Source organism: Nyctereutes procyonoides, unplaced genomic scaffold (genome assembly GCF_905146905.1).
Source record: "Nyctereutes procyonoides isolate TBG_1078 unplaced genomic scaffold, NYPRO_anot_genome, whole genome shotgun sequence".
NCBI classification, from domain to species: Eukaryota; Metazoa; Chordata; class Mammalia; order Carnivora; family Canidae; genus Nyctereutes; species Nyctereutes procyonoides.
The window spans coordinates 31,163,430-31,224,377 of NW_026575044.1; the positions used below are offsets into that span (position 1 = coordinate 31,163,430).

At 35.9% G+C, this 60,948-nt stretch overlaps 1 protein-coding gene across 4 annotated transcripts; it reads left to right on the plus strand.

Annotated features, from left to right (window-relative positions):
* Positions 1-31,887: 31,887 nt before the first annotated feature.
* DSC1 (desmocollin 1) lies at positions 31,888-59,310 on the plus strand. 4 transcript variants are annotated; one of them, XM_055323828.1, is made up of 17 exons: positions 31,888-32,245; positions 35,445-35,529; positions 36,773-36,975; positions 38,173-38,292; positions 39,117-39,272; positions 44,784-44,928; positions 46,132-46,298; positions 46,740-46,874; positions 48,425-48,610; positions 49,645-49,904; positions 49,988-50,130; positions 51,350-51,562; positions 52,970-53,212; positions 54,825-54,943; positions 55,400-55,654; positions 56,407-56,452; positions 56,534-56,624. In XM_055323828.1, the coding sequence occupies exons 1-16, from the start codon at positions 32,183-32,185 to the stop codon at positions 56,440-56,442; spliced, it is 2,529 nt and encodes an 842-aa protein (XP_055179803.1). In that variant the 5' UTR covers positions 31,888-32,182; the 3' UTR covers positions 56,443-56,452; positions 56,534-56,624. The 4 variants fall into 4 exon arrangements, with proteins under 4 accessions (XP_055179803.1, XP_055179801.1, XP_055179802.1 ...); XM_055323827.1 differs by lacking the exon at positions 31,888-32,245 and adding an exon at positions 34,302-34,567; XM_055323826.1 differs by lacking the exon at positions 56,407-56,452 and having other exon boundaries at positions 56,534-59,310.
* Positions 59,311-60,948: the final 1,638 nt, after the last annotated feature.

Consider the following 60,948-nt stretch of genomic DNA (forward strand, 5'->3'; position numbering starts at 1 on the left):
ATTTTATAGACGAGCAAAACAGAGGCCTTTTCTACTGTCACATAGGATTGGGTTTTTGCGAGGACAAAAATCTAGTCTTTAAAGAAGTATTAGTAATACTCTGATTAAAAATAAAAGAAAAAGAAATACTCTGATTTTGGGGGTGGCCTGGGTGGCTCAGTGGTTGAGCATCTGCCTTTGGCTCAGTTTGTGATCTTGAGGTACTGGGATTAAGTCCTACTTCAGCCGGCTTCTCCCTCTGTTTATGTTTCTGCCTTTCTCCGTGTCTCTCTTGAATCAATAAATAATTTTTTTTAATAAACAAAATGTTTTAAAAAATACTCTGATTTTTATTTTTTAAAAAAATATTTTATTTATTGATTCACAAGAGACTCACAGAGAGAGAGAGAGAGAGAAAGAGAGAGAGAGAGAGGCAGAGACACAGGCAGAGGGAGAAGCAGGCTCCATGCAGGGAGCCTGAGGTGGGACTTGACCCGGTTTCCAGGATCATGCCCTGTGCTCAAGGCAGCGCTAAACCTCTGAGCCATGCGGCCTGCCCAAAGTACTCTGATTTTTTTTATTTAATTTAATTTAATTTAATTTAATTTTATTTTTTTAGTACTCTGATTTTTAAAAACAGATCTATTTCATGAGTTATATAAAATGAATACACTTTATAAATTATTGCTAATGGAATCTTCAGGAAGATTAGGCATTTGCGTTCAAATTCATGGTTTCCAAAAATGACAGTGCTTCTGAATCACTTGGATAATTAAAAAGAAAAACCAACAACATAAAGTACTCAAGAGACCAAAAAACAGATCTACTGGCTCAGAATCTGATAAGGTTGGCATTAATATATTTAAAAAGTCTTTATAGATGTTTCTCAAGTCGTAAGTGTAGATCAATGTTAGAGAAATAGTGGATGTTAAATGTGGTTCCTTTCTTTTTTTTTAATTTTTTTTTAAATTTATTTATTTATGATAGTCATACAGAGAGAGAGAGAGAGAGGCAGAGACACAGGCAGAGGGAGAAGCAGGCTCCATGCACCGGGAGCCCGACGTGGGATTCGATCCCGGGTCTCCAGGATCGCGCCTTGAGCCAAAGGCAGGCGCCAAACCGCTGCACCACCCAGGGATCCCAAATGTGGTTCCTTTCCAATAGGGTTCAATAGAGAGTAGACTATAATATTTAGCTAGAGTAGGAAAGTATCCAGCCATTTAAAAGAAAGCAACTGTAAAATTTTAATTTGAGGAAATCCCAATAATTTTCAATTTCAAGCTGTTTCTTTCCAAGATTTTGTTGTCACTATTTCATTTATGGCATATTTAAGAGAACCTCTGAGTTTCATTAAAAGGCATGGCCACTTAATTTTTATCTAGAAACAATTGACTCCATGATCAAAATAAGTGTTGGATGATTTAAAAATGAGAGCTCAGTGTCTTGATTAAATACTGAACAAATACCCAATAAGAATTAATGAAGGCTACATACCTTTTATTATTAATAGTAGTTGTTATAGAAGGATGTCTGTAGCTGATTGGTATCCAATAATAGTATAAAAAAAAGGAAAAAAAATACCAGAAGCCATGGCATCTTAGGCCATGTTATAGATCAAATAGCATTATGGGTGTTGGGCAAAATCAGGCCAAGTTTCATATGCAGAGTATACATTTCATATAGGATTTTATAAACCCCAATATTACAAGACCTTTTCATTCATTCTTTTTTTTAATTGTACCCTGATCATCACTTCAACAAGCTATATAATTAAAGGACCAAGAAAAATGTTTCTGATGGTGTCATATTTTGATATTCCAAATAGGCCAAAGTCAGACACTTTCACCTGTATTAAGGCAATTATTAGTTATAGAGGACAACTCTAGCATGCTCTCCTTAGCACTCCCCATTCTCCAGGGAGCAGCACTCCCATTCCTTTGGGAATCCATCTCCCTTTCCTTTTGTGCCTATATTTTCAGAGGGATATCTTAATCATGATATCCCTTGAACCCGGCCACACAGGTGTCTACATGACTCAAGAACAACTATACAGGGCCTTCTTGGAATTAATTCAAGTGTCAGTTAAAAGGCAAAAAAAAAAAAAAAAGCCTCTCATCTCTGCTGGTGAAGGCACAAGACAATGTTCTGTAGAAGAGAGAGAAGGTGAATGGAGGGACAAACCACAGGGCAAGGTGGAGAGTCCTGGCAGTGCTGGAGTCCCGTCTTATAATCCCATGAGCCTCCGACCCCTCCTCCCTGCATCTAATTCTTTGTTTTTGTGAATCAATAAGCTTTTCTTCTTGGCTTCAAAACCCAGTTTGAACTGGGTTTCTATAACTTTCAAACAAAAGTTTTAATTCAATAAAAATTCAAGATCTCTTAGGTTTCATATGCCATTTAGGAAAACTATACATTATTTGACTCTCTTATATAATGTACTTATTGAGGAGAGGGGATAGTAGAGGCAACTTTATTGCTGGATACTCTCTGGAAAACAGAGAGCTAAAATAACAATAGCTTCTTAGAAAAACTTAGGATTAAGCCAAGAGAGGGAAAAACAGATATGAGAGCAGATTTCAATAGTTATTATTAAATATATTTTATATGTATTATTTTAAATAAATGCAAATACTTGCACATCTCAATTTATTATAGGCTAAATTTAGTAGTGTATTTTAAGCTCAAAATACCAGTGATTTTGAGTCTATGTGTTGTTTTTTAATTTTTTAAGTATGTTCCACGTGTAACATGGAACTCGAATTCACAATCCTGAGATTGAGAGTCACATGTGCTGTGGACTGGCCAGCCAGCTGCCCCAAAATACTAGTGATTTTGGAAAAAGCTTCCCAAATAAGGTAAATTTACTGTTCATACATTTGTATGAACATTTGTTCTGATAGTATATTAGATATATTTTTCTCCAGTTTTAATAGATTTTATCCATTGGCTAGTATATTATTATAACAAAATCTAGGTGACATGAAATGATCAATGTTCTTGTGGGAAACTGTTAAGTTCATCTCACCTTAACTATAATTGTAGTTGTGGTTTATATTTGGCCTAACATATTTTTTTATTTTTATTTTTTTATTTTTATTTTTGGCCTAACATATTAAATAAACATTTTCAGGCTTTCAAACAACAAACTATTCCAAGATGTTGTATGTTCTGAATAACAATTATAATTATTTTTCACGTACTTATATTTTTTTATTAGCTGGTCAGGCTTCCCTTGTAGTAGTTACCATAATGTTAATGTATATTTTGTTTATATTCATCATCAGCCGGTTGACACAGCATTTCGTAGTAGTTTCAGTCTCCAGAGTCAAATGTTTGAGTCATTTTCAAAGGGTCATTGCATTTCTAGAGTTTGCTGAATGCCATGTTTCTTGCCTCCTGTGAAGACATGAAAAATACAATGTGTGGCCACAGGTGGTGCTGACTATAGTATCAATCTTTATTTATGGTGAGTATGGGGAAATATTTGTGGGAATGTGTCTGCATTTCTACTCAGGAAGTACTAGTTGACCAGTGCTTGTTGGCTCGTTCAGTGCTCAGCATTTGAGATAAAAATTGTAGAAGAGTCAAAATGAGTGGAGGGCATGGTCCCTTTGAATTAATATACTTGAAAAGGCCAAGGACTAAATTCTGTATCTCTTGGAAAATATAGGAACTGTACAGTACTAAAATGAGTGATGTGCGTAGAGAGAAACAAAGGAGACATTCTCAGTACTGAGCTAACCCTTTCTGAGGTGGAAGCCTCCTGCATAACATCCCAATCAGATGATTAACCCACCTATATTTGTCCTCCTTACTGGCAAGACATACTGTACCTTGTGGGGATACTAATCCCATTTCAGTTTAATCAGAAGTTTCTTATGTTTACTTGAGTTTAATCTGATCTGACAGCTTTGGCCTCACATGGTAGCTGGCTTGCAACCACCTGCAGACTGCTCACACATTCTGATCCCGTGTCAGGAGGAACTGACCCCCTATATTCTCATCTTATATTCCTCCAAAAGAGGAGTGTTAGAGACCTTGAGGCTTCCAGAATCATTAACATTTCTGTGCCACTGGTGACTCTATAAGGTGAAAAAGATGCTCTCACTTTCCCACATGTCTTTGACTAGAATCTACCCTAGACTTCTCTCTTGGTGTGATAAAGGACAAAGGGAAATGAATGGACTGAGACTTGAACTTCTTGAGGATTTACCATGGCTCTTCGAGGATGTGCGTGTAATGGGCAGGGGGTACTTTATTAAATTACACTTCGTCCTCAGAACAACACTGCGAAGTGGGTATTATTATCCAAATGCTGTATGAGAAATTGAGGTTTAGGGAGAAGGAGCAGAACTGAGCGTTCTCTCTTTCCACACTGTGGTTTTCCATTTCTTTCTTTTCAGGAGAGGTGTTTAACTATAGAACAATGCACCTACGGTGATCTTAGTGATCATCTATAGATTCTCATCCAAACTAAAACACTTTTGAGATTGACAGGGATCAATGTTATAATTACATCCCAACCAAAAGTATAAACTGGGATTGTCTGGGCAAATCTTGACCTTTGGTCACTGTAACTTAACATCACTCCTCAGCCACCAGGAGGTCTTGGCTTGGAACACTCTAACTTAGCTTAGGGTCTTGATAATAGTCATTTCATCTTTAGGACCCTGTATCTATGCACAGTATTGAGAAAGTATCTTCCTATATCAACATCCACTCAAAAAGTTTTCTGCTTTTATAAGGGTTATATTTTCAGCTAAATTCACTTGAGTTCTTGACAAAATTCCAAACAAAGGAGGACTTACTTTAACTCTCCCAGGACAAAAATTGAGTCAGAGCACTGTCTTGCATAGCCTTGTGCCTGCAACTGGTAGGATATGGGCTCACAAAAAAAAAAAAAAAAAAAAAAAAAAGGAAATGGACTCACTTGGGGCCTCCCATCCACGTAATTTCTCAAGGCTTGAACAGGTTGGAGCTGCTCTCCAACTCTTTGCTCAGTACTGTGCGATTGCTATCCCTACATATCACAGGAGAAGGTGAAATTAGTGATGCAGAATCCCTTTTGAGATCCTTGATAAAAAAGATGTTTTGACAGTATAAAATATTATGGTAAACAGACCCCAGGATTGTGTCCTTGAGGTTAGAAACGATACTCTCTCAACATGAACCTGAGAAGAGATGAACTTCAAACATCCACTTGGTAGCATCTTTTAATGATTTCCATTATTTTGAATCAGCAAATGTCTTCTCAATACACGGTGAGAAATGTGTGTGGTTGTTACTTAACAAGAAACTTAAACTTGTTCTACATGCACAGATAGACTGACTCACGTTTTGAGTTGGGATAAGCACTACAGGTAGAAACTTGTTCAATTATATGCCTTGGAAGAGCCAACTACCAAACAGAAGAAAATAAATTTGTCAGCATTATCCAAAATGATTCAAGATTGGATAAAGCCAAATTAATGGAATCCTGTCCAGTTTTAGTTTACTCTCTCAAAATCTGCAATTTGTAAGAGGAATGCCAATTGTCACTTTATGTTAAACTAAAAATCAGAGGTGCCTGTGTGGCTCAGTTGGTTGGGAATCTGCCTTCAGGTCAGATCATGATCCCAGGGTCCTGGGGTCAAGCCCCACACAGGGCTCAATGCTCAGAGGAGGGACTGCTTCTCCCTCAGCTCCTGCTCTCCCTCCCTCCATCTCTCTCTCCCTCTCTCTCTCTCTCTCTCTCTCACACACACACACATTCTTTCTCTTTCTCTCTCTCAAATAAATAAATAAAATCTAAAAAAAAATAAAGAACAAGGCAATTGAAGCTGACTATATTAAATAAATTAATTACCATGCAGTTTAAAGACATAAAATTCAAGGTGGGAAATGATTTGATTACTCAGTTTGCCTCTTTTTCTTAATTCGCATCAATTTACAGATTTGGGACATCAGGTTTTTGGTTCAAATATATTTTGGATGATCTGAAGTGTCCTGGTACTGTAAGTAGTAGAATTATATTAGCTTAGCAACAGATAATTATGCTTACAAATATTTTTCATAGCTTGGCATATGAAAATATATTTTAAGCCACAATGCCTATTTCAAAAACAAAATACTTATTTCAAGGATGTACAGTGAGATACGTACACAAACATTTCTCAAATGAAAGAAGGGATATACGTAGGGCATCTAGAAATACTAGCAGAAGCTATTGTAAGAGTAGAGTAATGATTTTTTTATTTTGTAAAGATGTCTGCTTATAGATTTATTAGAGTTAGGTTAGTTATACCAATCTTTTTAAGGTTTAACTTTGGCTCTCTTTCCCAGGAAAAGAGATTTTTCATTTTGCAATCTGTTAACCACATCAAAGGAAAAATGGAACTATCAGGTAAACAAGCTCATCCTGTTATCTGGTCCTCAGGACTGCAAAATCTAGGTAAAGAGAATCGCTTTGTAGTCATTTCAGTACTGCAGACCAACACCCAAACTGCACATGCAGAAAAGTTATAAAGCAGCAGTTTGGAAACTTTAGTGTGAACAAATATTACCTGCAGTTCTCGCTAAACGTGCATTTTCCTTGATTCTTTCCTTCCTCCATCCTGGGACAGATTCATCTAGACTGGAACGAGATCAGGAATTTCAGGTTTGCCAAACACTTGGGCGGTTGTTTCCCAATGCTGGTAATCCAGACGCCACTTTAAGAACACTTACCCAGATTATCGGGCACCAGAACAACGGCTGGAAAAGTGGAGACAGGCGTGGTAAAGGTAGTCGTAGAATGTTTCTGGTAGCCTGGTCTGGGGACATAGTGAGGCATGGATAGAAGCCAAACTATCAGATCGCATTTTCCACCATTTCACTTTCTTATCAATTTCTCCCCCAAATCTACTCTCTCTACCCCATCCATCCTTCAGACTAGACTTTATTTCTCTGAATCTTTCTTGGAGGATAACTGATAATGAATTTACAGTGAGTTGCTTTTCAAAAGGAATGGTTTCCCTGTAATAGTATACTTCTGAAATATATTTTTCAGTAATTGCTTCTCTCTCTGTGAGAGAAGAAATTTCATGTAGTGGTTACAGCCAGGCTACCTGGATTAAAGTTCACCTCTATCATGTAGTCACTATGTGCTTTTAGACAGTCACTTAATGCTTTAGGTTGTGCTAGCCTTCAAAAGGGAATAATACTATCTAGGTTATAGGATTGGTGAGGAGTAAATAAACTAACAGATATAAAATAGCATGAGGAAAATGTTAAAGCTATATAAATATTATAAAACTTGAGAAAGGTTTGAGTCTGGGTTTTTTTTTTAAGATTATATTCATTTATTCATGAGAGACACATAGAGAGGCAGAGACACAGGCTGAGGGAGAAGTGGGCTCCCCACGGTGAGCCCAGTGCGGGACTCAATCCCAGGACCACAGGATCACACCCTGAGCCAAAGGCAGATGCTCAACCACTGAGCCACCCAGGACTCTTGAGTCTCGGGTTTAAAGGAAACAAGAACATTCTTTTCACTAGTCTTCAGGAACCATTGGCTTCTCCATACAAACATAAATACATAAGCAGTCATAATAACCAAGTTGCATGAGAGAACTGTGAAAACTAGAAATGGGACTTCCGTGAATGAAGCTGAATCTCTCGTATTGATTCGTGCATCAGTAATAAAAAACTGTTTTCGAAGATACTCAAAAAGCCAGCTGATAATTTGGCATCTCTCCCTAATAACATTATTGCCATTATTATTTTCTTTGATCTAGGCAGAGAAGCACATTGTGCTAACATTAACAAAGTTCTGCAGCGTACCCAACAAGCTCCTATCTGTCTTATTGCCCTAATCAGGGTCCCTACAGGTGTTTGACAGGTGTGATGATGTTACCTGAGTATCTGGCACCAGAGCTTTGCTTAAAGAGAAAACTGTCATTGTTTAGGAAAATACCATGGTATGGTTGGTGATAAAGCCTGAGGACTTGGAAGCAAAGACTGGAAGGAGATGAGGAAACAGAGAAATGGAGAGATCAAATTACATTAGAAATAAAGATGAATTTTAAAAAAAGATTTTATTTATTTATTCATTAGAGACACAGAGAGAGGCAGACACACAGGCAGTGGGAGAAGCAGGCTCCCTATGGGGGTCTGATGTGGGACTCGATCCCAGGACCCCAGAATCATGCCCTGGTCTGAAGGCAGACACTCAACCACTGAGCCACCCAGGCATCCCAGAAATAAAGATGAATTTAGAGGAGAAGAGAGAAGAAGGCAGGACAGAATGGGAGAAGCGAGGGAACTCAGATGGCACAGCATGGGCCAGGGCCCGAGCATCAGATGCTGCTAAAATATTCTCATCACTGGGTTGGGTAGATTATTGTGGGGTTTTAAGAAGAGGTGTTTCTAATATTATAATGTTTTGTTTTATTTTATTGTTTTTGCTTCCTAGTTTCTATCATCCATTTGCTCATCTCTGTAAATCTCCAGTGAAGCCCAGTATGCTTATGCCTTGTCCTGACTGGGGGGAGGGCAGGGTCACCTTTTCCCTTCCCAATTTGGTAAATGTTATTATATATTGAGCATATACTACATGCTGTGCACTAATTATGTACTCAACTCATATTATCGCAGAAGCCTCACATGAACCTCTCAGGTGAGACTACTATGCCTTTTGTGCAGACAAGAAAACTGAGGCAGAGACAGGCTATTTCACCTACCCAAGATCCCTCAGCTAGTCACCAGCAGAGCCAGGTTGTGAAAAATGCCAGATCTAGAGCAGAGCCCTCTTAACCACGATGCAGGAACACTTTGATTGACTTTAGAGATGGAAGGTTGATAGCTGGGTTATCCTGAGAGCAGCAAAGTCGAGAGTTCAATTTGATGACCTGCGAGTGGAAACCCAAGTAACAGTTGTAAACAGGAGGGCCTCGCTGGGCACTGGGAGCTGGTGGTAATGGGAGACAGCTAAGACAACAACTCTGCGAGTGCCAGAGACAGAACCTTGGCTCCCGACTTGGATTTTGCTGCTCCACGTAGAACGATGTGTTCAAAGCCCTGTTCCATTTAAAGCATGTTTTCATAGAGTAGAAAATACCTCACAGTGAAACATGGCTTTTCCATTTAATTCAGAAAGGAAAGAAAAACGCTGTATCTCACTATGACTCAACATTATGCTTACAAGTGTGATATAATAGAAAAAGAAAATTGGAAAGGATTAGAAGAGAGTAGAGAGGAACGGTTGCTGTTTGTACATAACATTTTAATCAAAGCCTTACTGGGCTTGAAATTAGTAAACAACTAACAGAGGGTTGTTTATTGGTGCTTCCAGGAAACTTTGTGAAACACATCCTTATAATTTATTTTACAGAAACATTTATGGTAAGCTGACTACGGTTCCCATTATAGAATATAGGTTTAGTTAGTCAGCTCTCACCTGAGTCACTCTTATAAATTCTTTTGCCATCTTTAGATGTTTTTGAGTTTAACCCTTAAGGTATTGTTAACTATACACACAAGGTCTGGACAAGTCAAAGTACCAATGCCCAGAAACTAAGCAGCACCAACTAGTATTTCTGTCCTGGTGGACCTGTGTTCAGAGCAAATGTGCTAGGTCTCGGTAGAAAATGTAAAATATTGCTTATCGAAGAGGTGAAAAGGTAAAGAAATCTGTAAAAATCAATATTTTAAAATATAAAGACGACCTTATTAAAACTCTTCTCTCCCCCCCACCTCTCTCTTTATCTCTCTCTCACACACATACACACACACACACACACACACACACAAGACATAGAGACTATGAGGTAACTTTCCTTGAAATAGAAAAAGAACCTCTTTCTTTTAAAACACACACAGCTTCGTACCAGGGCACACACAGCTGATGTGAGTAGGCTATGCCCAGCTTTCACTGTTTGCTCACCTTTCCCTAGCGGCCCTTACTCAGGACACAACTCAAATAAGCATATGTGGTAAATTTTTGGAAAAAAACTTATTAGCGGCAACAATATCATATCGTATCATATTGTATCATATCATATCGTACTGTTATGAATGACCTGAGTAAGATATATGCATAGAAAATTGCCAATATTTACTGATACATACAAGATAATAAATTAAGAGTCATAGCTTGTAAATATCGAATATTGTAAAGACATCAACTATCTGTGCAAATATTTACTGACTTTGGAAACTTACTGCGTTCTGTGACAAAGTCAAGGTGGGGGATCCCGGGGTGTTTCTTAGAAAACTCATTCCTGAACATGCCACAACCCCACAGAAATTTATGTCCTCTTCAGCTTTCCAAGTTTGTATAAACAACACTGGCTCCCTGATGGAGAAATCTTATTTATGTTTAAAAAATTTTTAATCTATTTATTTGAGAGAGAGAAAGCATAAAAAGAGGGAGGATCAGACAGAGAGGGAGAAGCAGACTTTCTGCTGAGCAGGGTGCTGGTCGCAGGCTGATCTCAGGACCTCGAGATCATTACCTGAGTGAGGTCAGACACTTAACTAACTGAGCCACCCATGTCCTCCCCCAGTGGAGAGCTCTTACATGCAATAAAGAAAGAGGGAAGAAAACTGAAAGGATAGGCATTTATTACAAATAGATTGTTACTATTCAGAAGATAAGACGGAACTAACATTAGCAAGTGTATCTAAGTAACACTTTATTTTTACCACAACTATCACCATCCCCACTGCCTTCCATCTTGAATTTCCCCAATCTTTTACTTTTTTTTTTTTTTTTTGAGGACTTTGACCAGTCAACCCCATTCATCACTGCCATGAGTTATAAATCACCATAATTCAGGCCACTTCTTCCTTCGTACAACATTTAAAAAACCAATATATTGTTCTTGGATTTTCCCATTGGGAGAAATTTCCCTTCTCTATCAGCGCCACCACTGAGTTGGGCTATAATATGGCAGCAATCCACTTACAATTAACCTCAACATATTGTGTTGACCCATTTGGGAGCCAGGGACAGGTTTAGTTTCTATTTTGTTCTTCCCTACCTCATCAATCTATCATAATTGCCCCTGTGAGGTAACATGGGTTAGTTGGGGAAGAGACATGAATACAAAAGAAATAAGTGCCACAGGAATCTGCACCGTCTGGTGATATAGTTTACTTATATCTTTCGGGCCTTCTTAGACCCAATTCCAAATATACATTTATCATCTAATGAAATTTTTCATGCTCTCACAAGTGAGACAAAGATCTTATGTCTTGGCATATTTTATAATATCCAGAACATGAGGGAAAAACTGCTGCATTACGGGGCCCTTCCTCAGGGAGAGCCAATTTACCCTTCAATCAATGGATTCTTCATCTGTAAGCTTACTTGCATCTAAAAACTGGACAAGGAACCATAAATCTTCTGTTATGATGGCTATTAGCCTTTTTCTCATCACCTTTTGATAAAATAGTACCCTGATGGGAGATCATATATCTCTACTCTTAGAACACCATAAACTATTATCTATCACTGCAGATATTACTGGGTCCAGGCACCTTAATTGCTACTCCAGCCTTGCTACTCATTATAATAACTATGTCAAACTTACATCTGGCCTCTGCCATCCCCAAATCTCATTATCCCCATCACCAGTAGGAAGTTGTGGCATCATTGTTTACTATTAACTCGAACCTATAGAGGATGATTGCTATCAATTTCCTTGAAGTGCAAGTGTACCTGCACCAGGACATAGCTCATTTCCTTAGTTTAAGTACTACACTCTTGGGCCTCTCAAGAAACATAATCAGATGATCGGTTCTAACATATCACGTAGTAAGTTCATTAAAATATTCCCACTTCCCCAACCTTGCAGCCTCCAACTTTCAACATCTCCACTTCATTTACTATAGACCATTTCCACATCCAAATTTCAAGGAATATTCTTAGCAGCATATTAGGATCAGCTCCAAGGACACTTCCTGGACATTAAATCTTTGGTCAAAGAAGAATGCTCTCAAATCAGAAACTTCTTCCTTATCCAGTTTTATATTCTGTCTTCTGTAGTCCCACGCAAACTTCCATGTGTGATCTCAGAATTCATTCCAGTCCAAATGGACCAACTCTTTCAGTTCCTTTGGTGTATAAGCTATTTTTCTCCAGAGCAGAGATTTTATGTCCCCAGAAGGCTATGTTGAGATTTGTGATGCCTAATCTTCTATGTCAACTTGGTAGGCTATGGTGTCATTTGTTTGGTTAAAAAGCCAGTCTAGATGTTGCTATTAAGGCATTTTTTAGATGCTTTTTAGATTTATTTTTAGTCAGTAGACTTTAAGTAAAACAGATTATCCTTCATAATATGGGTGGGCCTCATCCAATCAACTGAAGGCCTTATGAGCAGACAGTGTTTTCCTAAAGTAGAAGAATTCTTGTCAAAACTGCAGCATAAAAACCCTGATTGAGGTTCTGCAGATCTGAGTTGATCTGCAGAATTTGAATTCAAGATATCACCTCTTACTTGAGTTTCCAGACTGCTGGTCTGTTGTATGGATTTCAAAGTTGTCATGCTCCACCCCCAATTACAAGAGCCAATTCCTTAAAAGAAATCTCTCTGTCTTGTCCTCTCTTCACACACACACACACACACACACACACACACACACACACACACTCTATTGGATATATATTAGTTCAATTCATTCTGATTCTCTGGAGAACTCTGGCTAACATAAGACCTAAACTTGACTATAGTCCTGAAAGCAATGAGAAGATAGGGGTAGATCTTGAAAGAGGCTGATTGCTTCCATCAAGGAGCATTCATTCTGAAGGTTTGTCTTCCAAGAATACTTCATACTGCTTTGGCCTGGGTTTTTCCAGAGCAGAGCCTAAGGCAAGGTAGATAGATCCTTGAATGCTAATTGTTTATTTAGGAAGCAATCTCAAGGAGCAGGAGTGAAGGGCAAGGGAGATGAATAGGAGAGAAGGAAAAGCCAATACACAGATACATTACTGCATCTGTCACCAGCACAGGTGACTGATGCACAGGGAGCCTTATGAGATATCTCCCAGAACTTTCTGGCTAAAGGATGAAAAGGGAGAATTATTTACCTATCAGTTGCATCTTCAATGTTCAAGATTGTGCTCCCTATTATGCATATGTGGGCACCATGTGGATTCATTACTTCCATAATGAACCTGAAACTTGTCACCCAGAACTACTTGAGGGGTAAAATAGTAACTGGATTCTATTCTCTGATCATAACTGATCTCCTATAATTCAATCCTCTCTTTTTATTACCATTATTTTATGTGCTTTCCAACTCCTAATCTTTGATTCTTATATTTTGTCCCATTCACAGTGGCCTGTGAATGGTTCAAATTCTGTGTCCGCCAAATGCTAGTTTTCTGACTTTGGGGAAGTTACTTAAATTCTCTAGGCCTCAGTTTTCTTGTCTATAAAATGTCATAATAACAACACCAGCTTTATGGAGTTGCTATGAGCATGATTTGAGATAATGCATATAAAACTTTTAACAGTGTCTGATACATAGAAAACAGTCAATAAACAGAGCTGTTCTGACTCTAATGGTGATTATAATAATGATGTTATTTGTCCAGCTCAGATACTTCAGTTCATCACTTCATCTACTCTCTTAACCTTTGACCCTTGGGTTTCTGCTGACCTTGGCCAATAAGATTCAAACCTGATTATAGTCTCTTCATCTCAGTTGGACTATTGGAATATTTTGCAGTTGTTCAAACTAAAGATAAATAAAGCAGTAGCAACAAGGGAACAGAATAGGAGGAAAAGAAAGAGTCAAGGACAATTTTGGCTTATGCATTATACTAAGACAGTTAGATATGTGAACTGATTTAGGTGTGGAAAATGATATAGTCCATGTATCCAGGCCATATAATGGCAATTTCTATTGTAGAATTCTAAAAGTAATTTTCTATCTCCTTCTTTCCTTCTACATCTCCTAGAGTTCATAGGTAAAGAAGGATTGTCTATTTACCCCCGTTTATTTATTTAGCTAGTTAATTTACATCAATAAGAGCTTACGATGCTTATTTTATTCTTTGGGTTATAGTCTAATAGTATGTAATCATTTTGTTGCTCAAGTTGTTCTAACTTTAGCTATTGGGAGTTCTTTTAGGTTGGCTTCTGTGTCCTTTGGCATGCCACCATCCCTTCCTTTTTTGAGCATTTCCTTACTTTCTGGTATCATAAGATGTGCTAGGCTCATCTTGTATTTTTCCTGGCTCAAATGTGCAATTAACTTATTTTCAAGGACTTCTGTTTTTTTTTTATTGGAGATTTATTTATTTACTTATTTAGTAAGATTTATTTATTTATTTGTTTATTTATAGACAAATGAGAGAATGAGAATGAGAGAATGAGAGAGAAGGGAATGAGAGAGAGAGAGAGAGAGAGAGAGAGAGAGAGGAGGAGATGGGCAGAAGGAGAAAGAGAATCCTCAAGAAGACTCTTCGAGGAGCATGCAGAGCCCGACATGGGGCTCAATCCCAGGAGCTCAAGATCGGGACCATAAATCAAGAGTCAGACTAACAGACTGAGCCACCCCAGGTGCCCTTTAAATCTAAATGGACATTTAGAAACTGAGATCTGAGCACTGGATGAACTCATTGCTACTGGGGCATCAAAAATTACAGGAACAAAAAACATACAAGAGACAAAACTGACAAAAGAAATTTCCCTTATGATATTGATGAGCACTCCCGGGAAGTCAGCTGTGCTGAGGGCCTAGAGCTCCACAAGGTCAGTTTGGGGCAAGAAGATAGAAATTTTCAGGAAGAATTTCTGCAAAATATGAACAGAACTGTGTAACTGCTAAATATGTCTCACCTTATCAGTAGTCAAAATAAGGCAGAACCTGGACATTGATTTAATCTAAATTTATGAAGGAAGTTGGATGAGAGGTTGAGAATTGTGGATAAGGGAATGTAAGAGAGATAAACACATATTTTCTATTGTAGAAAGTCAATAGTTTAAATTTTGAAAATAACAATTTCTGTACAAACACAGTATTTAGCCAAGTGATGGTAAATAATAGAACAAATAGCCTAAGAATTGAATATAGTTACTTTTAACAGTAAGAATTGGGATATGGCAGGAATAAGGCAACAGTGATATTTTTTGAGCAATGTATTTGAGATTTACGTACTTTGTTGTTATAAATAATATATTAACTTTAAGAAAGAAAAAAGAGTATAACCACAAAAGTTAAAATGGATAAAGATAGATAGAGCTGCATCTATTCCAGGTAAAATAAATTCAGAGACCCACATCTAAAAATATATTTGCAAATATTTCCATTTCAGGACCAGGAAAAAAAGTCCTGAAAGAGTATGCAAAAATATAAAAATTAACAGAAAACAAAATAAGTTTAAGGAAAAACAAACAAAAGCTGTGACCCAAGAGTATTATACCCTAACAAATTGCCTACCTTGTGCGAAATCAGTGGAAATTCAATTTCAAATATTTTCAATTATGTGCCTACTCTTAAAAAAAGCATTTTTATATTTGATTAAATAGCAAATTTCACAGATTAAGTAATTGATTTGCAGAGAAGTTGTGGTTTTGTGTTGTTTGGGCTTTTTTTTGGTTTTGTTTTGTTTTTGTTTTTGTTTTTTAACTTACTCAAAATATGTAAGTGTAAGAAGTAGAGCCAGCATTTAAATCCCTGTTTAGGTGGGAGCATTATTCCAAGAGATTGGCAATGTTTCTTCTTCCTCTTTTTCTTCTCTTTATCTTTATCCCTCTCTTTTTCTGCTTGGAAAACAAAACAAAAGAAAACAAAAAACTTCTGTAACAGATTCTTGGAAAGGAGTTTTAAGCTCAAGATACAAAAATCTGTCAATTTTTCCTAAAAGAAAAAAATAACATATCCATCATGTTTTTTTTTTTTTTCCCCTGGTGAAACTACAGCAGCAGCAAAAGGAGACACAATCTGTGTGCTGGGCACTGTGCCGGATTCTGGGGATACAGTGATGAACAGGACTGATCAGGTCTTGTCCTAAGGGAGGGCACATTCTCAGGGGGAATATAGGTAAAGAGACAAAAACCAAAAGACAAAAAATAAGTAAAATAAAGTGTTGGGTCATAGTAACTGCTAAGAAGAGAGCAAAGAAGGAGTTAGCAGACAAAATAACCGGGACCAGGGCATCTACTTTACACTGGGTACCCAGGAGAAACTCTCTCGTATGATTTAAGCTGATGCAGGGTAGATGAGAATGAAGAGCCACGTACTAGGTGGTGGAGAGGCACTCCCGACAGAGGGACAGGGAGTGGCCAAGTCAAGAAAGACTTCTGAAGTATGTGGTCCTGTGTAGACAGTTATTTCTCAATACTTAATCTTGCTCTTTTTCGCTCAACAAAGACTGGCTTTCCTCTCTCTGGGAGGCATAATTCCAGCCACTGGGAATACACAATCCTTGAACATAAAGAATTTATCATCCAGGAAGGGAAGCTTACAAGTCTACAGGAGGTTACTTACCAGAGTCAAGAGGCCTCCTTTCAGAAGAGTACTGAACATCAATTTAGATGGGGAGAACAGAACCAGGAAAAAGTCGCCTACAAAGTGATGTTTAAGCAGACCTGGACTTAAATAGAAGTTATATGTAACAGTGTATGAAAATACACAGGCCATAACTAGTTTTGTTTTGCTTTGTTTTGTTTTTATCAGATTGAGAAAGTGGAATAAATGACTTCAACATTGTTATGGAATTGTGTGCTCCCAAAATTCATACATTAAAGTCCCAACTCCCAGTGCCTCAGAATGTGATCTTATTTGGAAACAAATGTGATTAGTTAAGATGAGGTCATTAGAGCACACACTAATCCAACATGACTGGTATTTATAAAAAGGCAAAATTTGGACACAGAGACATATAGAGGGAAGACAATGTAAGGAGACATGTAAGGAAATGTAAGGAAAAGACAGCAGTCTATAAGTAAAGGAGAAAGACTAGAAAGATCCTTCTTTCAGAAGGAACCAACCCTGCTAATACCTTGTGAACTCTGAGACAATAAATATCTGCTGTTTAAGTCACCCAGTTTGTGGTATTTTTTAGGGTAGTTCTAGCAAACTAATACAAACATAAACTTGAAGTTTACCTATAATATTATATCAAATGAAATAAATATACAGAAATGCATTGCCTCACCTGTAACTTGACAATGTATCACAAGAGCACACATAAACAACACATGCACATACACACAAACATCATGCCCTGGGGAGAAAATATTTGCAAAAGATATATCTGACAGAGGATTGTTATCCAAAATATGCAAAGAACTCTTAACATTTAATAGTAAGAAAACAAAGCAGCCAACTCAAAAAATGGGCCAAACAACTTAAGAGGCCTCACCAAAGAAGAGCCACAGATGGCAAATAAGCATATGAAAAGATGCTCCATATCAAATGCCATTGGGGAGACACAAACTAAAATATCAATGAAATACCATTACACACCTATTAGGATGACCAAAATCCAGAACGCTGACACTAACAAATGTTGGTGAGAATGTGGAGAAATAGGAACTCCCATTTATTGCTTGTGGGAACACAGAATGGTACAGCCATGTTGAAGACAGATTAGCAGTTTCTTACAAAACTAAACATACACCCACCATATGATCCAGCAAGGGAACTGAAAACTTATGTCCACACAAAAACCTGTACACAGCTGTTTATATCAGCTTTATTAATTATAATTAATTCTATATGTGGGTGGCCCGGGTGGCTCAGCGGTTTAGCGCTGCCTTCAGCTCAGGGCCTGATCCTGGAGACCCGGGATCGAGTCCCACGTCAGGCTCCCTGCATGGAGCCTGCTTCTCCCTCTGCCGGTGTCTCACATTAATAAATAAATAAAATCTTTTGAAAAAAGTGCATAAAAATAATTAATTCTATATGTAGTTATAATTAATAATTGCCAAAACTTGGAAGTGACCAATCTGTCCTTCAGTAGGTAAAGAGATGAACTATGGTCCATCCAAATAATGGAATATTATTTAGCGCTGAAAATAAATGAGCTATCAAGCCATGTAAAGACGTGGAAGGAACTTGAATTTATATTACTAAGTGAAAGAAGCCAGTTTGAAGAGGCTGCGTGTAGTATAATTCCAATGATAATGACACTCCGCAAAAGGCAAAACTATGGAGACGATAAAGAGATCAGTGGTTGTCAAGAGTTAGAAGGGAAGGGGGATGAAGAGATAGGGCAGGGAGGACTTTTAGGGCCTTGAACCTATTCTGTGTGATACCATAGTGGTAGACGTATGTCCTTGTAGTTTGCCCACATCCATACAATGCACACCCTTAGGAGTAAACTTTAACATAAACTATGGACCTTGGATGATAATACTGTGTCAATGTCTCCTCACTTGTCATGAATGTAACACTCTTATGGGGGATACGGATAATCTGGAAGGCTATAATATGAGAGGGCAGGGGGTATATGAAAAATTTCTGTACTCTCCTCTCAGGATTGCTATGAACCTAAAACTACTCTAAAAACAAAGCCTCTTAAAAAAACTACTGCTTGTTTTATAAGGCCTGTATATGTAGAATATACCACAAAGTATGTGAAAGCAAAATAAATCCTTCTAATTTGGTAAACTTGAAGTGTGACATTTTTGAACAGACATTTTTGTCTGTTCAAAAAACATATTTATAGGTAAATATGCCAGATTTGTAAGTTGCACTTGGTAATTACATTAATTCTATATTTTATTGCATAAGTGACAATGGTATTCACAGTCACTCTGAACCGGAAGTAAAACATAATCTGTTTTTAAAAGATAAGGTTTTCTCCAACTGCCCTATTTGCTGTCCTTTGCCAGGTTCTCAAATCATGAAGATGGGAGCAACTTCCTTGGAGACTTGATTATATTCTTTTATTTATTTGGATGTTTATTGGAATTTATTAAAATTAAAGGAGTGTATTTTCTTTGTAAGACTGGATAATGTAAATAAAAAGAAGTTCTTAAACAGCAGGTAGATATCCACATAAATAGGATAGGCTCAAGTTTAAATTGCTAAGGGGAATGAATGAGATGTCCTTAGAGATTTTATTTTATTTTTAAAGATTGTGTTATTTATTTATTCATTCATTCCTTCATTTGAGAGAAAGAGTGCAGGAGAGTGAATGGGTTGGGGGAAGGGCAGAGGGAGAAGCAGACTTCCCCCTGAGCAGGGAGCCCAATGTGGGGCTCCATCCCAGGACCCTGTGATCATGACCTGAGCCAAAGGCAGATGCTTAACTGACGAGCCCCCCAGGCATCCCCTATCCTTAGAGAATTTAAATACTCAGATTTATTTCCTCCCTTCCTGCCAATTCTCTATCTGTCCAAAAATGACATGAAATGACACAGGGAAGGAAGAGATTCATCTCTGTAGTCATCAATGCCCCAAATTTGCTACTTTTTGTCCCCTTGAATTTCTGTAGTATCCACAGATTGGACAATAGGTGTTTTCTCATCATGATTTCATTGGTTCCTGTTTCAGAGTAGTATTCTTTCAGCTTATTGTTAAGGTAAGGCTGGTGATTCTCACTCTTGATAAAATCACCAGGAAGTTCTGTTGGTTTTTTTATTTGTTTGTTTTGTTTCATTTTAATGAATATGCCTGAGCTCCAACCCCAGAAGTTTGATTTAATTGGTCTTAGGTGGTACCACGACATCAGCATTTTTTTTTTTTTTAAACTCGACAACTGGTTGAAGTGTGTAGCCAAAGCTGGAAATCCCTGATCTAGGCAGTCTTTCTCATCCTGGCTACTCACCCAGATCACCTGGGGCACTTGTCAAAAATACAGATTCCTAGGCCACTCCCTCAAGAACCTGATTCCGTAAGTGTGAGGTGGACCAAGGGAATCTGTTCTTTAATGAGCACCCTGGCTGCTTCTGATAACTAGCCAAGTTTGAGAAACACTGGAGACATCCAATAAAAATGCAAAACAAGCTAGACTGGTCTGTTTTTTGCTTTATGACAAAATTTCCTCAAACTCATCTTACCGCAGGCTCTCACTGAAAAAAAAAATTTCCTTTTAAAGTTTTCTACTTTTTTCTGTGTATGTGTTTGTGTATGTATGCTTGGTTTAGCTATCCATCAATCCCTTTCAGAGCATTCAAGAACCAATTTGCAATATTTACTTTATACACACACATTCACACAACATATAACAACAAACTAAGTAGTGGTAAAATATTCGTGTATATATAATTACTCTAAACACCAGGAACACTTTTCTAAGTGATATTTTTCTTTGGTGAGCATTTCTTCTCTACAATCAGAGCCTTCTTTCCTTACCAGTTCTGAATCATCATTTTCTATCCAAACAAGTTGGAGATTCTTAATTGACATTCTTAGAGTCTGACAACACTGGGTCACATTTTCCTTCAATTTTCAGTTCTTCCCCACCAGAACATCTTATGCTCCATTCTCATTTTAGAGATAACACCACTAATTGGGGGTGGGAAGGGAGTTCCATTCTGCTGACCAGGCTTTCCAAGTGGCTCTGCCCAGTAGGACTCTCTACAAAGCTGCTTCTTGTTAGACAGGTGTCTTTCAACCAGGAATCAGATTGCAACTACCGAGTCCAAGTAGGTGGCGTAGGAGTGGAAGAACTCTGATATTTTCATAGTTTAAATATTATATACAGCATTTTAATTCACAGTATCTGCTATGCACATTTGTACTTCTCACATCAGCCTGAGGTTCTAGAAATACGTTTCACATAGAAAGATCACTTTGCAACTTGTGTTCAGTAAATATCAAGTTGCTGCTCCAGACGCAGAAAGATTTCCATATTTAGGGAACAAACAAAACAAATACAAATGAATAAAACAGCGTCATCAACAATAACAGGAAGATAATACATTTTGAGACAGTAACAAATGAGGTTCTCTTTTCTTTTCTTTCTTTCTTTCTTTCTTTCTTTCTTTCTTTCTTTCTTTCTTTCTTTCTTTCTTCTTTCTTTTTTATCTTTCCTTCCCTTATTCCCTGTAATCTTCCCCTTTTGCCTATGGATATTTTTCATTAAATCTTCAAACTCTCTGCAGTTAGAATCTTTTACTCAGGCTCAATATTTTTATTTTGTTTTAATTCTTCTTTGAAAAAATTAAATGTATTAATGTATTTTCTTTTCTCTTTTTTTTTCTTTTCTTTATTTTTTAAATTTGCAATTGGAAATAGAATGAGATTGCCCAGGTCTAAAAACAAAACAAGATATCCAGGATACATGATCAATGCTTTACTTGTTGTTTGTTTACCAATGAACTCTCCAAAAAAGAAAATTAAAATTAAAAAGAAAACCCCTCTGAGTTAGAACACGTGATGATTGCCATGGTGTAAATATTGCCACCATAGCTCATTTTGAGCTACCAACATGATATCTCTTAGTGCAGGTTTTAGAAAAGATATGGACTGTTGACTCTAGAGAGCCAGGAAATGAAATGCAACTTTAGCACACTCCTGGCAGGAACTTTACTGGCATTTGCTCACTTGATATCTACTATAATCTGATAAAATAGAAGAAGAAACACATAACTTAAAATAAGAGCAATTGGGTCTGAGTCTTGATCTGGCTACTTATTGGCCATGTGAACTTGGGTAAGTAACTTCATTCTCTCTGATCCTGAGTCCTTGGAAATAATGTATTTAAATTTTGCTTTTTAATTACCTACTTTTGAATGTTTTCTACTTTTTAGAATTTTTCAAGTTAATTGTAATATAAGTTATGTTGATAGTATGTACCCTTGGTAGGTTATAACAAAAATGGCACTTTACCCAAATCTAATCATAAAAACATCAGACCAAAGGGACACTCAATACCAGCTCTCCTTAAAACAGTCAAGGTCATAAAAAACAAAGATAGCCTGAGAAACTGTTATGGTCAGGGGAGGTTAAGAAGACATAATGACCAGATATAATGTGTTGTCCTTGATGGGGTGCTGGAACAGAAAAAAAAACACATAGGGTAAAAAACTAAGGAAATCTGAATGAAGTATATACTTTAGTTTGCAATAATATATCAATCATGAGATGCCTGGGTGGCTCAGTCCGTTGAGCATCTAACTCTTGGTTTTGGCTCCATATTGAATCCTGTTTTGGGGAGTCTGCTTGAAGATTTTTGCCCTCTGCTTCTCCTCCCACTTGAACTCTACCCCTCAAAATAAAAATAATATTAAAAATAATAAGAATGTCTCAATCTTGGTTCATTAACAATAACAAATGTACCATATTAATGATAGTAGTAACTCATGATATTAATAATTATATACTATCAATCACCACTGTCCTCTTCTATAGGATGAAAATTCCCTTTTTCTTTAACCATTCTTTGCATAATACAACTTGAAATTTTGTCTCTGTCTAGGAGTTTCTGATCATTTCCTGAATAAGCATTGCTCTTTCATGCTTTTTTGGTTTTGATTATACAATTCTCTGGAGATTGTCCTTCCTTTAGACCTTTCTTTCTGGTTAACTCCTACTCTACTAGGAGCCACTAAAATAGCACCTCCCTTAGAACACACCAGATCTAATAACCTTGCCTTCCTTATCTGCCATGCTGAATGACTTTCTTCTCTGTGCTCACAGCATTTGTTCATAGCTGTATTTCATCATGCTCTGCTGAATATTTTTCTCTCCATTTCTCTTATTACACTGTGAGTAGAGGCCATGTCTGTATGCCTAAAACTTAGAGAAGGACCAGATCCATGGACAGGACATGCTGAATTATCGGTTGATAAAGCTGGTCCTACTTGGACTAGCTTTTCCTTCTAAGCCATTTTGGTCAGTTCTCCTGCATCTCTCGTTTCAGATGTTATCGAATTCCCATCTACCTTTCATGTCTCCATTTATGGGATATACTTATCTCCCTCTGAAACTCAGTTTCATTTATAGTTAACAAGACGCCATTGAGTTGCCTCTCCTTATTTTAATGTACTTTTGGTTGGTCTGAGTTCAGGACTCTTGTTTTATGCTATGCTAGGCTAACTAAAATGCTGATTGTTTGGTTTTCTGATTAACCTGTTCTTCACTGAATGTCCTTCCTCTAAATGCTGGGAACACTTCCATTCTGTACCAATTTTTAATATGCAATCATGTATTGGTTGTTCTGTTTTCTTTTCCATATAAATACATTTTGTCTGCTTAGCAACATTGTAAGCATTTTTAGGGTATAATTGTTCTTCCCTGTTAGCTATGTAACAGGCACTTAGTAAATAGTGGACTTATTGTAGACTTACACTCTCTAAGGACCTGCTAAAATATTGGGTCTGAATCCAAACTCTGTTAATGGAATCTGGAAATTCCTAAACTGCATTTTCTAGACTAACTTTCCCTGAATTATTCTATGGCAGGGAATAGTCTGTTATCAATCCATTGCAGAAGCACTTATAATGCAATACTAATTTGAGCCCAATGGCTAATTGAAGCTAATTCTTAGAGGGAGTGTGCTTTGAAGGGTGTAGTTTCTTTTGTTTAATGTTAGTCACTCTTAATCCATTTATACTAAGGAAACCACAATTATCATAAATCTAAAGTATGGAAGTATATTTTTAATGTAGTTCAATCTAAAAATATTCATGGACTTTTACTGTCTCTTTATCTGTAACTGTTTTATATATTCTATACTAAATCTGTAAGGTAAAAGTTCATATATACTTTATTAATGAAAATAGAAATGTGGATGTCCAAGCAAAGACTTCTTTCCATTCTATGTTTTATCTACTTGTTTTATGATACACCTAATGATATTGAAGATTTCCCCAATATTTGCCATATCTTTTACCTTAAATTCACTAAGAAGTTTACACAACTTAAAAATCTGAATGATATACTGGGATCATAAAGCACCTAACATCCAATTCTAGAAATTATAACTGTGAAAAAAAAAACAACCTTATCTTATTGCTTGGATTTTACTATTTTTTCACTAATTTACTGCTCAAATCAGTAAGCCAGATACGGACTTAGAGGCCACAGACCTAGATCTGGCTGCATCCAAGGTCAATGGTATAACCTTGGGCACATTCTTTTTCTCTCAGTTTTTTCATCTAGAAATGGAGGATTAAGTGAGGTAATTTGTAAGAAAGGGTTCTATAAACTCTAATATGATATTTTAATACTTTAGAGAAGATACTCTAAATTATAAAATTTCAAGAAAAAAAGTAAAACCTGTATAACTAATAACCTTGGAAGCTCTATTTTTCATGGTCTTTAGAATCAAGGACCTAGAAAATCCATTTAACAAAATCTCCTGTCCTTTTTGGTGAAGGCAATTTTACATCCAATCAGATTTTCACAGGTAGGTCAGGACACATACAAGGCACACAACCCACAGGAATTATTCCCAGGTGATTTATAGTATTTTTCTTAATCAGTTCTAAAAAATAAAAATCTGTTTTATTACGCTTTCTTTGGTTTTAGCAGTGCTTTCATCAAGTTGCAAATCTTGAGCTCTCTCTTGCTTTTGTGCCACTATTGCCCTGTTGACACACAATAACTTTCTCTCTTTCCTTTTTAATTGATAAATTCCTCTACCTCCTTCGAGATTCATTTCAAAAATCCTTCTGGAAAGATCTCTCTGCCTCTTCTGCTGTAGATTGGTTAATTATGACTCCTTTGTGCCTCATCAGACAGTGAACTGATTGTAGCCATGTCACTTTGCACTTCTCTTTGAGCAAATACTAATCTAGTGCATGGTACCTAACAGGCATTCAGTACAGCAGGTTGAATCAATCATTCTATCCTCTTCTGTCTCATATCCTGTCTCCTTTTCTTTAGCCCTGGTCTTTTCAACTCTAATTCATTTTTAATATTTTTGTCAAGCATATTATTTTAAAATTATAAACTTGGGTATTTTTTATCCTTTTTTTTAGTATTACTACCATTTTTAAATTTGTGCCACAGAATTTAAAAATCCTAGGTGTTGTGGTTTTGTTTTGATACATTGAGATGTATGCAATTATTTCATTTAAAAAAGAATAAAATTGTAAAAGGCTTTACATTCTATTTTTCAAGTAGTACAACTCAACTATTCTACAAACCTGTATTCATTTTCTAGTATTGATTTTCTAGTGTAACAGGTAAACAGGGCATTTGTCAGGCTATCCATGAGTCAATGTAAGCTGCAGCCTGCTTCTCCTCTGTGATCTGGTTCCTTCTATGATTTTCTTCCTAGACTTAGGTTCTCACTCTCTCTCCTTCTCTCTCTCTCTCTCTCTAGTATGCAATGTATGATATAATATATATTTAAATATTTAAATTATAAATATATAAAAATCTTACAATATCAGAAAAAAATAAAACAATTCAAAGTGTGAATATTCGGGCAGCCCAGGTGGCTGAGCAGTTTAGAGCCGGCTTCCTCCCAGGGTGTAATCTTGGAGACCTGGGATCAAGTCCCACATTGGGATGGAGCCTGCTTCTCCCTCTGCCTGTGTCTCTGTGTCTGTCTCTCTCTCTCCTCTCTGTATATTCTCAGGAATAAATAAATAAAATATTAAAAAAAAAAAGCGTGAGTATTCTTCTGAAGCCCAGGACAGAAGAAAAAGGAAAGAAAAGAACAAAGTCACCAGAAGTTATTCATTGATTCCACATCCTGGCCTGGCCCAGCCCAATATCCTGTCTTCAGTTGTTCATGGTGTGACTCTATATACCCTCCTCTCCATTAAGATCAATATCCACCCTCCTCACCTGACCAGAATAGTCCACAGGACACAGTGGTGCAGCAACACGTTCTCTCGAAGTCAGATTATTTGGTGTAAAATTACACCACCAGGGCTTCAGCAAAACATACCATAATTGTGCTTTCCTTTCAAAATAGTGGTAAAATAGCAAGACACTCAGCCTAACAGTCTCAGCTACGTGAGGTAACATCGAGCTCTTTCACTATACCTGAGACCTGTAACCTGTTTTAAAGAAATAGTGTGCACATACACATCATCAAAGTAAGGGTCGACATTCTCAGACACACTCTAGTTCAAATTCATTTAGGGAAACTTTTACTGAAAGACAGCATGATTTACAAAATATTTCTCTCTCCACACAAGAGAATGTGTGTTGTTTGACAATGCAGAATGGTTTCTGTTTCCCATTCTCATCTTTCTAATTATCTTCCAGAATATAAGACACAACAGCGTTTCATGGCAAGCCATTTAAAGACTTGCAGTCTAATTCTTCACCTGCACCTTAGACTCATTGAAGCAGCAGAGGATCATTGAGATGACAGTATGTTCCATTGACCTTAGGTAAGAACAAATTCTTAGGGATATTTCATGAAACATGGTACAGAATCTCATCAACAGACAATTTATTTTTGTTACATCCAAAAAAAAAAAAAAAAACAAAACTGCAGGAATCTTGGGGAATGGTTTTTGTTTTCAGATCAGTAACAAATTAGAAATAATTCCTTTGAGTAGGTATCACATTTCCTGTAGAAATGATATCACTGGGACACTTGACTTGAGTTCAGTGGTTGAGCATCTGCCTTCTGCTCAGGTCATGATCCCGGGATCCTGGGATTGAACACTGCATCTGCTTCTCCCTCTGCCTATGTCTGCCTCACTCTCTGTGTCTCTCATGAATGGATGGATGGAATCCTAAAAAGAAAGAAGAAAGAAAGAAAGAAGAGAAATGAAATCACTTACATTGCAATCTAGACAACCAAACAACTTATAAAGCTGTAGGTAAATTTTGTGACTGTTACTTCAGAAAATTCCAATATTTTCTCAGGAATATTAGCATTTCAAAGAACTTATAAGGCAAAATATTTTTAAAATTTTTTTTAAATTTTTATTTATTTATGATAGTTACACACACACACACACACACACACAGAGAGAGGCAGAGACATAGGCAGAGGGAGAAGCAGGCTCCATGCACCGGGAGCCCGATGTGGGATTCGATCCTGGGTCTCCAGGATCGCGCCCTGGGCCCAAGGCAGGCGCCAAACCGCTGCGCCACCCAGGGATCCCCTAAGGCAAAATATTTTTGACTGTCATCAGATTCAATCACAAATACATAAAAGGCTAGAAACTAAAAGTGTAACAATCTTCTTTCAGAAGAAGCAGCTTCATTGAAGGAACTTAATGTAGTTATTGACATATCTATATAGGGCTTACCATGATATGAGACAAATGTTTGTTTTATAAAAAATTATTAAAGGGGGGCACCTGGGTGCCTCAGTGGTTGAGCATCTGCCTTTGGCTCAGGTCGTAACCCCGGGGTCCTGGAATCAAGTCCCACATCAGGCTCCCCAGAGAGAGCTTGCCTCTCTGTCTGCCTGTCTCTACTTCTTTCTGTGTGCCTCTCATAAATAAAATCTTTAAAAAAAATTAATAAAGGGAAAATGTATGCTACAAAATTAAATTTCTAGCATGGTATGACAATGTTTAAAATTCTATACACAGAGACTAGACTGGAAGATATACAATGAAAGGTCACGTTTGCCCCCTAGTTTTCTATCTTAACAAAATTTAGGTAGTAATCATATATTCTTATCCATAAATACCAACATTTAATAACATTATTTTTAATGCATAAATATATATTAAAAATATATATTTATGTAATATGTATTTAATGCATTCTGGAAGTGAGGTTGCATGTATCATAGGAAAAAAACCACAATACACTTTTCAAACATTTAACTTTGAAGGTCAGCAAAGAAAATAAAAACTGGGAGAAGGGGATCCCTGGGTGGCTCAGCAGTTTGGCGCCTGCCTTTGGCCTGGGGCATGATCCTGGAGTCCCAGGATCGAGTCCCGCCTAGGGCTCCTGGCATGGAGCCTGCTTCTCCCTCTGCCTGTGTCTCTACCTCTCTCTCTCTCTCTCTCTTTCTCTCTCATAAATAAATAAATAAATCTTTAAAAAAAACTGGGAGAAATTTCAGGAAGTGAGTAAAAGTCTAAAATAATCATTATGTTCATTTCATGAGGATTTTAACCCTAACTCTGTTGTATGAAGTACTTTGATTTTCAAAATGTATATGATATTTTAAGGCCCATGAGGGAAGAGATCATATTTTCTTCAGTTCTCTGTCATCACCACCATGGGTAGTGCTTGGGGTACAGAAGCTGTTAATCCATGATTTGGTGCATAATTGGTATTGTTGAAATGATGATTAAAAAACGGTCAGTTTGGAGGATATTTTCTGATTTGCCTACTGAGCTACTAGTTCTCCTTTTTCTGTCAATAGCCAACAGTTGTTTTGGGCAACGACCTCTCCACCACTTTTTGCCTCTGTGGCCTGGCCTACCCCTTGACTTTAGACTCACAGACAAGACTGGGCCAGTGAGATTGTGTTTTGCTCAAACTATCAGAAGCAAGACATGCTTTTTCAACTATGGATTACCAAACTGGTAGAATATAATCTTAGAGCTTCTGGCAACCATCTTTGCCTCCACACTGAGGAAACTGAATGACAATGAAACCAACACAAAGAAAGACCTAAGACATGGAGAGAACCAACAGCTTGGTGAGATCATGTGATCACTTGGCTCAAGCTATGCCTAAATTCAAGATATCCCTGGACTTTCCGATTACATGACCTAACAAATCCCTTTATTCCAAAATGTTTTGTTTTGTTTCTCTTAGACCAGTTTGAATTAGGTGTGAAGCCTGAATAGAGTTCTAAATCATACAGAGATTTCTTGTGCTGACATTTCTTTTCATAGGTTTGCCAACAATTTTGGTAATGGGAAATGGTCATTTTTAAGGTAAAATTATTCCGTGGTCTCTGCAAGCAACCTCAAGAAATCATTGCTAACAATTATTGGTACTTATGAATTAGTTCTAATTTTCAATGACCTTTTACCCAGATAGAAGACTATGAGTCTAATGGAATTAAAGGGGCTTTCCACTGCAGTATATTAAACTCATGGGACCCAAAGTGCCTTTTATAGCTAAGACTTACTTTTTCTTTGTTCATACACTTCTACTACCCCATATTAAGATCACACACCCTCATTTACCCGTGTAGTTTCTGTTATCTTTGGTCATATATTTACCAAGTGCCTTGGTATGGGTCCATCAGTGTATACAGATTCCTACCAGTCCAGAGTCTTTTAAAATAAATTGGGTCACCTGACTGAGAGAATAATTCTATCAGTACGTGGCTATTTTGAGGCTTTGAATTTGTCCATAAATAACACATTCTACAAGTTGGCTGTGCATAAACATTTCTTAAGAAATTTGTCACTATATTTCCATAAGACACATTCTTAGTAATCGATAAGGCATATTTTCTCATCATGTTTTAAGCTAAAAACTAAAGAACTATAAAGGCCATGTGGGTCTTTCTTTTTTTTTTTTTTGTGGGTCTTTAGATTGAAATATTTCCATAAATCTGTGGTGGAAGACAGATTATGTAATACTGACATGTTGAAATAACTTTTTTTCTTCTACAGAGCTCTGCATTTAGAATGGAATCATTGTCTATTCTTAATTTCTCTCTAACTTGCTAATATATTCAATATTTACTGTAGTGTTTTCTTTTACCCTACATTTTGAACTAGAAAGAAAACTACATTTGTACTCTCCTCCAGAAAGTGATACCTTTTAAAAACTTAAATAAGATGCCTGTCTTCCTTTTTTCTGTATATGGTGCTTATCTTCCAGCAGACGTGAGAATCCCATTAAAGGGTCATAAATATTTGTTCAATGAATACATCTGTTTGTGTATCTTTAGGTAACTTTTACATAAGAGACCTTGGATTTATAATAATTTTGTGTTTGCTTTGCTTGAAGTGCAGTCCCTCTAACTTTTTATTGCACACTTAGACAATTATATGGTATAAAACATTAGCACTTGCCAGGAGCCAGACACTGTTCAAAGTGCTTTCTATGTATTATCACATTTATCCTCATAATAATCTATAAATTAGCAGCTATTATTATCCTCATTTTATAGATGAAGAGTCTGAGGTGAAGAAGGGTTAAGTAACTTGCCTAATGGCTTATTGCTAATAAGTAGTAAAGGCAGGAGTTGAACCAGGTAATCTAGCTACAGAGTCTAAACTCTTAATCTGAAGAATCTAAGCTTTTAACCACTGTCAATCATTCAGTTATGCTGGTAATTTAGACTTAGATTAAAACAAAATGCAACAAACACACACATAAAAATGAAAACAAAATAGAGCTGTTTCTGAATAACATATAATATTATAAACATATTTAGATATATCCATATTTAAATATATACCTAAGTAATCATGCCTAAACATACACAGACAGAATTACACTTGGATCTGCACATACACACTCGGGTAATTATTCCTGTTTCTATATTTCCATTCTTTCCTTTCCTCCCAAAGTATCAAATATAAAGGTAGCCAGTTAAATGACTTTATTTCCTGAGAAGTGAAATTCCAATGCAGGCACAAAGCATATTTATCAGCAGCTATACCTTTGGCAATAAAATACTCCAATATATTTTTAGTTTTTGTGCCATGGTCTTTTATTTCCCAAATCTCCCCAGCTTCTACGTGCAAAGCAGCAGTTATATTATTATTTCCACATTTATACGTGGGAAGGGAGTTCCTCCCACTGTCAAATAACCAAAAGAAAAACTTTCATCCTTCATTTCTCAGCAGCATTGGTATTGGGCTGTGCCTTCTCTTTTCAGTCCAAAACAAGGTCGATTTGGCAGTGGCAAGAGCAGGAAGAGTAATTTCAGGTATGAAAATTTATAAAATAAATGGTTTAACAACCATTTTATTTGATTATAGAATGACTCTCACAAAAAGAGGGCAGGGGCTCACAGTATTCCAGAATGATTGGCTGCTACTAAGAGGTGTAGGTCATAACTGCTTCTGAATACATTTTACTAGTCTCGACCTGGCTTATTTGGCAAGGCTGCTTGCAAGGATGCCTATCACTTTCTGCTCCTTTTCAACAGATGGGTCTATGCTTATCACAGAAATAGCATGAGGGTGAAAAAGTAGCGTTTTAGTGGTAGTCGGGCCTGGGTCCCAGTGCTGACTTCTCCACTGTCTGTGGATCAGTGGGCAAAGGATGATCACATAACTTTCATCTTCTACAAGGAGCCCTGGCTGGGGCTGTTTGGGAGGATTCACTGAAATACCTGCCATGGTTCTTGGTTTTTAGCAGTGGCTCAGGAAATATGAATTTTAGTTCCTTCTCTGGAGGCCAGATGAAACAATTACCATCTGAAAGTATTTACCCTCCATTCCTGATGTCCATCACCGCTGATGGGCGCAATCGATACTGAACTCACCGTTCAGGAGAAACGAGGCTGCAGTCCTCCTTGCCAGCGTCATTCATTAGTGTTTAAAAGAAACTAAACTCCATGGAATATGGTACTTTTAGACTAGGATAGGCTGCGTGTAATGCACAGGTGATTAGGACGAATGGAGTGACTCGAAAGAGAGCAGGTCTCAGACCATAGTTGTTCTCAAACAATGATACTCCAGGAAAAGAATATGATGCCTCATGAGTAGCAGAAAGAATACTATAAAAATTATATCCCGGCTATTTCTTTATTCCCTTTTATGGGGTCTATGTACACTCTGCGAAATTCTTTGTGGCATCTAGAAGACCAAAGCATCGTGGACAGACGGTAACGGGGAGTCAGCCCAGCGAAGTGGCTGCTGGAGCCGGAGCGCAAGGTCCCCCGCGCAAGTGCAGAGCTGTCTGTGGCAGACAACACCTAAACGCTTAGATGGGGAGATAACTTCTGAGGGCTGCGATTACACATGCCTGTGTCCCCTGAGTTGCCAAAACGGCAGCTAAGGAGGCACCACTTCCTTGCATGGAGTTTGTGCACCATTCTGTTTGTACCCAGGGGCAAGGCAGGTTAATCAGGCCAAGAAGGAGGGGAGGACGTGGGAGTGGGTAATAACTGGGAGCATCAACCTGGGGGGAAAGGGAGGAGGGCTGAGGATGGAGGGTGTTCCCTGTTGCTTCTGCCTATGTGTCAAGTGGCAGGAGAAATTTTGAAAGCTGTGAGGAGGAGCTAGTGACTGGGTTTTGGGGTGTTTTGTACCCCACCCTCCCCACTTGTAGGAAAACCTCTTCACATTCAGAGGTAATTGAATTGGAAGGAGGAAGGCTGACCTGGGAATAGGAGGAAAGCATTTCTCCTGCCTTTTGTCACTTGCCTCCTGACTCCTCCAAACCCAGCTCAGCCATTGGGAATCTGCTTAAGCCACCCTGTACATCCCAAGCTGCCCTATTCTCCAGCCACCATCCCTGACCATTGGGACCACTTCTGATGGCTGTGGCCTCTGCTGCCTCAGGGAGCATCTTCTGTAAGCAGCTCCTTTTCTGTCTCCTGGTGAGTAACAACCAAAGGATTAGGGAATTCTGAGCATGTCACTACGTGCTTCCTCCCTCAGTTTGGGCTTGAAAGAGAGTAGGGGTGGCAGTGGAAGGCAGAGAAGACGGACTGGGAAAGCACAAACAGAGCTGAGAAAAATTCAAGAGTTGAGAGACCTGTGGCCTGGGGATGGCAGGTGTTTTGTTTATTCTTCACGTGCTCACTGCCAAGACATGGCAGTTTTTCAAGGGAATCCCCTGTTCAGTCTTACTGTGGTGCTTCCTAAGGAGGAGTGGAATGAATTCATTCCTCGGGCATTTGGCCCAGAGGTTCTGAGGTTTGCTTTTGTTAGTAGTCATTAAATAAGCTGTAGATATTTTATATGCTTAGTTCCACTGAGCCACAAGAAGAGGAAAAGAAGTCCAGGTGAAGATGCAGATTATCCAGGACTTTCACATTACCCACCAGGAGCTAAGAGAAGAGCAGAACTCCTAGTTTAAACAAGGGGTTTAACTTGAGAAAAACAATAAAGAAAAATGAGTCCATCATTGAAAAAATTCCATTAACTTGGCTTCTACTTAGGTTTTTCAGAGCTCTGTTAAGTGTGTCCTCAGGTGCTGTTTTTCTTTGGTCGGGATGAGAAAGAGGGAACTTGTTCCATATCTCCATCTGGCATTTCTGAGCTGGGAATTAGCAAAGTATTTTAGCTTCAAATTATGTTTTCAGGATTTAAATATTTAACTATATGGGGATAAACATTTTGTCCATATAGGGTTGATGGTTATATTCTCATTCAGTAACTCCCTGGGGGGGAAAAAACAACAACCTCAGAGACCACCTTCTATTAGTATCCGGCAAAATGCAGTGAAAGATTTCTTTTCTTTTTTTCTTTAAGATTTTATTTATTTATTCATGAGAGACACACACACAGAAGCAGAGACATAGGCAGAGGGATAAGCAGGCTCCCTGCAGGGAGCCAGATGTGGGACTCTGTCCCAGGACCCTGAGATCACGACCTGAGCCAAAGGCAGACGTGCAACCACTGAGCCACCCAGGTGCCCAGAATATGGCGAAAGATTTCTGAGGGATTCCTCAAGATTTCTTTTGCTTCTGGTCTTTGCTGTGTCCAGTATCCTTTGGTTCATCCCTTGCCCATCCATCCTTAACCTCCATAATAGCTAAAAGGATATCTGACCCCAGCTCCCTCTAAATTATTAAGCTGTTAATTTAACTTAAAAACTGAAACAGTACTTCTGGAGATCTCCATTGTCTCTGTCTACAAAGGCAGAAGCAAAGAAGTGGAGGTCCTAGGGCAGGAAGGAAAGATCAGTGTGGGAATGGGAATGTGACTATATCCTCTGAGAATAATGTGGGTGTGTATTTATAGGTTAGATATATGTATACACATAGATATATACATATATGGATGTGTGCATATGTATGCATATTTTGTTAATTATAAAATACTTTTTTTTAAATAAAATACTTTTTACATCATATAGTTAGATCATTAGTAATAGAATTTTTATGTTCAGAGAATTCTCAGGATATAATTTACTTTATTCCTTGGCATTAGGAATGATTATATTAAAAAGTCAAATAAGTAAGAATGTCTTATGTTTTAAACAGTGGCTATTTAAATTAAACTGAATACAATTTCATCAAATTCGTTCTGCAACTATTTGTCAAATATCTATCATGTGCTGAGCACTGAGTTGGTTACAGAGAACAAGACAGGTGTGTTTTTTTGCCTTTAGTAGCTTACAGATGGAACAGATGCCTGGAAACAGAAAGAGCATTGCATGACTGTATAATTAGCCTTATGCTACATTCCAGGAAGGAAAGGTGGGGGAGTTGTGAAAACATGTAACAGGGAGGCTAAAAAGAAAAATAAATAAATTAATTAAATTAAAAGGCATTTAATTAATTAAAGTGAATACACATTGACTTTTTAAATTCCAGTTTTTGGTACTATCCTCGTAACAGAGTTTTTGTAAAATTACAAACTATTTAAATAGGCTGACACAGTATGGCCAATAGAATTTGGTTGAGCTGGAAATGAAGTACACACTCTGGAGCATGGACGATAATGCCCTCTTTCTTTCTTCCAAATAATAGATCCCATAACTCTAGAAATATGTCCTCAGAAAAATTAATCATAAAACTGACCTGGTTCTGGGAAATCTAGCTCTGCTCTTTCTTATATTTAAGTAATCAAAAAAGCAGTCATTTTGATAAACAGAAGAGGAAGCAAATAAATACAAAATGCCAAGGAAAAGAAGCAAACTGTGTTTTGAAATTGTCAACATTTTAAAGCTAACAACTTATTTTTTTCCCCAGGTAATTTATCTTCTTTCCTTTAACTACCTAGCTTTCTAAAACAATATCTGTGTCTTGAATTTAATTACAGATCTTTACCCTATCGAAAGCTACTCTCTGTATTTTGAATTATATTTTTTTAGACTAGTTTTTTATTCGAGATCACTTAGACTTGGACTGGCAAGCCAGTCCCAGGAGTGATCTGAGATAAGTGAAGATTTGTGGGTGCTGTTCTTTAAGAGGTTAAAAAAAATCCTCATGATTTCTAGCCTTAATCTACTACAACCTCAAATTTTTGGGGGCTGTGGAAATGATGATTTGTGTACAAATATGTGATCATTACATTCCAAAGTTAAATGATTTCTTCATGTGAAGAAATCAGAGTGACATTTATGAATGGCCTTAGCGATGACAATTTCTATGTAAAATCAATTGTTTGTAACCCATTTATTTTGAAATGATAACAATATGATTTGGGTTCTAAGAATTACTGTTCATTTTAATTTTTCACTAATACTTAATGACTGTAGTGCCCCTAAAGCCACTTCTTTTGCTTCTCCCTTTCAAAATGAATATGGGGGCACCTAAGTGGCATTGTCTGTTGAGCATCAGACTCTTAGTTTCAGCTGGGATCCTGATCTCAGGCTCCTGGCGTCAGGCATGGAGTCTGTTTGGGGCTCTGTCTCCCTCTCTCTCTCTGTCCCCCCCCCCACTTTCTCTCGCTCAAAGAATAAATAAATATTTAAAATAAAATAAATATGAGAAATATTGAAGGACTAGAAGATAAATTTGTTTCTAAAATCAACATTTTTATCAATAAGACAAAACTGTAATGTGAAAGTTTGAGATCAAATATAATTCCTGATTCGTTGTTTTGTTTTTGTTTTTTTTTTTTGAGGTTTTAATATTATCTTGTGATGCCTGTCAGAAAATTTCTCTTCAAGTTCCTTCTCATCTTCAGGCTGAAACACTTGTAGGCAAAGGTGAGAAATGGTGTTAAGAATTTCATAGTCTTAACTGCTGCATTTAGCTTCAGGCTGCTCTTGTAAACTTTGGGATATAGCCATGAAATAGCTACTTGGCATTAAAATTCAAGATAAAATGAAAGATGGACTACTTGTTTTTTGGTAGTGGTTAGAAACAATTAAAGTTCCAAGTTAGTTGTATACTTTTCTTGCCAGAAAAATTATCAAATATCAAAAGGCTAAATTAGCTTAGTTCAAATGACTGAAAGCACAAAAACCAGAAGCATATTTTAATCTGTATCAATGAATCTGCTGCCCAAATTCCAAACCAATGCTCTTTAATCAATTGATATAAAACAGACGTATCAAAATGTAAATGCCCCCAAATAATATTTATGCTTGAGGTTGTCTATGATGAACAAGGACCCTCCAAGAATTTATGTGATCTGTTATGCGGAATAGCTTGTGAAAGTCAAATAAAATTTCAACAAGTCTTAATTTAATTTTCAGCATAGGTTGATTGCTCTGAGTGCAAGAGTCACATCTCTTTTTATCAGGTTTTTCTTTGGCCTTGAATTTACACCTTGAATACAGAAGTGTTATCCTTTCCAAGACAGACATCATTTTGCCCAGTGCTTTGAAGTTTTAAATTAATCCATTGCCTTATATCTTCTGAAAATACTTAAAAGATAATACCATCTATACTCTATAGACACATAGCCAATATGCTAAATATGTTAAATATGAATCTGTAAAGGAAATGTTTTGATAAAAATATATAATAAGTATTACTTAAGCATAGAATGTTTTTCTTACTTTTTGCAACAGATGTAGTTATCAAAGATTACTGCAAACATGTTTCAAATCTACTCATATCATACAGTTACACTTTAAATAAAATGGTAAATTTGTATGTATATATATGTATATATATTTGTATGTATATATATGTACATATATATATATACACATATCCATAAATAAAGGTTAAAGCAGAAACAATAAATCCAGAGACACTAAGAAAATAATTTATATCTATTCACAAATTATCTTATGATTAAAATAATGGAAACTATGACCTCATTTATTTAATTATTTAATTTTCATGGCCGCTAAATCTCAGAGTAGTAGGTACTCAACAAATTCCAAGCATAACCTCCCTCTTCATGCTTGTCATCTACTAACTCTCAGTTGTCATTCCTGTAAAACTTGTTCTCTCCCTCTTTTATTTTACAAATTACTGTGGCTGTCTTCCCTGCAGTGAATCTGAAGGAGTGCTTCCAGTCAGCCAGCCTTATCCTGTCCAGCGATCCTGACTTCAGGATTCTAGAAGATGGCTCCATTTACACAACACATGACCTCATTTTGTCTTCTGAAAGGAAGAGCTTTTCCATTTTTCCTTCAGACAGCCAGAGCCAGGAACAGAAAAAGATAGAAATTGTACTGGATGTGAGAGGAAAGAAGGTATACAGGCCAAGGATTTAAACATAACAATCTGCTTATTAGAGTCTTTCATTTCATATGTTTCCTTCCACGTTAAATTCATGGTTCCCAAATTCTCACTCATTTGTTTATTCCACCTCTAATCAACCTATGGAAATACCAGACTGTTTTAAAGAGGAGTGGAGCTATTTACAAAATGGTGTAAGAAGGAACAGCTCTGTAGCCAGGGAGCAAGGTCAGATTATCAAATGTTTCAGATAGTGGTTTGAGGTGTGGCAATTAGAACGACCAACCTGAAGAACAGGTAGGTCTAAAAGGCAGTGAAAATTGATTTAGGTTGGAGGTGTGGCACTCCACCCTCAGTGGCTTTCTCTCAAGTGTCTGTGGGTCTCAGTCTCTTTAAAGAAATAGTCTAAAGCTTGCTCCCCTCTTCATAGAAAATGCCACGGGGTCCCTGTCTTCAGAGAATGAAATATAGCCAGTCCACAAGACTGATTTGAATGTTCCAGCTCTAGGCTCCTTTTCTTGCAGTGAGTGGTAGCAGTCAAGGTGTGGGAAGGGAGAGGTTATCAAAATTCACACAAATCTCGCTTTGAGCAAACTCTGCACGATCAATTAAGTCTTGTGAAATAATTTATTAATAAGTAACTTAATTTATGAGAGACTTCTCCAGCTAAATTCCTTTTGATTAAAATAATTCTTCACCACATTTAGAATATGCCTGCATATTAATATGCATTACATATATTACAAATTTAGGAGAAGGCTTATGAAACATTATATAATATTGTAGAGTTTCCACGTCACATAAAATAGAATATGCCTGAACGAATGCTGATCTCTGTCTTTGTATAGTTATACAAATGCTTTGCACTGTAGCTAGTGTTAAATACTGATTGTACCACTCCTAGTGGAATAAAATAAATTCTTAGGTATTTATTAGTGGATTATCTATGTTTAGGGGATTTATATGTCTCAAGATGGCGTCTTTCACCAATGCCCCACAAAGTTATGGTTGTTTAACTGATTAAATCATATGAAACTGGTTCTTATGTGTGCGTGTACGTATCTTACTAACAAAGAATGAAACAGTTTGGGTATTATCTATGATATTGTTATGTACAACCCTTGCTTATTTTCTTCATGTTGATATACATGCTAAAATCACATTCCTGATGTTAGGCAGTGCTATATTTCTTTATCTCTCATCATATGCAGGTTCCCAAGAAGAGGCACACCAAAGACACAGTTCTCAAGCGCAGCAAGAGACGATGGGCCCCTATTCCCTGTTCACTAATGGAGAACTCATTAGGTCCATTTCCACAACATGTTCAGCAGGTACACTTTACCTCATTTGATGTTATATAATAGAGGTTTTGCTTATTTATTTTTAAAACTTTCCATTTGAATTGAATCAGGGCTTTAACCTGTGGGTACTCATAAGGATCATCCATTCACCAAAACTAGAAAAAAAAATCAATGTATTTTGTCACTTTCCTCCAGAAATCATATTTAGCATTTAGAAACAAGTTTCATATTTTGGTTTCTGATGCTCTTAAATCTATATCCAGAGTCTCCTGAATACCAGAATTTAGCATTCTTGGACAGAGGAAATGCCTACAGATTTTACATAATTCAATTGTCCCTTTACTGAACACTTGTCCTCATAGAAAAAGACCAGTATTTTGTTTATCAAAAAGATGGCATCACTGCTAGATAGCTGGAGTGTAAGAAAAAAGGTCGGCTTTGAAATTATGAATTAATTGTGGATGGAAAGTTGCATTATTTTTGCTTTTTTAAATCAGAATGTTTCCATTCCAAATAACTCAAAACCACTGAAATTGTCACTATACTTTATAAAGGAATAGGAATTAAGTGAATAGGAATTGTGAAGGTATAGTCAACTCCAAGATTTTCCATATATACAGATAATTCAATAGAATTTGAGATCAAATAGATGATCCAGACTGTGGCTTTGCAGATTGCAGAATATGAATTAGAACTTGAAAAATATGGGAGATAATGGGTAAATAAGCAGAGGAAAGACAGACTAGGTGAATAGGAGAGAGAGCAATACAAATTAAAGCATCGCCACAGAGTAGGTTGGAGATGTTTATTATAGCATATTTGTTCTTTTACTAAATTGTCACTTAATGTTATAGGTCCAATCTGATGCTGCACAGAACTACACCATCTTTTACTCCATAAGTGGACCAGGAGTGGACAAAGAGCCCTTCAATTTGTTCTACATAGATAAGGACACGGGGGATATCTTCTGTACAAGGAGCATAGACCGTGAGCAATATGAACAGTTTCCAGTAAGATTATGGGATTATTTATTCAGAATTCTCTTTTTAGTTACTGTTTATATATTTTCAGTGCTGCATATTTACATATTGGAAGGATTAATTAATTGGAAGGATAATTAATTATTTGATTTTATATTTTAAATATTGTTAATGGATAGTGTAAACTTCAAATTTCTATTAGTGCAACTGATGAGGAAAGATAATAGTTATAATAAGGGAAGAAAAGGGGAGAAAAGCTATATAAAATATAATGACAAAACTTTAAAGGACAGACTTTTATCTGTAGAATCTTGGGACAATAGCAGTGAATTTTGTTGAGTTTGAAGTTCCATATAATAACAGATTTCAGTTACTCTCAATCCTGACTGTACACGTGAGAACTTTTTAAAAAATACTAATGCTTGGGGTCACTTCCCAGAAGTTCTAATTTAATTGTTCTGGGATGAGGCCCCAACAACTGAAAATTTGAAATCACCCAAGGTAATTCTAAACATATCCAAAGACTGAGATCCACTGCTTTCACCTCTTGAATAATATTGTGCTTTTCTTTTATTTTCTCTGATTGTTCTCCAACCATGAGAACCTTGGATACTGTTTTATTTCTTTAGTAATCCAGAATAGGTTTACCAATTCCTCTTATTCTACCTAATTTGACCCAAACAAAAAGTCTAGCCCTTCTGAAAATTAAATCCTTTTTTTTTTTTCTTATTTCGAACTTCACATACCTCCTTTGTGTTCTGATGTCTAATCTGACATACAGGAAAAATTCACAATGAGTTTCAGGAAGATGGTGAGTTAAATTGTTTAAGCACTTGGATTCTTGAATTATAAGTGAGTATAATTGAAGAGCTCTTTTTTAAAGGAGTATATAAAGGGGAAAATCATCTCATACTTGGACAGTCCCGAAAGTAACAACTTAGCAGTTATTTGAAAGATAAGTAGGAACTGGTAGCCACACAAAGGCAGTGATGAAAGAAGTTAATGATTGTGTGGGGTATGGGGAGTGAAGACCCTATCCTAAGGATGTCAAAACAGAGTATAAGGTGGTGAAATTTTTAGAACAACATAAATGTCCCACTTTAGGGATTTCATAAATAAATGGTTGGATTAGAATGACATATTTTTTTATAATTTTATGCTCCCACCCCAATTCTCTGAATAAACATACTTTATTCATAATAATATCAAATTATTACTTCAGAAAATAGCTTACATAGACTCTAATAGGAGAAATATGTTAAGCATTATCGCAAACATTTTGATCAAGAAACCAAATAAATGTTTGATAAATGTATAGTAGAGATTACTTTTTTAAAAAAGTTACTTTTAAAAGAAATAAAAATAAAAATAAAAAAGTTACTTTGCTACATTTTAACAACTTTTAAAGGACAAAAGGAATAAAATAGTTTGGATTTATGCTTAAAGTTTGGCTCATGTTTCTCTAGTTCCAATGAACATAGTTAAGATTGAGTTGATATTAAGAAATACCACTTGCAAATTCATAAGATTCATAAGGGAAAGTATAACAACCAGATGTAAACATGATACAAGTTAGGAAATCACTTGAGGCAATAGAGAATGGGAGTCTTCTCTGTCAACATAGAGGTATAAATTAAAATAATACATCTTTGCTTTTCTATCAAATCAATTTCTTTTTTCTTTTAAGGATTTTTATTTATTTACTCATGAGAGACACACAGAGAGAGGCAGAGACATAGGCAGAAGGAGAAGCAGGCTCCCTGCAGGGAGCCTGATACAGGACTCAATCCCAGGACCCAGGGATCACACCTTGGGCCAAAGGCAGATGCTCAGCCACTGAGCCACCCAGGTGTCCTTTTATCAAATCAATTTCACTTATTAGCTTTATATTAGAAAGCTTCTTTCTTTTTTTAATATTTTATTTATTTATTCATGAAAGACACACACAGAGAGAGAGGCAGAGACACAGGCAGAAGGAGAAGCAGGCTCCATGCAGGAAGCCTGATGTGGGACTCGATCTCGGGTCTCCGATCAGACCCTGAGCTAAAGGTGGCACTAAACTGCTGAGCCACGCAGGCTGCCCTAGAAAGCTTATTTCTCTGGAAATGAATAGAACCTCATATCTGCCACTTTTTCTGTTAGCCTTGGACAGGTCACAACCTTTAAGAATCTGTATCCTTCTCTGTCTCATGGGCTATTACTAATAGTTGTATTACATACCTTAGAGCTGTTGCAGTCATTAAAGACTTAAACTAAATATTGGTGAAATCAGCATGTGAACTGTACAGCTCTTTAAAAATATTCTAGGGGTAAGTCACACAATATACATACTCTAGGATTTTGCCCTCAAAACAGGATTTTGATGGGATTCCCCATTTTTTTTGTATTTATATTACCTATATAAATGTTCTGTATTATTCAGTTATTGTTGCTTGAAATAATTTGATTTCACTGATTATTGGCACAGGTTGCCGTGGATCTAATTCAATATATTTTGTGCTCCTGTTCTTTCTCTTCCCCAAGTTATATCGTTTACTCTTGGCTTGTAAATATTTTTCTGGATGAGCCACACCATTATTGCAGTTTGAGGAGTTTGTTTTAAACCATTGAATTCATCTAATCTTTCAGGGATGTGTATGAGGCTATTTTTTTCCAAGTTTTTCATAGGATAGTTGTATAAGAAGAAGATTTTCTTTAATAATTCCAGTTTATCCTATGAAAGAAAGCAGTTAAACTTATGTCTCTTTGAGTGTTGAGGAGAATCTGTATATTTTGTAAATACTTTGGGAAAAATTGGTTTCAGTCTAGTCCCTTACCTATGCAACCAGAACCTTATTATCTTGTAACATATGTTTCTTTTCAGCCACACAGGTCTTCCTACTATCTTTACATGTATGTTGCTAATCACATTCTGTACCTACTCAGCTTTGGTGCCACTGCTCTCCCTACCTCTTCCCAGTCTAAACTGGATATCTTTCTTTACAAGGTCAAACTAAAGTTCTCACCCCAGTTGGCAACTGTTTGGATCTTCCAAAAAAAAAAAAAAGAAAATCAGCAAACTGCTGTGAAAAAGAATTAAAAGAGATGAGATTCTTCAAGCTACAGAAGAATTCAAGGGATACACATGTATCATATATGTTTCAAAAAATATATATATATATAAATCATATATATCAAAAATACACATGAAATTTAAATAATGCTCTTCTAACTCAGCTAAAAATATGACTAATTTTAAAGTGTAATATTCTTTATACTTCTTTAATAATATTCAAATTATGATTATTGCTTTCAGTATTAAATAATGTGAACTTTACTGTAAAACCATTACTATTATTGAGTTTACTTTAATGAGTAAATAAGAAAGTATTTATAATTATGTTTCTTTGGAACATAAATGGATTCGCCTAGGGAGTTAGGCTATACTTTGAAGTTTAACTATAACCCTAGTTTAGTTCATCCTCTTTATACTAATGATTTCTATTTTGAAACTGAGATGGAGATACTCAGCTAATTATTAGTAAAAAATAAAACCAGGTACCTGAAGGAGTACCTGAAACAAAATCACCTCATCTGAATCCATGGAATTTGAGATAATGGTATTTACTTGTTGTTAAACACCAGGAAACACTATTATTTCAAACTACAAGTGATTATATGGTGGGAACCAGATGATCTTCATTTCTAATGAAGAGAAGCATTAGCAAAAGGTTGTGTAAATTATAGTAGGATGGACTTAGGTTAGATAGGAAGAAATTTTAATGCCAATGTGAGAAGGTAGAAGAATTCATTACAAGTGATTCTATGGAGAATGTTCATAATAATTTTTACAAAGTGCCTATATAAGGGGTAGTTTGTCTTTCTAAAAAGGAAAGATGAATGAAATTGAATGTGAAAAGCTATTTATTGAAGAATTACCCACCAGGGCACTATGTTAGGTGCTTCAGCACACAAATATCAGTATGTTTCAGGCTTCTTCTCTGAGGACAATTGTAATCTTATAGAGACATAAAACAATTTCATAGTTTTCTGTAGCTAAAAATCTCAAAATAGCAGCAGTTTAAAGAACGAAAAATTCATACAAAACATGAGGGGAAAAGAAGAGGTTGATAGGAAGGCTGAAGAGTGTGATATCTGGACATGGTGGTGGTGATGATAATCATGGTGCTGCTGGTGCGGGTGGTGAACTGGAATACCCCTGTATTCCATCCCTGAGTTCAGAATTTATTGAGAAATAAGATTCAGTGATCAGACTGATGGAAATTGAAGTATGAGTTTTATTACTGAAAAAGCCTCCCGAGGGGTTGTTTGGGGAAAAGTAAATCGGGTAACAGAGAGAACATGGTCATTTCAATATCTCCCATCCCAAAGATTGGAGTGGAAGTTTCTTCCCCTCCAGATGAATGGTGAAGATGAAATGTTCATCTTTTAACACAACAGTGGGGATTTTGTGGTTACTTTCATAGATGATACATAAATCACTACGAAATCTGATTAGGTAATACCATGATTAAAATTGTGTTTTGTTGAAATGAATCTGACTTGAATGCTACAGAAATTGGAAAAGTTCAATTAGAACAATTGCAGGAAAATTGGTAGGATAATATGTAGGATACATTTGGAGTCTCATGAGAATGTTGGCATTAGGAATAAAAAAGAGATAATGAGTGGCAGAGACACAGAATTATCATAATCTCTAGAGCTTGGCAACTGACTAATAAGGCTAATGAAGGACAGGAAGGAGGTAGATACCTGGAATTTTAACCCTGGTTCATTTTGGAAGATGATTACAGAAGGAAAATATGGAGGAATTTATTTTGGTGAAGGATTGAATTAATAGAGAATCCACCTTGAGCATGTTTAGTTGGTGCTGTCAGTAGAGAAAATCTGTTTAACTCAACAACTCTTTATTGAGCACTTCTGCATAAACCACATAAGAAGAGTGCAGAAATAAATTGATGGTCTTTGAAAAAAAAAAAAGGACATTAAATCCTGGCCTTTGGGACCAAGATATATCATTCTGAGATGATATTTGGAGTGTATATGATTTTTATAGGCACTTTTATTACACAAGAAATATGTTTATGATAGACAAATGAGAAAATGCAGGTAAAGAATTTTTAATTGATATCAACCATCACTGAAGATGGTTGATATCTATTTACCTGTACATGCAAATCCATAAATAAATGGAATCATATCTTTTATAAATTAAAAGAATACTTGTTATTAGCATAACTGACAGAAGTTTACATATATTCTAACAAGCAGAAGGGCAGGCGGGTAATTCAGAGAACAGAGCAGCCTCATTTAGCTGGGGTGTATGGTACTTGGTGGGGAAAATAATGTGAACGCTGTAAGAGATTGAAGCCATTTGACAGCATCCTCTACGCTGGTGTGTTGTTCGTCACATAACTTCTTAGTCACATATTCTTTTGTGGATGACTTTTTAAACACTATGTCTTTCCCCAACTGCTAGGCTTAATTTTGTATATAATTTGTCATTTGAGAACAAGCTGATGGTGTTTGTCTACCTTTCAGCTCTACGCCTATGCCACAACAGCAGACGGTTATGCCCCAGAGTACCCACTCCCCTTGCTATTCAAAGTTGAAGATGATAATGATAATGCTCCATATTTTGAAAACAAGGTGACGATCTTTAATGTGCCTGAAAATTGTCGAACTGGTAAGTTCATATCTTAGGAAAACACTAGATTTTTGCTTCAATTCAATTCCTCACTAATGTTTTAAACACAATTATGCAAAACGTTTAAAAATGCTTGAGTGTCAAGGATATTCTATCTAAAACTATTCATATACTCTTCAAAGGCAAACCTTTTGGTGTTCATTTTTGCTGTTCACATATAGAAGGCAGCTAATACATGAAGTTATTAACTTTGTTAGATTAATCCACAATGCATATGAATGTGGACAGACAAATGCTATTCATATTTTCTGTTTTAATCGTGTACATAGGTGTCACAGATGCATTTACAAAGCAATAAATTAAAAAAATAAAAATAAATAAAGCAATAAATAATGTGAATCTTTACAAAGTTTCAATATGTTTTCAAGGACCCAGAAATACATCATCTCATGGATGTATCTGACTTATAACAATATACACATTGCTTACTTGGCATGTTTTCCAAACAAATTTAAAAAATCAAACTGGTTTGATGTTATAGGCAGCCAAGATTGTGACCTAGGTGCATTAATGGGTGTAAGCCTATCCAGTTTATCTTAAAAATAAAAAAAAGTTACAAGAAATGCCTCCTCTATTCTATTGTCATTTTGTATGTATGCATGTTTAATATTGTTCTTTCACAGTCAGTGGTTTGCTAATACAACATTCTCATACTTGGATTTCTGGGCTGTAAATATTGTCCAAGTGATACTGAGACAGCTACACAGTGTTTGTCTTTCATATATTAATAATTACTTGCATATATTAACAGTTCAGCACATGTATTAAAATATCAAGGTGTAAAATCTTGGATATCATACTCAAAGCTGTGCTATTCCTCTAACATTATCAAGTTGGCTTGTAAAAGAAATAAGACATGCAGAGAAGGTCCCATCCAAAAGTGGCCTGTGAACTAGGGTGATGGGTTGAGGGGAAGATTTTGAGAAACATTCTTACCAAGGGTGGGGTGGATGTTCTCATACATGTGGAATATAAATCATGTTATTCAGAATACCCACATAATTGAAGTTTCCCAGTGAGGGGAGCTTGGAGTTCGGGAGAGCTTTTAAGACACTCCGCTTATCTGTAAAGTCAATATACTTGTCATTTTGGGGAGAATATGCTACAAACATACCTTGTTTGTTTGTAATTCAGTTATATTGCTCTTTTAAACTCTTGACAATATGGGATTTATCTGAACAGGAACTTCAGTGGGACAAGTGACCGCCATAGACCTTGATGAACCTGACACTCTGCATACTCGTCTGAAATATAAAATCTTACAGCAAATCCCAGATCATCCAAAGCATTTCTCCATACATCCAGATACAGGTGTCATCACCACAACTACACCTTTACTGGATAGAGAAGTAATGAACTGATTAACTAATTTTACAGTCACTAAACTATATTTAAGTTGATAATGAACTCCCAGAGGAGTTTGGCCACCTCTCCAACCCTCTTCTCTACAGGCCGTGCTTAGGGCTTCTCTGGATACTTCCTTCATCTCTACAGAGATGTGGGGGAAGGTACAAGATATTAGACAAGTTCTCACTTAAGATCATTGACCTGATCTGATGTGTCGATATGAAATAGCTTTAAATTTTGAAATATTATGTTAGACATATCAAGTTTCTATTGTACTGACTAGCCAGTCTCTTGTTCTGTATTTATATTTAAATACCTCTTTTTTGGTAATAAATAAATAAATAATGAATGTGAAATAATCAGAATTTAAGCAATGGCTATGAGAATTTAAAGTTACAGGAAATAGAAGCGTTCATCAATGTACCTTCTTCTTTTCTTTTCAGAATTGTGATACATACAAGTTAATAATGGAAGTGCGAGACATGGGGGGCCAACCTTTTGGTTTATTTAATACAGGAACAATTACTATTTCACTTGATGATGAAAATGACAATCCACCATATTTTACTGAAACTTCTGTAAGTGTGTCTTTGTATTCATTTCTCTAAATTCATTTACTTTTTCAAAAAAAACCATGAGGAATTTGATAGTTCTGTGAGATTACATATTTTGTTTTTTTGAGAGCTACCACTTACAGATAACATGCCAAAAATATGATTTCTGTAAAAATAATTGAAGGAGCAGTTATTTTTAAATGCTAGGATAAAAGCTACTCTCTTGGTCATGGAAAAACTTGATACTGTTATGTATTCATTGTTTTCTTGGATGCCAAGGTCTGTTATTGGATGCCTTGGATTTAAGTTTATTTTATGGACCGCAAGGAAAGAGGCTCTCTCCCTGGTATTCTTTGCACTTTCACTTCCTAAGATGAAAAAGAGACTAGCTGAATATCTTCTGCTTTGCTGGGACGTCAGTAGTACAGTGTGGCCCTCCCATTATTTATATGCAGATTCTCTCAGCATCATGTATGAGTGAACTTTTCCTTCTACACAAAACAAGAAACATATATATAGGATGATACTTCCAGGAAATGGCTCTTCTTTCCTGAACTTTTAGTAAGTAATCTTCATTTTTTCATCAATCTCTACCAGAGAACAAGTTAAGGAAGAGAACAAGTTAAGGTGGTGCCTATCACCACCTCCAGTGATAGGCACATTTATTCAATGTTTTATATGAATCCCTACTGCTTGTAAGGATATGTGTATCCCATATTTTATTTGGGAAAATGAAAAGTCAGTTAAATAACTTGCTTATGATCTCATACATATAGACCATGTAAGAGGAAAAACTGGGATTAGAATCAAGATAATCAAGATTTGTTGTACTTCAATAGCTATCAGGTTATCATACTTCCATGAATTCATCTTATCTCTAGAAGATTATGATTTACTACTTTTTAAAGTCTTTTAATATAATATGCTTCTGTAACTGTATTTCTTTTTTGAAGGGAAAATGGGAAAATGTGATTTAATTTCTCAAAAAAAGGAAAAACTTTTTCCTTAAAATGTTTGCTAGGGATTCAGAAGGAAATTAAAAACAAAAATTGGCATAGTAACAAGTCAGTAATAATAAGAAATCAATGTAGTTTTAATTATCATAAATATTAAAGGCTTAATATGTTAATATAAAAGGGACCGTGGACTGTAAACACTGAGGAGATTCAGAATAGAGACAATTCTGAGTGCTTGAATGATTTCAGAAAAGTTTAGGAGTTAAGACATGAATTAGTCTTTGAAGAATGGATAAGATTTGAAAAAGCAGTTTAGGAGGAGAGAAGTAAGCAATGCATTAAATTTGTAAATTCTTTCCAATATGTGATTGCACCTTCCCATATCACTTTATTTCCCTTTTCTTTATTTTTTTCCCTTTTTTCTTCCCTTTTTCCCTTTTTTCTTTTTTCTTTCTTTTTTTCTTTTTTTCCTTTTTTCTTCTTCTTTTTCCCTTTTTTCTTTTTTCTTCTTTTTTTCTTTTTTTTCTTTTTTTCCCTTTTCTTTAAATGTAAGTTTTAGAGTAGAAAATCAGATTGTTAAAGCTATGAATTTATAATAACCAGAGGAAATTGTTTTAGTATTTTGCAGAAGTAGAAGAAAACAGAATTGATGTCGAGATTTTACGAATGGCGGTACATGACCAGGACTTGCCAAACACTCCTCACTCAAAGGCTATCTACCAGATTCTACAGGGAAATGAAAATGGAAACTTCAAAATTAGCACAGACCCCAATACGAATGAAGCAGTCTTGTGTGTAGTCAAGGTAAACAACAACAAGAAAACAATCAGGCAAAAAAAAAAAAAAAAAGAAAAGAAAACAATCAGGCAATACTTTAAAAAATACTAATGCATACTTGGGCATATCATCTACATATCTATATCCTATGTACTGTATATCTCTATAGTAATTTCTGCATATTTGTGACTAGAGAATTGCAATGAAATGCTGAAATTATTTACAATGGTTCACATAAATTTATTGCTATTACTATTATTATTATTATTATTTTACTGCATGCACAAGTTGTACGTTCCTCCTAAGATTTTTAGAGAATTTCCTTTAATTATTTTACTTATTTTTTCAGTCACTTTCTCTTTTACTTACTGGAGTTTTTGTTTCTTATTGATTGTTTTTTAGGGGGTCTAAGTTTCTCCTGCTGTCCTTTTTTTGTTATTGATAGATTCAGTCTCTAATTGATTAACTGTTGTTTCAAGATTCTTATTATTCAGTTCAGGACTGAACACTGTGATTAGGAGCTATAAAAACCTATGTATAACAATTCTTTTTAAAACCCCTAAATATAATGTGCTTCCAAAAGATGCTGCTAGATAGTATCATTATAATTTTTATGCATACACTCAGGGTAACTGCTCCCTTATAGCCAAATCTTGTGTTGTAATAATCTAATTATTTTATATATTTCTTCTCATACTCTTTATGTACTTCTGTTGTCTTAGTTATTACTGTTATCCCACATGATACTTTGGAGTTATCCAAACATTTATTCTTTATTTCTATTAATATTTAAACTTGTAATGAAAAAAAAATGAAAGCAAGAGCTTCCTGAATAAAAGTGAGAAGAAAAATTGGTCGAATCGTCAACAATTTTGCATTTGATAGTGTTTATTATTATAGGAAGTCAACTATTAGTCTTTAACTACATTAGCACCTGCTTTTTGGTAACATTTTATAATAAAAAATGATATTCCTTTTTGTGCTCAAACTTGGAATCATAATTATAAATCTTCCATAAATAATGTTACAAATTGACTAACCAAAGTTTGTTTATTGAATAGCCATTGAACTATGAAGTCAATCGCCAAGTTGTTTTACAAATTGGTGTCCTTAATGAAGCACAATTCACTAAAGCAGCAAATTCAAAAGCTCCTACTATGTGCACTACAACTGTCACTGTTAAAATTAAAGACAGTGATGAGGGCCCTGAATGCCAACCGCCAGTAAAAGTTGTTCAGAGTAAAGATGGCCTCCCAGCTGGAGAAGAATTGCGTGGATACAAAGCGTTGGATCCAGAAACACTTAGTGGTGAAGGCTTAAGGTAAAATATTCTTCAAAATGATATATTTTGAGATTTTGTCCAATCTTTGGTTTGAGTATTTACATTTGATTTCTAAAAATTAGGTATAAGAAGATAGGAGATGAAGATAACTGGTTTGAAATTAATGAACACACTGGTGACTTGAGAACTATAAAAGTACTAGATAGAGAATCAAAATTTGTTAAAAATGACCAATACAACGTTTCTGTGGTTGCGATGGATACAGGTGAGTGCAATTTTCTAGAAATATAGGATATATTTTTAAGGAAATCCTGGGGTGAACTTTATTTTCATATCAAAATTTAATGGAAAACATGTTTGCATGGATTGCTCAATTTATTGGAGGCCACCCAATGTCAGCTCCAGTGCATCAGTAATACAAAGCTAAGAGGTGATGATGAATGGCCAAAGACACGGTGGCATCCTCCAGGATCTCTATTGTTTTCAGGAGTACGTATTTAGAGTATTATGGTTTGAACTTGCTGAAAGGGTTTTGCCCTCCTAAAGCAGTTGGGTTCAAGGTAGGTCTGTTCTGAGCCTCTCTTAATGGGGAACAAAATATATATCCTATTTCTTAAGAAATGGTAAAATGATGACTCTTTAGTCTTTTGCTATGGTTTGCAATCCTTCTCCAAGGTTAATTCTAGAGCTTACTTTTTGGAAAGTATAAAATAGTAATTGCATTATGTTCAAGGTATCAATAGGAAGTTGTAAGTTAGCCAAGAAATACCAGGCAGGTCATCAGGTTCTCAAGGTGAATATGACTTAGCTCTTAGGACTAACATGTTCACAGTACAATGAGTCAGCGATCATCAAAGTGTTCTGAGAAATCAAAGGAGAATATTGCTGCCATTGTCCATAGAAGTTACGACAAGTTTCAGAGGAGGTGATATTTGATATTTGAGTGGGTTCTTGAAGGATAATAAAGTATTATCAGGCAAAGAGAAAGAGAAAAGTATTCCCAGCAGTGGCAACAGAATGTACCAAAGCAGAGAGGAAAGAGTGCACCTAGTGGGTTTGATGAGAAGTTTTACAAAGTCTGAGCAAAGAGTATGCGAGGAAATGAGTCAGAGTTGGAAGTTAAAGGAAGTGATTGATGACCAAATATGAAGTCTTTGTACATTCAAGATGAACATATGCTCTTCACAAAGAATGATGTAAGAAATCAATTTTATTTTCAACTGGATATTCCGTAGTAACATCGCTCATCATCTCATATCTTTTCATTTTAAAAAGAGCCTCAGGATATCACCTGATACAGCCATTAAACTTCAAGGAAGAGTGACATGTTACTATTTTGTACTTGTAGCAATGATATTTGTGATCCAAAAGTGTGTGAAATTCAAGTTCAGAAGGCTAGTAGAAAGTAGATGCCAGCTGTTTAATGTAGATATATTGAAAATAAAATTTTAATTGAAGGATATCTTATTTTTAATCTTTCTTAGATGGCAGATCTTGCACGGGAACATTAGTAGTTTTACTGGAAGATAATAATGATCACCCACCACAAATTGAAAAAGAAGTGACAATTTGTCAGAATGCTAAGGATTATGCTGTTCTCAAACCTGTAGATCCTGATGGACCTGAGAATGGTCCACCTTTTCAATTCTTTCTGGATAATTCTGCCAACAAACTTTGGAATTTAGAAACAAAGGATGGTATGTAATTATGCTAAATCTTCTAATCAGTAGGAAGTTAAACTGGCTGATGGTTTTGACATTCACCTTAGTTCATTATGGTAAATATTCATTTTAGGAAATTATTTTATTGATCCCCCAAAAGGATAATACCTTGCTATTTATTATTATTATTATTATTATTATTATTATTATTATTTTGAAAAACTCTTGTTTGCATCTAATGAACCTCCCTCCACATGGCTTCGAGCTACCAGGACACAGTCTTGTCCTCCCTCCCCGGCCCCCACACGTACCCTTTAATCTTCCCTGCTCTCCCACTGAAGAATCTGGCCTTCACAGTAACAGGCCGTTTGGGGAGCTTTCCCTTCCCTAAAACTTTGCAGTAGCTGGGTCACAGCACATCAATGATAGGAGAGGCTCCAGTCTTGTTTTTGTCAGCAGTTACCCATGTCTTATTACTGACCAAGGTCCACAGTTTGTCAAGGTTGACAGTTGGGCAGAAGCTGTTTCCTCTTTAAGTGCTAATGCCTCATACCAACTTTTCAAAAGTCATGTAGGTGATATTTGTTGAAGCTGATCTTATGGTGGTGCATGCCACCAGCATTACACTGGCCTTCTGGGTGCTTCATGTTTGCTGATGCAGATGTGTCCACAGCTCCCATGGTCCCAAAGTTTCCAAGTCTCCCTCAGTCTAGATGGTGTGTTGGCAGCCCAGATGAAAGAATAATACCTTACTTTATTTAAAGCAGTGGATAATATATTTATGTTTACACTCTTATTCCAAATATCTTTTAAGAAAACATATAAATCCATTTTATTATTTTATTTTATTTTAAGATTTTATTTATTTATTCATAAGAGACACACAGAGAGAGACAGAGACATGGGCAGAGGGAGAAGCAGGCTCCCTGATTGGGATCCTGATGTGGGATTTGATCCCAGGACCCTGGGATCTCCTGAAGGCAGATGCTCAACCACTGAACCACCCAGGTGTCCCTATAAATCCATTTTAATATAATATTTGAATAACATTGTATATATATTAGTCTAATGTAAGTGTAGAGCAATATTAATTAATTTTCTTGGTTTTTCAAGAAATCTAAGTCATTTTTAAGAAATAAAAGTGAGGGCCACCTGGGTGTCTCAGTAGATTAAGTATCTGTCAGACTCTTGATCTTGCTTCGTCATGATCTCAGGGTTGAGAGATTGAGACCTGCATCAGGCTGTATGCTGCTCCTCCTCTCTCTCTGTCTCTCCCTCAAACAAACAAACAAGCAAACAAATAAACCCACTAGACTTTTTCCTTTAAGCTAAATTCTGCACCTTCCCTCCCCTCTGCCCCCACTCCACACCAATCATACTAAGTAGGAATAATATTGCTATTGAAAGGTCATGTAAATATATATTCTGTTTTTTCCCCTCTAGGTAAAACTGCCATTCTTCATCAACGGCAAGTTCTTGATTATAACTATTATACTGTGCCTATCATAATAAAAGATAGACATGGTTTACATGCAAAACACATGTTAACAGTGAAAGTATGTGACTGTACAACCCCGTCTGACTGTAAAATGAATGTTAAAAATGTGAGAGATGTTAAGCCATCAAATGTAATACTTGGAAGATGGGCTATTCTTGCCATGGTTTTGGGTTCTGCATTGCTGTTATGTAAGTATGATTATCGAGAATGTGTTAGTTGAAGGCTTATCTAATATTTAAAAAATGTATATATTTGGTACTTCTTTATTTAATAGCCTTGGTAAGTGTGTCCTTCTAAAAATCTTGTGTGTACTATATGACTGAGGGTTCACAGAAGAAGAAACATATCAGTAAGAGCAGATTAAATTTAAAGTAATTTTCAGAAGTGTATTCTTAGTTCTTCCAATAGGATCTATCCTGTGAGACACTGGATAGATCATTTTCTCTTCTTTGAGATCATTTTTCCACTAGTAAAATACAGAGTTTGGTTAAGATTCCCTCCCATACAAAACATAGTCTTTTAATCAGCCAAATTTAAAGGCATTTCTTTTTTTTTAATTTTTTATTTATTTATGATAGTCACACAGAGAGAGAGAGAGAGAGAGGCAGAGACATAGGCAGAGGGAGAAGCAGTCTCCATGCACTGGGAGCCCGATGTGGGATTTGATCCCGGGTCTCCAGGATCGCGCCCTGGGCCAAAGGCAGGCGCTAAACCGCTGCGCCACCCAGGGATCCCTAATCAGCCAAATTTATGCACAGGAAGAATTAGTGAAGAATATTTCCAAAATTTGCCTAGATGTTTATGCTCACTGTTACTAATGAAGCAATTTAACCCACATCCTAAAATTCCAACGAGTATACCTGGCTGGTTCAGTCAAAACAGCACATGATTCCCGATCTCGGGGTCATGAGTTTGAGCCCCACTTTGGGTGTAGAGATTACTTAAAAATAAATAAATAAACTTAAAAAAGAAAATTGGAATTGTTAGAAGAAGAAGAAGAAGAAGAAGAAGAAGAAGAAGAAGAAGAACTCCTGTTAGTGGAAAATGATCATATGGTGGGCCACTAGAAAAGTAATGCATGAAAAGAGTGTCAAGAGTTTGCATTCTGCAAACTGCTTTTTTCAAGATGCAAAAGTGATGGAAATCGTTGCCCACAATTCTTTTATCTCTCCTTCCCACTCATACTTCCTCCTGTTTTCCTTTCTTTTTTACCACTTTAATTGACCACAGAACCTATTTTTATTGACAGACTTGCCCCAGAGTCTTTACTGTGTCCTAATTCATTGAGTTGAGGTTCAGGTTAAACTGGATACTTCCTGTAGCACTGTGATTAGTTAACATGCACTTTCAAAACTGAGCACAGATTTTATGTAACTGTCTTTCAAGTTTGTGCTTATGTCTAATGCCCTTTGAGCATGTTCTCTATGGATTTGAACTATCAGTAATACTAGCTGAAATTTCAATCAAAGGGAGCTACTATTCCAGTGTGGAGGAAACAAGAGAAGCATTTAAGTTAATCCTGGACTTGGGAAGTGACCTGTTAATTAACTATGCTCACTTCATCCTTCTTACTTTTTATTGATTCCTTTCTCATTTTGCCTAATAACATTATCTCAGTAAAACAGAGCTGCTCTATATACTAAATGTTTGTTAATATTCTGTTTTAAATTTCATGACCTGAAGAGATCAAATTTTTAAAAATTCCATGAAGATACTTTTAAAAAATCATGACTTGGGTGATTTAATATATAGCAGCCTGAAGAAAAATACTATTTTACTTATATAATTTTTATTTTTTAGGCATTCTCTTTACTTGTTTCTGTGTTACTGCTAAGAGAACAGTAAAGAAATGTTTTCCAGATGTAGCCCAGCAAAATTTAATTGTGTCAAACACTGAAGGACCCGGAGAAGAAGTGATGGTAAATTAGATTTCACTTTCATATGAATTGTACAGTGATCCAATGATAACAGCTGATTCTTACATAATAATAGTAATAATAATAATAACAGCTAATGTTTATTGAGCACTAACTCCACATGTTCTGCATGCATTAACTCATTTGAACTTCATAATTCTATTGTATTGGTTTCATAAGACCAAAGAATCACAAAATGGTAGTTCCCAGACTTATGGCAGCACAAATAAAATTTTCATATTGCATTCTTCTTAATGGCATTTCACCTTGCCCACCCTAATTGAGTATGGTCTCATTCTAATTTAACGAAATGCGTATGTAATGACCTATTTTCAAACAAGATCACATTCTAAGCATGGAGGGTTAGGATTTCAATGTATGAATTTTGTTGAGAAAGATAAATGAAAGCAAATTATTTAGTTACAGTGTGATTCATTTATTTTATAACTTTATTTTTAGGAAGCAAATATTAGACTGCCCACGCAGACATCCAACATTTGTGACACAAGCATGTCTGTGGGCACTCTTGGTGGCCAAGGAGTCAAAACACAGCAAAGCTTCGAGATGGTCAAAGGCGGCTACACTTTGGATTCCAACAAAGGAGGTGGCCATCAGACCTTGGAATCCGTCAAGGGAGCAGGACAAGGAGTAACGGATGCTGGCAGATATACATATACTGACTGGCACAGCTTCACCCAACCTCGGCTTGGAGAAGTGAGTGCCAGTGTCTTCGAGTTCATATTACATAAAAGTTAAAGACCATTATGCATAAGGATTTCCCCAAAGTTTTATTCCTCAGGCACTTGGAACTCATCACCTTTTTAGTGTTTCATTGTATCATAGATACAGATTTCAGGTCCAAACCCAAAGGGAAAAATTATCTTTTAAGGTTTAATGTTTAGAATAAGGTTCACAAAACTGCAAAACTATCTAGAAGCGGCATATGTAGACATGTTTAGGAAGTATAAGAAGCTTTTTCCCCCAAAATTACCAGGGAAAGTCGCCTGGAGTGAAAGATTTGTATAGAGTGACGCATGGATCATAAATTACGAACTTTTTTTTTAAGTATACTGAATCCTCTGTGTAGTTATGAAGACCTGGCTATCAACATCAACCACATAGGCTGTTTAGCTTTTATTTGGGGTTTTAGTTCCTTGTTTTATGTTCAGAGTAATCAATATTGGTTACTACTAGCCAGTTACATGTATTACATTATTGCCACCATATAACCATATATAAATAGAAGAATCATAGCCTCTATTGGTTCCCCCAAATATGTGAAGAAGCTACAAAGATACATTGGAACTGTACAAATATTATGTCCAAATGGGGATATTGTAAGTTAGCTTTGTGATATGTGTATATCTTTAATTTTCATAAATGTGTTCACTAGGAGCATTTATATATCTGCTATATTTTCAGAATGAATATAATACAGACCAATCATGTGCATTTTTTATATGTAGGAATCCATTAGAGGACACACTCTGATTAAAAATTAAACAGTAAAAGGTAAATCAAAGACATTATTTTTATGCTAATATGTTTAGGTGTCTTTAAAAAAATAATAAAATGTGCTCTCTTTTGATACAGAAGGTGTATCTGTGTGGACAAGACGAGGAGCATAAACATTCTGAAGACTACGTTCGTTCGTATAACTATGAAGGAAAAGGATCTGTGGCTGGCTCTGTAGGCTGCTGCAGTGATCGGCAGGAAGAAGAAGGGCTTGAGTTTCTAGATCATCTGGAACCCAAATTTAGGACGCTAGCAAAGACATGTGCAAAGAAATAAATGTGTGTTTTAAAAGAGAAACATCTACAAATTCATATGTAGGAGTTCATCGAATATAAAACCATAGCAGCATCTGCTAATATATTTGTTTATTGGAGGTAAACTTCGAGTCATGTATAGATAAGAATACTATAAATACAAAGCTCTGCTAAATTCTCCTCGTCTGATATAACTTCCATGTTCTCTAGAAAGAAAAGTTTCATGTGTTATTTTTTTTATGCATGTATATATTGCCCTTTACAGGACTCTGCAAATGTCCATTCTTGCATCTTCTCTTTGAAAACTTACTTTGAATGCTATGAAAGTGTGTGGTGAGAGAGCTGGGTATTGTCAAGGCTAATGAGCAATGGATTTTAATTTGAGATGAAAATTAAATATTTTCTTCAAAATTCCCGGGAGATTGCTCTTAGAAATGCTCTTAGAAATATTGTTCTTGGTGCCAGAGAATTGAATCCTCTACCTGAGCGGCTATGTATTGAAAGACACTTAAGTATTCTTTGGTGCAAAATTCAGTTTGGTAAATAAATATTCATTTCTCACTATACTTTTCACACTGCGGAGGTGCTCCCAGCACCGTTTGCTTTCAGGAACCTTCAGCGCTTGGTCCTTGGATCTCTGCCCATATGGATGCATAATCAGGTTCCTACAGTTTCTGGGATTGTTGGAAAGAAATGGACCAGAACAAGCTCACAAAAATTTGAGCCACAAAGATTTTGTTAGGATCAGATGGAAGGATTTACAAGAAAGAATTGCAGCCTTGATGTCCATGGTTTGACTTAGACTCACAAATAGGTTTTGTTTGCCCACCCAGATATACTATTACCTTTTTAAAATATAAATACCTTGGCCAGAACATGCACTGTCTACTTTGACAGAGGCCTACCATCTTCAAGCATTTGTGAAACCAGCCTGGCAGGCATTAGACTTGCAACCCTGATTCACAGTGCTTAGCCTTTTATAAATACGCTAAAAATGGAATGAGCATTCATATTGGAATGTAATACTCTGACTACCTTGGTAATTACTTTAAGAAAATGGAAAATCAGAAAAAATGCATTTCTAGCATGTAAATGTTAAAATATAGAGATTTATGAAAGCAACACTTAACCAAACATTTGTTAAATGATGGTTAAATGAATGAACACGAGTTAATAATTTGTTTTGAACATATAACATCTTAATGGGATATTATGTTGTATTGATTTAGAAAGAAGCTATATATACAAATGATATTTTAATAATCTTTTGTGCCAAACTTTCTAAATTTATAAACAGTAACAGTATATATCATATGGAAATTTCTCATTCAGACAAAAAAAACTGTTTCATTTTTAAAAATCTATTAACTAGTTCATTATTAAAAAAAGTGGTTGATTTTTTTAAAATTTTGTAATTACTCTTCTTATTCTCAATTATAGCTTCTGATTAAAACTGTTTCTTGATGTGAAATTGGACATTAGAGCAGAATAAAAAAGTAGTTATAATAAAGAAATATTTCATTGTATAGGATGTTCACAATGTATGATTTTTATAACAATTGTGAATAAAATAATTTTGGGGGGAATGCAATTTCTGTTGTTTCACAATGGTACCAGTTTGGAGATTTTTAAGTTTAATATTAAAAATTTGGAAATAAGTTATGCCATGTTATATTCTTGAATGTAGATATAGAACATTCTCTGAGCAACTAAAAACCATTAGCTGAATATTAATATCTGTTTATGTTTTCATTTCTTATATTTACTTAAATAGGAAAGAGAATTTTATATCTGAACATTAAGTACAATTAAAGGCCAAATTTTAGCAAACCAGAATCTTTAGGAAGTACAGAAAATGAATTTGTATTAAGTAGTTTCGGCTATTTTAAATATTTTCTAATATTATTAAAATTTATCTCAGAGGAACTATGACTTGTCTTTTATTTAGGAAATTCACATTCTGTTTACACTCAAAATTAAACATTATTTGTACAATTGATAAAATTCATGAAACTCCACTGGCCTATTTACCAATTTAGTTTGTTAATAAAACATTGTATTTTATGGATTATTTAATATAAGTTAATCATCAATTGTCAATAAGTAAATCATTATGAATTCTTCTTATTTTATTAAATCTGTAGTTAGGGAAAACATACAATTAAGCTTTTCTTGATTCAGATCTGAAAAATATTTCATGTAAAAAAATTCCATGGGAACACCAGAGTGATGAAAATTGATATAATTATTATAAATTAGCTTTATTAAATACCTCCTTAACTTTACTGAGCTTTCAATTCTCCTAAGTTTATTAAAATATTTTATAAAACTTGATATCTATGCTTATATTTACTTTAAGAAAATGGAATATGCTCTTATTTGGAAATTGTTCACAATAGATGTTCTAGAGTTGAGGATTTTTATTCTTATAGAAAAGAAAAGCTAACTCCATTTTGTGGTGTCTCAGCTATAAAAGTCCTGTACCAGTTGAAAATCCTCAATTAGATTAGGGTAATGAAACAAAACAAACTGTATATTTCTTATTTCTGCATGCATCTGGTCTCTTATCTGCTTTTCTAATAAATCTGAAGGAATACTGCATTTGGCCAGACCCTGCATTTGTCTTTCTACCTACATAGGGAAAAGAAAATAAAACTGTAGCAGGAGAACGTGTTGCCAAGAATGGATAGACCCTTGTATATTTTGTAAGATTCAGTAAAATTAAGTGAGCATCACTTTTAAAAACCCTTTGAAAGGATAGTGTTGCATAAAACAAACAAACAAAAAGACCCAAAAACAAAAACAAAACACACTCAATTTCAAAGCCTTACTACTAACAGTGAAATAACCATTATCAAATATAGGAATAGACTTTACAAGAAGCATCATAAAAACAAATGTGTGATGTACATTCATAACACACACTTTGTAAAGATGGATCGAATTATTTTAAAATCCTCACTGTTAAAGAACAAAAATTTAACTGAGTAGATTTGAAGATGTAATTGGCTTTGTTCAAGGACTCATGAATCTTTCAGCATCCCCTCTAGTAAAGACAGGTGCTGGAAGCAGTTTGTAAAAGGGTAGGCTCTTTTCTTTCTTTCTTTCTTTCTTTCTTTCTTTCTTTCTTTCTTTCTTTTCTTTCTCTTTCTCTTTCTTTCTTTCTTTCTTTCTTTTTGTATTTTGTTTATTAAACTGAGAGAAGAGAGAGAGAAAACACACGCATGTGCTGCATGTGCGGAGGGGAAGGGCAGAGGGAGAGGGAGAAGTAGGATCTCAGCTGAGTGGGGAGACCAAGGCAGGGCTCCCTCCCAGGACCCTAAGATCCTGACCTGAGTTGAAAGCAGCCCATTAACCGCTGAGCCACCCAGGTACCCCAAGTGGAAGGTTTTTTACAGGCAGAAGGGGCTGGGGACAAAGTCATTAGCAAAAGAAAATAAAGGATTTTTCTGGGCCAAGCATTATTATACAGATTATCTCACTAATGCTGATAGGAAATTTCAGATTGATTCTTTAAAGATCACACATATCTGGGAAAGTCTGAAAGTGCAATTAAGTCGTGGATTGCCATGGGGCGGGGGGCAAATGGCACCATTTAGGGCCTGTTGTTTCTTTCCCAACACTATTTAAAGTAAGTCTTTTGATTGATAGTAATAAAATCCCCTTTGATAAAACCAATCTACAGAGTTAGATGTTTATTTCCAAACAGTAGGGAAAAAAAAAAAAAAAAACGAGTGTGGGGTTCCTCTGTATTTGGCCCAAGAAGACATAGGATTTTAACTTTTTTTTTTTTTTTTTTTAAGATTTACTTATTTATTTGAGAGAGAGAGAAAGAAGGAGAGTGAGAGAGAGAGTGAGACTGAGAACCAGAGGGGCAGAGGGAGAAAGCGAATCCCAAGCGGACTCCCCCACTGAACACAGAGGCCCAGGACCCTGAGAAAACACTTAAAATTTAGATGTCAATGTACTATAATTAATACTTGTAATTTTGTAGTGTTTTTACTTGTCTATATTTAGGGACCTTTAAATGCAATAATATGGAATTATTAATGTTAGAAAGAAACTTCAAAGCTTCCTTTGAGACAGTTGAGGTTTTATGTAGAATTCATACCAAAAATTCACATAGCTTTATTTCCTGCCAGATATAGTTCAAGGAAAGCTAAAAGGAACTCTGTAATCCAAAGTTAAAGAATTTCCTTGCTTTGGCTTTGCCTCTCCTAATGTATATAGAAAATTTAG

Bases quoted from the DNA above. Each gene is read 5' to 3' on its own strand.
- DSC1 (XM_055323825.1), top strand. From the start codon at position 34,493: ATGCCAAGGAAAAGAAGCAAACTGTGTTTTGAAATTGTCAACATTTTA. The intron at 35,530-36,772 runs GTGAGAAATGGT...TCTTCCCTGCAG, and splicing joins TGAAACACTTGTAGGCAAAG to TGAATCTGAAGGAGTGCTTC. The intron at 54,944-55,399 runs GTAAATTAGATT...CTTTATTTTTAG, and splicing joins GACCCGGAGAAGAAGTGATG to GAAGCAAATATTAGACTGCC.